The 56,130-nt window shown below is 41.0% G+C and overlaps 2 protein-coding genes across 3 annotated transcripts; both read left to right on the top strand.

Annotated features, from left to right (window-relative positions):
- The first annotated feature begins 1,710 nt into the window (after positions 1 to 1,710).
- DBR1 (debranching RNA lariats 1) lies at positions 1,711 to 17,950 on the top strand. The gene is made up of 8 exons (XM_003822481.5): positions 1,711 to 4,381; positions 5,352 to 5,476; positions 7,266 to 7,346; positions 8,778 to 8,863; positions 11,663 to 11,887; positions 15,106 to 15,186; positions 15,465 to 15,610; positions 16,377 to 17,950. Exons 1-8 carry the CDS (start codon positions 4,185 to 4,187, stop codon positions 17,071 to 17,073), a joined length of 1,638 nt encoding a protein of 545 aa, XP_003822529.2. The 5' UTR covers positions 1,711 to 4,184; the 3' UTR covers positions 17,074 to 17,950.
- A 28,508-nt stretch (positions 17,951 to 46,458) lies between these two features.
- A4GNT (alpha-1,4-N-acetylglucosaminyltransferase) lies at positions 46,459 to 55,127 on the top strand. 2 transcript variants are annotated; one of them, XM_003822482.4, is made up of 3 exons: positions 46,459 to 46,637; positions 47,568 to 48,001; positions 53,963 to 55,127. In XM_003822482.4, the coding sequence occupies exons 2-3, from the start codon at positions 47,594 to 47,596 to the stop codon at positions 54,575 to 54,577; spliced, it is 1,023 nt and encodes a 340-aa protein (XP_003822530.1). In that variant the 5' UTR covers positions 46,459 to 46,637; positions 47,568 to 47,593; the 3' UTR covers positions 54,578 to 55,127. The 2 variants fall into 2 exon arrangements, with proteins under 2 accessions (XP_003822530.1, XP_063458772.1); XM_063602702.1 differs by lacking the exon at positions 46,459 to 46,637 and having other exon boundaries at positions 47,244 to 48,001; positions 53,963 to 54,629.
- Positions 55,128 to 56,130: the final 1,003 nt, after the last annotated feature.

Genomic DNA, 56,130 nt, shown 5'->3' with positions numbered 1-56,130 from the left:
TTCATTTTTAATTAATTTCAGTGGTTTTTCCTATAATATTCATTTTAATTAGTTTTTTTAAATAGGAAGAGATGGATTTATTGTTCTGTGTACTACCTTGATTAGATTATCTTTTCTTGATTAAGTTTTCCAGAGGTGTTTTCTTTGCTTGTTTTTGTCTTGGTCACTTTTTCTTTCTTTCTTTTTTTTTTTTTTTTGAGACAGAGTCTAGCTCTGTTGCCCAGGCTGGAGTATAGTGTCTGCAACCTCTGCCTCCCAAGTTCAAGCGATTCTTCTGCCTCAGCCTCCCAAGTAGCTGGGATTACAGGCACTCACCACCACGCGCAGCTAATTTTTTGTATTTTTAGTAGAGACAGGGTTTCACCATGTTGGCCAGGCTGGTCTGGAACTCCTGACCTCAAGTGATCCGCCTGCCTCGGCCTCCCAAAGTGCTGAGCTTACAGGTGTGAGCCACTCCGCCTAGCCCACTCATTCTTTATTTACCAGTTTGGTCATCTTCCTTTCTGAAAGTTTTAGAAATATTCACCTACTTTCATTTAGCTTGCATTCTAGTTAGGAAAACTATTTGTCAGGAAAATAAAAAGTCCTTGGCCACTTAAAGAAAAAAAAAACTGATAATTTTAGAAACTCTTAGAGGGAGGTCTTTGTTTGTTTGTTTTGTTTTGTTTTTGTTTGTTTGTTTTGAGACGGAGTCTCGCTCTGTCTTTCCCAGGCTGGAGTGCAGTGGCGTGATCTCGGCTCACTGCAACCTCTCCCTCCTGGGTTCAAGCAATTCTCCTGCCTCAGCCTCCCCAATAGCTGGGAGGAGTAGTAGTAGTAGGCGTGTGCCACCACGCCCGGCTAATTTTTGTATTTTTAGTAGAGACGGGGTTTCACCCTATTGGCCAGGCTGGTCTCAAACTCCTGACCTCATGATCCGCCCACTTTGGCCTCCCAAAGTGCTGGGATTACAGGTGTGAGCCACCGCACCCGGCGGAGGGAGATAGTTTTTAAATCCTCGGTGGGTTTTAAAGTTTTATTTAAAAATAATTATTTTGGGGTGTTAAAAATTTTTTAAATTCTAATTCACTTTCAGGCAATTGTCTTTGCCTTGAGAAGTTCGTCCTAAGGAATTCGCCATTTGCGCCTGCTTGCTCGTTTATCTTAGTTTAATTTTATCAAACTAAATTCCTACTATTGGGGATTCTATTTACTATCCTAATTTTGAATTTTATCATCTGTGAGACTGCTAGGAATCAAGGACCTGTAAAGATAGGTGAAGACAGACCAAGCCCAAGAATCCTCTTTTCTTCTCTTTTTTTTTTTTTTTTTTTTTTTTGAGACAGGTTCTTGCTCTGTCCCCCAGGCTGGAGTGCAGTGGTGCAATCTCCGCTCACTGCAGCCCCTGTCTTCCAGGTTCAAGCAATTCTCCTGCCTCAGCCTCCCCAGTAGCTGGTACCACAGGCATGTGCCACAACGCCCTGCTAATTTTTGTATTTTTGGAGAGATACATGTTGGCCAGGCTGGTCTCGAACTCCTGGCCTCAAGTGATCTGCAAGGTACGGAGAGCATCAGGAAAAATAGCTAATGTATGCTGGGTTTAATACCTAGGTGATAGGTTGATAGGCGCAGTAAATCATCATGGCACACGTTTACCTGTGTAACAAATCTGCATAACCTGCACATGTATCCTGGAATATATATATATATACACACACACACAAACGAGATATTTATTTATTTATTTATTTATTCTTTTTGAGACAGGGTCTCACTCTGTAGCCCAGGCTGGAGTGCAGCGGCACAATCTTGGCTCACTGCAACCTCCGCCTCCCGAGTTCAAACGATTCTCCCGCCTCAGCCTCCCAAGTAGCTGGGATTACAGGTATGCGCCACCACGCCCAGCTAAGTTCTTTATTTTTAGTAGAGACAGGGTTTCACCATGTTGGCCAGGCTGCTCTCGAACTCCTGGCTTCAAGAGATCCATCCACCTTGGCCTCCCAAAGTGCTGGGACAACAGGTGGGAGTCACCGCGGCCAAAAAACGAGATTTTTAAACTAAGAATCCAATGAAACAGAAACAGACAATAGAATCAGCTCTGCAGATAAGTAAGATATTGGGCTTAGAAGACAGGCAACCTAAAATAACAATGATTAATATATGAGAGAAAGAGAGGAAAAGATGAAGGAAATAAATTAAAAGATAAAGAATCTCTTTAAACTATTGGCTTCACTGGAAAAGAATCCAATATAAATCCTAAAATTGAAAAGGACTATAATGTTAAAACATTAATAAATGAGTTTGTACATTGGACATAGAACAAAGTAGGATTAGTAAACTAGAAGAGAGGTTATTAGAAACTATCCAAAATAAAACACTGATAAAAATGAGAACTATGGAATAGAAATAAAAGATAGGTAAAATACCATGGACAAATTCCAAAGGAGTAGGAAAAGACAGAAAAAAAAGCAACATTTAAGTAGATACTGACCAAGAATTTTCCAAAACTGAAAAAAGATACCAAGCTATAGATTCAGAAAGCATAAATGAGTAAGGTTCAAAAAAAAAAACCACTTAGATATATTTTATTAAAATAGCTTTAAGGAGTAGGGAGAGAAAGTAGAGAAAGAGAAAACAGTAAATAGCAAAGAAAAAGACACATTACTGGCTGGGCGCGGTGGCTAACGCCTGTAATCCTAGCACTTCGGGAAGCCGAGGTGGGCGGATCACTTGAGGTCAGGAGTTCGAAACCAGCTTGGCCATCATGGTGAAACCCTGTCTCTACTAAAAATGCAAAAAATTAGCTGGGCATGGTGGTGTGCACCTGTAATCCCAGCTACTTGGGAGGCTGAGGCAGGAGAATCGCTTGAACTGGGGAGGCGGAGGTTTCAGTGAGCCGAGATCGTGCCACCGCCTCCAGCCTGGGCAACAGAGTGAGAGACTGTCTCAAAAAAACAAAAAACAAACAAACAAACAAAAAACCCACATTACTTTCAATGAAAAAAAACCTTAAGTTTATAGGTGACTTCTCAGTAGAAGATAATGCAAGCCAGAAGATAATAGAATGCTATTTTTGAAATGCTTTGTAAAAAAAAAAAAAAAAACAAAACACACACACACTGCTTAACTGGTATTCAGTACTCAGTAAACACACCCTTTATGAATTAAGGTGAAACAAAGACATCTCTTTCTTTGTTTTTCTTTTTTTTTTTTTAGACGGAGTCTCACCCTGTCACCCAGGCTGGAGTGCAATGGCACGATCTCAGATCACTGCAACCTCTGCCTCCTGGGTTCAAGCGATTCTCCTGCCCCAGCCTCCTAAGTAGCTGGGATTACAGGTGTGCACCACCACGCCCAGCTAATTTTTTGTATCTTTAGTAGAGACAGGGTTTCACCATGTTGGCCATGCTGGTCTCAAACTCCTGACCTCGTGATCCGCCCGCCTCTGCCTCCCAAAGTGCTGGGATTACAGGTGTGAGCCAGCACACTGGCTTCTTTTCTTTTCTTCTCTCTCTCTTTCTCTTTTGTCTGTCTTTTTTTTTTTTTTTTTTCAGACGTTGTCTCGCTCTGTCGCCCAAGCTGGAGTGCAGGGGCGCGATCTCAGGTCACTGCAACCTCCGTCTCCTGGGTTTGAGGGATTCTCCTGCCTCAGCCTCTGAAGTAGCTGTGATTACAGACGTGCGCTACTGCGCCCAGCTAATTTTTGTATTTTTAGTAGAGACAGGGTTTCACCATTTTCCCCAGAGTGGAAAGAAATTTTTAAACAAACAAATATCTAGAAAAAAATTAATCTGTCGTCGGCCTACAGTAAACAAACAGGAAAACTTAAACTGAGCTCTTCAGACAGAAGAAAAATGATTCCAAAGAGAAAAATGGAAATCCAGGAAGAAAAGAGTAAGGATGGAAAGAGTACATTTGTGGATGTATATACAAAAAGATATTGACTGCATAAAACAATAATTAAAAAAAAGAAAAAAGGAAAAAAAGAAAATAAGTTCCCTGGGATCCCAGAATTAGGTTTGACCTTCCCGGTCCCTCTCTCGCGAGATCTGGAAACCGGAAGTGAATTATTTTGCAGGCGTCTACACCCAGGCGGTGGCTCTACTTATTAAAGTTGGCGGGAGCTGAGCGATCAGTCGGTCCTGGGCTGGCTGTGGTGTAGGGCGTTGCAGGCAGCGCTCATCTTACCTCCTCAGGCCGGCAGAATGCGGGTGGCTGTGGCTGGCTGCTGCCACGGCGAGCTGGATAAGATCTATGAGACGCTGGCGCTGGCAGAGCGGCGCGGCCCGGGGCCTGTCGACCTCTTGCTGTGCTGCGGCGACTTCCAGGCGGTGCGCAACGAGGCGGATCTACGCTGCATGGCCGTGCCGCCCAAGTATCGTCACATGCAAACCTTCTACAGGTGAGGACGCGGCCGGGCCCGGACTTGGCGGTGGGGGGGTGGGACTGGGTTCCCTCTGCCACTGGCTGCCTGTTTCCCTTAGATCCTGTCTTTGTTCGCTCTGTGTCTCTAATTGGTGCCTAACTGAATACAGGGGTGAGGTAGTGGGAGGCGGGAAATGTATTCAGTTAGGTACTGTATTCAGTTAGGTACCAAATTATGTCAGTTTCACTAGCACCCTATCTCATTAGGTGCTTAGGAAATGTCACTTTGCTTCTTTCCATACACATCTTATCCATTTCACAGGGTATCGAAGCCTGGGAGGGGATAACCTGGAGGAAGAAGCTGACAGGTTTAGATAGCTACCTTGTACTTGATAGGACTCTGGAATTAGTTCATTCAATGATCCTGAAGTTTTTACTGGGCGCCTGCTATGTGCTTGTTGTGGTTCTAGAAGATGAGGTTATGGCAATGAACTCGAAACAGTTCTTGACTTAATCGAACGGGCACTGACTTGAGGCTCAAGGTGGAAGCTCTTCATTCCTAAGGGCAAGGATGGATACTGGGCAATTCCTTTTTTTTTTTTTTTTTTTCTTGAGACAGAGTTTCGCTTTGTTGCCCAGGCTGGAATGCAGTACCGCGATATTGACCCACTGCAACCTCCGTCTCCTGGGTTCAAGCGATTCTCCCACCTCAGCCTCCCGAGTAGCTGGGATTACACCCAGCTAATTTTTGCATTTTTAGTAGAGACGGGGTTTCACCACATTGGCCAGGTTGGTCTCGAACTCCTGACCTCAGGGGATCCGCCTGTGTCGGCCATCCAAAGTGCTGGGATTACAGGAGGGAGCCACCGCGTCCAGCCCCAGGCAATTCCTTTTGAAAGAGCTTTTTAACTTTTTATGATGAACTCAGTTTCTTTTTTTTTTTTTGGAACTCATTTGCTTTTCTGCTATGCCTAATTGTGGTAACTGACTTTGCTCTTATGTTCTAGGTATTACTCTGGAGAGAAAAAGGCCCCAGTTCTCACACTGTTCATTGGGGGAAACCATGAAGCCTCAAATCATTTGCAAGAGTTACCCTATGGTGGCTGGGTGGCACCAAACATTTATTATTTAGGTATGTGATTGTGTTTGTGGATAATTTTTTTTCCTGGGATGGAAGAGCTTATCAGGATTTGCGTTAGTTGGACTGTGTCTTGACATGTATGGTGTTTGGAGAATGTCATTAATTTAAATACTTAATCGTGAAAATTTAATTAAGATAGTTAATTATTAAATGGTTGATCATGAAAATATGCCCTTCATCTAGTGTTTTAAGCACTAGCTAATATCATTGCAAAGACCTCACACACTATTTGTAGTCTCTTCATTTTTTCTTACAATTTTTATTGAATTAAAAAAAGACCTTAAACTTTTATTAATAGAAATTCTTATGCATACACAAAAGTAGAGAATAGTATGATGAATCTCAGTACCTGTTAACCAGCTTCAACGACTATTATATTGCAATCTCCTGGATTTTTTTTTTTTTTGTGGGAAGAGATGACTAGAGTATTTAAAGCAAGTCCAACCGTTAGATTATTTCACTTATACATATTTCAGTACATGTTTTTAAGTGATAAGGATCTTTAAAAATACTACTACAGTACTGTTATTATACTTAACTGAAGTAATCATTATCTATTGCCATGTTCGTGGTCAGATTTCCCTGCTTAACGTAAAGATGTCTGCTTTACAATTGGTTTAAATAGGACCCAGACAAGGCCAGCCCATTTCATTTGGTTGTCATGACTCTGAAGTCTATTAGACTATAATAGTCTCCCTGTCTTGCTTTTTCATGCCATTTACTTGCTGAAGAAAACAGGAAATTTGTCTTGCAGCATTTCCTGCATTCAGGATTTAGCTGATTGGATTCCTTTTATCCTTTGCATTTCCTATAATCTGCTTTTAGATTTTCAGACTTGATTAGATTGTCTCAATATTAGCCCCTATAAACTATATAGCCTTTTCATCCCTTTATTTTTCGAGACAAGGTCTGGTTCTGTTGCCCAGGCTGGAGTGCAGTGGCCTGATCTCAGCTCATTGCAACCTTCGCCTTCCAGGCTCAAGCCATCCTCCCACCACAGCCTCCCAAGTAGCTGTGACTGCAAGCGTGTACCACCACGCCTGGCTAATTTTTTTGTTTTTTTGTATTTTTTTGTGGAGACTGAGTTTGGCCATGTTGTCCAGGCTGGTCTCGAACTCATGAGCTCAAAGTGATCCACCCACCTGGGCCTCCAAAGTGGTGGGATTACAGGGATGAGCCACCGCACCCAGCTTCATCCCTTTATTTAAATGTATATTCTTTCTAGAACAGTTTATAAATTTTACCAATGATGAGATCATATTTCAGAAATTTAGTTTCCCTACTTTGCTACTTACTGATCATCTTTTGATGTATTCATCCTATATTACAATATTGTGAAAAAGTGAAATTGTCAGAAGATGATCAATCAGAAATGAAACTAGAAGCTGTAGGTTCTTTATACCTTATACCTGTTGATTTTCAGGTTTATACATGTAAATCCATCATAGGACATTTTCCACCTCCCACTACCTCACCCGTGTATTCAGTTAGGTACCAAATTATGTCTGTTTCACTTTCAGCACCCTATCTCATTTGTCCCTTCCAGAATCTACTTAGTGTTTTGGCTCATCTAATTCCAGACCTTGCCTTTATATACTGTTATAATATATCCCTAATACACTGTTGGCATATTATTATGTAAAAAGCATAACCTCATCATGGTGCTTAATTTTCAAATAATTTTAGAACTGTGTGGAATTCCATCTAAATGGAATGGTTTATTCAGTCAGTGTAGAGATTCCTTTTGCCTACAGTAATTTTATTTAACTGTATTGTTTAGGTTTGGCTGGTGTGGTAAAATACCGAGGTGTAAGGATCGGTGGAATCTCTGGTATCTTTAAATCTCATGACTATCGAAAAGGTATTGTTTTGAGAATTATTTTTAAACTTTAGAACTTGCATGCCCCAGAGTAAGTTAAGCATGATATGTACTTTGACTCTTTCATATATCTTTGTATCCTCGATATAGTTTTATCAAGTCTTAGTATTTTGCTTTTTTTTTTTTTTTTTGAGACAGAGTTTCGTTCTTGGTGTCCATGATGGAGTGCAGTGGTGCGATCTCGGCTCACTACAACCTCCACCTCTCAGGTTCAAGCCATTCTCCTGCCTCAGCCTCCTGAGTAGCTGGGATTACAGGCGCCCGCCACCACGCCCGGCTAATTTTTTTGTATTTTTAGTAGAGACGGGGTTTCACCATGTTGGTCAGGCTAGTCTCGAATACCTGACCTCAAGTGATCCCACCCACCTCTGCCTCCCAAAGTGCTGGGATTACAGGCGTAAGCTACCACCCCCGGCCTGTATTTTGCAATTTTTTATTTTTATTTTTAAGAAATAAAACAGTATAGATATAATTAAAGTTCATTGTTTATCTGTCCTCAATCCCGTTCCCTTCTTTTCTTCCCTCCCTCTCTTTGCCAGGCAGTCACTGTGTTGAATTTGGTGATTATAATTTACTTGATTATTTTACATCATTACCACATATGTAAGAACTTTAAACAATGTACTTGTTTTAAGCTTCATATAAATGTATCGTATTGCTTGTATCTTTCTCAAACTTGCTTCTTTGTTTAACATGTTTTGAAGTCTGTGTTGATACATGTAATCTAATCTGTTCATTTGTGAATAGTATTCCATTATATAAGTATATCACAACTGCATATTAATTTCATTGTGTCTGAATGAATTATACTTTGATTTCAAAGTTAAAGGAATAGCTTGGATTCACATCGATTTCACAAATTTCATGAATTACGTTGACAGCTAAAACTTACATCCTGAATATAACTGTTAGAAGTCTGTTCCCTGCCACTTGGCTCTTTCTTATTCTAAACTGTTGGAATGGAGGTACAAAATAGGCTGTCTTCTCTGTGGCAGGTGTGGGTACAAATTGGAACCACTCTTGGGAAGCTGTTTATCAGGTTTTTCTATTTTATCTCAGGGATATCATTTATGCATATAATACACATATTTCTTTTTCGGCTTAAAACAACAATAATTTGTTATTTTATTAATATTGGGAGCATAAGGAACTAGTCTCTAGTCAACAGTTAGAAAGTAACTGAAGTGTGCCGGCAACCATGTGTGGGACCTTAGAAAGCAGATACACCCTTAGTTGAGCCTGCACAGGAAGGAGACTGCAGTCCACCATCTTTTTAAAAAATTTCCCTAGATAACTTTTTAAAATCGTATATATTGAAGGTGTACATGATATTTTGGAGACCTGTGTATATGTCTTTGTATTTGCAGTATTTAAGGACATTAAATATAGCTTATTTTTCTTCTTCAATCTAAGGTCATTTTGAGTGCCCCCCTTATAATTCATCTACAATCAGGAGTATATATCATGTGAGAAATATTGAAGTCTATAAATTAAAACAGGTACGTAAAAAGCGCATTACAGCAGACTTGAAAAAATTTTAAAGTAATTCTGTGCCAAAATGTATTTTGGTCATATTGGTATACTACTTTCAAGAAGAGCAATTCTGTATTTTTAAAATGTGGATCTTGAGTTTTTAGGAGGTTCACAGATGAACATTTTTTTTTCTTTTTTTGAGACAGAGTCTCACTATGTCACCCAGGCTGAAGTGCAGTGGCGCGATCTCGGCTCACTGCAACCTCCGCCTCCTGGGTTCAAGCAAGTCTTGTGCCTCAACCTTCTGAGTAGCTGGAACTATGGGCACCCATCACCACACCTGCCTAATTTTTTGTGTTTGTAGTAGGGATGGGGTTTCACCATGTTTGCCAGGCTGGTCTCAAATTCCTGACCTCAGGTGATCCGCCTGCCTTGGCCTCCCAAAGTGCTGGAATTATAGGTGTGAGCCACCGTGCCTGGCAAAATTTTTTTTACTTCAATAATTACGAGTTTATTTTAGTAAGAATGAAAGATTTAATTCATGATTTCAAATATTACTTAGGTTAAGGCTAAAGAATACCTATTAAAGTGATATTTAAAATAAGATATTAAAGTGATATTTTAAAGAAAATATTGAAATAAACATTTTATTTTATGTAATAGTAATTAAGTAATGGTATTAAATAGAAAATAAGTAATAGTAAAGATGATAGAGGAAATGGGAAAATTGTGAAGGTGGTATGGAAACACTGCTTAATTGCAGAGTAGGTGAAACTAGGTTGTTTGAGAACCCATTACATGGCTGACACTGGGCTAAACAGACTTCACACTTGGTATTTCATATAATCTCCACTCAAACCCTATGAAATAGATGTAACTCTTAACTTCATCCCTTTAAGGATGAGAAGCCAAGGCTCAGACAGGTAAGTAACCTGCCCAGGACTTCCCAAAGTTTAGTGGTAGAGCCTGCCTGACTGCACTCATGCCCATCACACTGTCTCTAGAGCCTCTGCAGGAGTCTAACAATGCTTGCAAGTGTTTCTTTTATGCCCTGTGCATACAGTTCCCTTAAATAGATTTTCTCTTTCACCTATCTAAATCCTACCAGTCCTTTAAGACCCAACTTAGATGCCATTTCCCAACCATGAGTTTTCTTCTTTTTTTTTTGAGACAAGGTCTCACTCTGTCACCCAGGCTGGAGTGCAGTAGTATGATCATGGCTTGGCTCACTGCAGCCTCAATCTGCCAGGCTTGGGTGATCCTCCCACTTCAGCCTCCCGAGTAGCTTGGACTATAGGCATGCATCACCTCGCCCAGCTAATTTTTTTCATATTTTTTAGAGACAGAGTTTCGCCATGTTGCCCAGGCTGGTCTCAAACTCTTGAACTCAAGCGATCCTTCCTCCTTGGCCTCCGAAAGTGCTGGGATTACAGGCATGAGCCACCATGCCCAGCCAGCCATGACTTCTCTAGTTTAGAGTCATTACCCTAGTTTGAATTTTTGTTGCATCTGTTGGCCATACCAGTTATTCAGTGGTTAGTCATATCTATCTAATATCTAATATTTTGTATTGTCTTGAGCAGTTATTTAAGTTTTTTTTTTTTTTTTTTGAGACAAAGTTTCACTCCTGTTGCCCAAGCTGGAGTGCAACAGTGCGATCTTGGCTCACTGCAACCTCCGCCTCCTGGGTTCAAGCGATTCTCCTGCCTCAGCCTCCTGAGTAGCTGGGATTACAGGCGCCCACCACCACGCCCGGCTAATTTTTTGTATTTTAAATAAAGGTGGGGTTTCACCATGTTGGCCAGGCTGGTCTCGAACTCCTGACCTTCAGGCGATCCACCCACCTCGGCCTCCTAAAGTGCTGGGATTACAGGCGTGAGCCACTGCGCCCAGCTGGTATTTAAGTTGTTTTAATTTCATTTTTCAAGTATTCGTTTCAGATTACTTGAAGGTTCTGGGGATAAGTAAAGTCTGGAGTATATTTTGTTTCCTTAAGTTGTTTAATGAAATACTAATTTATGTAGTAAACACAGTTTTTTAGTGTATACTATGTGAGCCTATTAGAATTTTTTTTTTCCTGGTAAATCTTTGGGTTTACTGAATCAGTCATGTTAGAGGTCTCATGAAATCTAGTGTCTCTGAATCTTCAAAACAGTAATTTCTTTTTTCTTTTTTTTCTTTTTGAGATGGAGTTTCACTCTTGTGGCCCAGGCTGGAGTGCAATTGCATGATCTTGGCTTATTGCAACCTCCATCTCCTGGGTTCAAGCGATTCTCCTGCCTCAGTCTCCCTAGTAGCTGGGATTACAGACAGATGCCATGACGTCCAGCTAAATTTTTGTATTTTTAGTAGAGATGGGGTTTCACCATGTTGGTCAGGCTCGTTTCGAACTCCTGACCTCAGGTGATCCACCTGCCTCAGCCTCCCAAAGTGCTGGGATTATAGGCGTGAGCCACCACGCCAGGCCCAAAATAATAATTTCTTTACCAAAGAGGAAAAGAACTATGGTTATCATGTATTTTAGAAGCTAAGTGCTAAAGATCTTAGATGACTGGCAGTCTAATCAGAGTCTGTCTCCATTGCCTTGCCTTGCCACTGAAAATAAGAATGATTTATGAGCAGAGAAAATGCAGCTTCTCTTTGCCTAGATGAATGAGTTGCCTAGTATTTTTATCACTCTCTTAAAGTGTCCTTAGAATGAATTATACAGAATTCTAGAGATCTCAGTGGGTGAATGGTTGTATGGTGGTAGAGAGAAGGGAGGGGATTGTTTTGGTTAATCTGTTTTAAGAGTTTTCTTTCTTTCTCTTTTTCTCTTTTGAAAGCTGAAGCAGCCTATAGATATATTCTTGTCTCATGATTGGCCAAGAAGTATATATCATTATGGAAATAAGAAGCAACTTCTTAAGACTAAATCTTTTTTCCGACAAGAAGTGGAAAATAACACATTAGGAAGTCCAGCTGCCTCAGAGCTTTTAGAGCATCTCAAACCTACTTACTGGTTTTCTGCCCACCTTCACGTGAAGTTTGCCGCCTTGATGCAGCATCAGGTAGAAAACAAAATGTTTATTCTTTCATTTAACACACACTATTGAACATCTATGGACCAGACACAGTTGTAAAGTTAGAGAAAGAAGTAAAAGATAACTTACCTCTTGTGAGTAGCTCAATATATGATTCTGGGAAAGACAAGCAATTACAAAACAGTGTAATAAGTTTGAGAGAAAACGTAGGCAGTGGGAGCACCTAAGCCAGACTGTGGTGGGATGGGAACACGGGAGATGAAGATAGAGAAGGTTTTCAAAAGGTGATAGCTGAACTGAGTCTTGAAGTGCCAGGAAGAAACACACTGTAAGGGTATTTTATTTAGAGGGACTGGCATGTGCAGAGGCTCGAGGTCTGAGAGCATGGGGTGTTTGGGGACTTGTAGGTAGTTCCTGTGGGACTAAGGCGTAGGGACTGATGAAGCTGGAACAAGATCATAACTGCCTTCTAGGGGCCATGCTCTGGAGTTATGATTTTAACCAAAGATGATGGGGAAATTTGGGGAGTGATGAAATCAGATTTTCATTTCAGAACGATTAGTTTGACAGCATTGTTGTGTATGGATTGGAGTAAAGTAAAATGGGAGGCAGAGCAGGCTATTTAAGCAAAAGAAAAGGTTTTAACCTAAGGCAAAGAGAGAATACAGAGAATGAAGCAGATTCTAGAGAGATTTTAGAAGGAGAATCATTGCGATTTGGTGACTGGGGGAGGAAAGAAGTCCAGGATGACCCCCAGTTTTCTTTGCTTAACTGCATGGATGATGTACTTGATGGAAGGTAGAAAATAAATATATACTTATAATGAAACTTCTATGGAAGTATGCATTTCTTCCTTTCACCTCTGATTCTGGCTGAACTCTGACTTTCCCATAAAGTAGTCCATAGGAAAACTGTTTAGAAAATGCTGGGTTAACAGAGTTACAGATTTCTTCTTGGAGACATGTAGAGAATTTCTGAGAGTCTTTATTGCACTAATGGGCATTGCCTTTCTCAAGAGTAGAATGTGATGCTTCCCAAACTTACTTAACCAAACACTTCTGTGTTAGAGGTATACTTTAAAAATGTTCCTCAAACACGGTTTGGAAGGTTTTGTCTGAAAATATACCTATAGGCCCTTTCTGTTGTGGATTTATTCTTCTCACTTCCCAGTTTCACTGGGAGAAGGAGAGGTTACTCTTTTCATTGTATCTCTGCATTAATAATATGTTTGACCTCTTTGTAATTGGCTCCTCAACTTCCTCTGATTGCCACTTTCTATTTTATCCCCTTTACCAACACCAGAGATCACTTCCTTGGACTTCTTTGCTGCCAGTATCTGCCTATAATCTCCATGCCTTCCATTTTTCTTTTTTTTTTGAGACAGAGTCTTGCTCTGTTGCCCAGGCTGGAGTGCAGTGGCGCGATCTCCACTCACTGCAAGCTCCACCTTCCGGGTTCACACCATTCTCCTGCCTCAGTGTCCAGAGTAGCTGGGAGTACAGGCGCCCGCCACCACGCCTGGCTAGTTTTTTCTATTTTTAGTAGAGACGGGGTTTCACTATGTTAGCCAGGATGGTCTCGATCTCCTGATCTCGTGATCCACCCGTCTCGGCCTCCCAAAGTGCTGGGATTACAGGCATGAGCCACCGCGCCTGGCCATGCCTTCCATTTTTCTTAATACAGATTGAGCATCTCTAATCTGAAATCTGAAATGCTCTAGAATCTGAAATTTTTGACATGACACACAATTTTCAGATTTTTGGATTAAGGATATTAAACCAGTATGTATTCTGTAAATATTCCAAAATCTGAAAAAATCTGAAATTTAAAACACTTCTGGTCCCAAGCATTTTAGATAAGGCATACTCAGCTTGTACCTCACCAGAACTGAACTGATGCTTGGTCCTCAGCAGGAGATACCATAGTTTGCTTCCTTGTGTTTTTTCCTCCATGATGAAGCTGGAACAAGATCACAACTGCCTTTTAGAGGCCATGCTCTGGAGTTCAGGTTTTAACTAGAGATGCTGGGGAAAGGTTTTTTAACCTTTTCCAAAATGACCTACATGTTTGTGATTCTCTCCACGTTTCTTTCTGTCAATTCACTTTTGAAAAAAAAAAACCTTTATTGGAGTATAATTTACATACCATAAAATTAATATGTTTTGGTGTGGTGGCTCATGCCTGTAATCCCAGCACTTTGGGAGGCCAAGGCGGGTGGATCACTTGAGGCCAGGAGTTCGAGGCCAGTCTGGCCAACATGGCGAAACTCCATCTCTACTAAAAATACAAAAATTAGCTGGGCATGTTAGCACATGCTTGTAATCCCAGCTAATCGGGAGGCTGAGACAAGAGAATCACTTGAGCCCGGGAGGCAGAGGTTGCAGTGAGTCAAGATCGTGCCACTGCACTCCAACCTGGACGACAGAGTAAGACTCTGTCTCAAAACAAAGAAAAGAAAAGAAAAAAACCACATTTTAAGTGAACAATTCAGTGATTTTTAGTAAATTTCCAGAGTTGTGCTAATATCACATCATCTAGTTTTAGAACTTGTCCATCACCCCCAAAGATCCTTTGTACCTGCTTGAAGGCAATCCTTGTTCCTGCCCTCAGCCCCAGGGGAGCACTAACTTGCTTTGTGTTTCTATAGATTTGCCTTTCCTGAACATTCATTTAAATGGAATCGTAAAATATATAGTCTTTGGCAACTGATTTCTTTCATTTGCTTGATTTTGAGATTCACTCATGTTGTAGCATGTATAAATATTGCATTCCTTTTTACTGCTGAGTAATAGTTCATTCTATGGATATATCACATCTATTTTTGGTGTTGTAGCTAAGAAATCTTTGCCTAACCCAGAGTTACAAAGATTTTCTCCTGTGGGTTCTTCTAAAAATTGTAGTTTTAGTTCTGCCAGTTTACTTTTAAGCTCTTTTGTTTATCTTTAATCCTTGGGTTATATGCTTTGATTTATGTGTGTTCAATGCTTTGAGTTAACATCATCATCATCATTAGTTTTTGCCTTGAATTTTGTATGGAAATTGAAGCTCTGAGAAGTTAAATGCCTTCTCTTTCATCGCACAAGTGGGTATAGAATTAACTTAATTTTGGAAAAGTAACAGCCATTCCTTTGACACACAACTTAGGGGTATGTGTGATAAAGATTATTTTCATCCTATTCCATGTATGAAGAATTACCTGTGGTTGTTTTAACATTCTTTCTTAAATCATGATTCATATTGTCCAGGCAAAGGATAAAGGACAGACAGCCAGAGCAACCAAATTTTTAGCCTTGGACAAATGCTTACCACATAGAGATTTTCTTCAGGTAAGAAGAGTGAAGTGGCTTTATAATATAGTTGTACTCTTCCAGAGACTTAAAAAAATATAATTTTCCTTTCGGAATTTTTTTGTTCTGTTTGTAATTTATGTATTCTGAGAATTCTTTGGGGGTATCTTACTTATTAATTTAAAATTAAATGGATTGATTTAAAATTAAATAATTGAAATTAAATTTAAATTCCTTTTTATTTTATTAAATTATATTAAAGTGATTAGACTGTTAAAAATATATATGTATTTCTTAACATTGATTTCATCCTGTAGATATTAGAGATAGAACATGACCCCAGTGCTCCTGATTACTTGGAATATGATATTGAATGGCTCACTATTCTCAGGGCTACGGATGATCTTATTAATGTGACTGGGCGCCTGTGGAATATGCCAGAAAATAATGGCCTGCATGCAAGGTAAGTCAGACTTTATTTAGGACCTGCTTTTTCCATTGCATGCATAATTTTTATATCTCCCAGCTTTGTTTTGTTTTGTTTTGAAACGGGGTCTAGCTCTGTTATCCAAACTGGACTGCAGTGGTGTGATCTTGGATCTTGGCTCACTGCATCCTCTGCCTCCTGGGCTAAAGGGATCCTCCCACCTCTGCCCCCAGAGTAGCTGGGACCACAGGCATGCACCACCATGCCCAGCTAATTTTTTGGTATTTTTGGTAGAGATGGGGCTTTCCCATGTTGCCTAGGTTGGTCTTGAACTCCTGAGCTCAAGCTGTCCACCTCCCTCGGCCTCCCAAAGTTCTGGGATTACAGGCGTGAGCTGCTGTATCTGGCCTCCACCTTTGTTTTTAATCAAGGGAATTATTGTTGAATGAGTGTCAGAACAATTCAAAGTTTGCAGGTTTTCCATCTAAAAGAGACAGGAAAATGGACTATTGAGCATTACCTCAAATAAATTTATAAGTGAATAAGTGTACATAAAACCATAATATGGTGAACATATAGTCCACACATTAAAATTGTTTTGGAGTATGAGTTAAAGATGGCTTTTTCTAAGAATTATTTTTATTTCTAAATGGTCCTTTGCTAAATTAACTCTAACTTTAAAAATGGAATTTTGATAGATGGCTTATTTTTTATCCTTGCACCTGAAGTCTGTAATTAGATTTCATCATTTATTGTTTAGAGCTGATAAAATGTAAAAAGCTATTGTTTTGTACTTTTATAGGTGGGATTATAGTGCAACAGAAGAAGGTATGAAAGAAGTATTGGAAAAATTGAATCATGATCTCAAGGTTCCATGTAACTTTAGTGTAACAGCTGCTTGTTATGATCCTAGCAAGCCACAGACACAAATGCAGCTGATTCATAGGATCAATCCTCAGACTACTGAATTTTGTGCCCAACTTGGCATCATAGACATCAATGTTAGGCTTCAGAACTCCAAGGAAGAACATCATGTGTGTGGTGAATATGAAGAACAGGATGATGTGGAGAGTAATGACTCTGGAGAAGACCGGAGTGAATATAATACAGACACATCTGCTCTGTCTTCTATTAATCCAGATGAAATAATGTTAGATGAAGAAGAAGAAGATGAAGATAGTATTGTAAGTGCACATAGTGGCATGAATACACCATCGGTAGAACCTTCTGATCAAGCTTCTGAGTTTTCTGCAAGTTTCTCTGATGTCAGGATCTTGCCAGGCTCTATGATTGTATCTTCTGATGATACAGTGGATTCCACAATTGATAGAGAGGGGAAACCTGGTGGGACTGTGGAGTCAGGGAATGGAGAGGACTTAACCAAGGTGCCGTTGAAGAGGCTGAGTGATGAACATGAACCTGAACAAAGAAAGAAAATTAAGAGGAGGAATCAAGCCATTTACGCTGCAGTGGATGATGATGATGATGATGCAGCTTAAGATGATTTACTTGTTTTGTTTTTGTGTTTGTTTTGTTTTGTTGAGATGGAGTTTCACTCTTGTCACCTAGACTGGAGTGCAATGGCGTGATCTCGGCTCACTGCAACCTCTGCCTCCCAGGTTCAAGCAATTCTCCTGCCTCAGCCTCCCAAGTAGGTGGGACTACAGGTGCCCGCCACCACACCCGGCTAATTTTTGCATTTTTAGTAATGACAGGGTTTCACCATGTTGGCCAGGCTGGTCTCGAACTCCTGACCTCAGGCGATCCACCTGTCTTGGCCTTCTAAAGTGCTGGGATTACAGGCGTGAGCCACTGTGCCTGGCCGACAATTTACTTGTCTTAGTATTATATGTAGATATGTGATTTTTTGAGACTGTATTTTTAGAGCTGAATTTTTGACTAAAGACTTAACTTTATAACAATGAAGATACATTAGAGAATTTTAGTTAGATATTGACTTTATCTTTAAGCTTTTGTATGTTTCAGATGCAAACATATTAAAGTTTCATATATTTACCTTACTGGGTATCTTTTTTTTTTGAAGACATACATTATTCACTTCCATTTTTACAATAAACACTTACTTAACGTCTACTTTGTGCCAAGCACTCTGCTATAATATGGGACCATAAAGATGAGTAAGACAAGGATTTTTGCCTCCAAGGACTTGTTATCACTGTAAACATTTTGATGTATACAATATGGCTATATTATATTTTGTTTTATAAAATCAAGCATTGTATATATTATGATATATGCTTTCTTTTCATTTATTATAAATATTTTTCCTGATCAGCTTTTAATATCTGTCAAATAAAAATTGAAATTGAAGATGGTATATAAGATTTCAGGAAATAAACTACTTTGAATACTAAACATTGGTAAACGTACAATCTTAATTTGCTGAGATTAGTATAACCCTGCTGACTTTTGCATATTGAGGTTTTTTTGTTTTGTTTTGTTTTGTTTTTTGAGATGCAATCTCACTCTGTCGTTCAGGAGTGCAGTGGGGAGATATCGGCTCACTACAAGCTCCGCCTCCTGGGTTCACGCCATTCTCCTGCCTCAGCCTCCTGAGTAGCTGGGACTGCAGGCTCCCGCAACCATGCCTGGCTAATTGTTTGTATTTTGTTTAGTAGAGACGGGGTTTCACCGTGTTAGCCAGGATAGTCTCTATCTCCTGACCTCGTGATCTGCCCGCCTCGGCCTCCCAAAGTGCTGGGATTACAGGCGTGAGCCACTGTGCCCGGCCAGCATATTGTGTTTTAACTTTAGCTTTAATTTTCATGTAACTATAGTAACTATGTAGGTCATTTTTGGCATAGTTCACCCCATAGTTTTAATTACTAGCAAGGATCAAGCTGCACAAATAACTGCCCCTCATGCTGCGTGATGGATTGCTAAATTAAAGTATTTTTGAAGATCCATATAGAAAAACTACACCTCTGTGCTATCTCTGGTTAAAATACCTGGGCCACCTGAAGAGATTGTCACTCCGTACTTCATATCAGAAGTCGTGGAATCCAAGATTGTTCCAGGATCTCATCATCCCATGGCAGTCTAAATCCAGGAGTTAATCTAGGAGAATAATAATGTAGCACTTGGCTTCTACCTTGTCAACATTTGACTTCATAAAGGTCTAGGATTTGGGGGATTTTATTTTTATTTCCTTCCATTTTTTGGTTTACTTTCTTTTTTGAGTTGAATAATTCACTCATTTTACTTTTTTTTTTTTTTTTTGAGACAAAGTCTCACTCTGTCACCCAGGTGGGAGTGCAGTGGCACAATCTTGGCTCATTACTGCAACCTCCACCTCCCAGGTTCAAGGCAATTCTGGTGTTTCAAGGTGAATCTCATGCCTCAGCCTCCCAAGTAGCTGGGACTACAGGCGCCTGCCACCATGTCCAGCTAATTTTTTTTTTTTTTTCAGGCAGAGTTTTGCTCTTGTTGCCCAGGCTGGAGTGCAATGGCATCATCTCAGCTTACCACAACTTTTGCCTCCTGGGTTCAAGCAATTCTCCTGCCTTAGCCTCCCAAGTAGGTGGGATTACAGGCATGTGCCACCACGTCTGGCTAATTTTTTGTATTTTTAGTAGAGATGTGGTTTCTCCATGTTGGTCAGGCTGGTCTCGAACTCCTGACCTGAGGTGATCCACCCACCTCGGCCTCCCAAAGTGCTGGGATTAAAGGCTTGAGCCACCACACCTGGCCTAATTTTTTGTATTTTTAGTTGAAATAGGGTTTTGCCATGTTGGCCAGGCTGGTCTCGAACTCCTGGCTTCAGGTGATCCACCTGCCTTGGCCTCCCAAAGTGCTGGGACCACAGCCATAAACCACTTCGCCTGGCCCACTTATTTAATTTAATTAATTTATTTATTTGAGACAGTCTCATTCTGTCACTCAGGCTGGAGTGCAGTGGCATGATCTTGGCTCACTGCAACCTCCACCTCCTGAGTTCAAGCGATTCTCCTGCCTCAGCCTCCCAAGTAGCTGGGACTACAGGCCCATGCCACCACACCCGGCTAATTTGTGTATTTTTAGTAGAGACAGGGTTTCACTATGTTGGCCAGCATGGTCTCAATCTCTTGACCTCGTGATCCCTCCACCTCGGCCTCTCAAAGTGCTGGGATTACAAGCGTGAGCCACGGTCCCGGCTTGCTTTATTTATTTATTTATTTTATTTATTTTCATCTTTTTTGAGATGGAGTTTCGCTCTGTTGCCCAGGCTGGAGTGCAGTGGCGCGATCTCGGCTCACTGCAAGCTCCGCCTTCCGGGTTCACGCCATTCTCCTGCCTCAGCCTCCCGAGTAGCTGGAACTACAGGCACCCACCACCATGCCCGGCTAATTTTTTTGTATTTTTAGTAGAGACGGGGTTTCACCGTGTTAGCCAGGATGGTCTCAATCTCCTGACCTCGTGATCCGCCTGCCTCGGCCTTCCAATGTGCTGGGATTACAGGCATGAGCCACTGCGCCCGGCCCTTATTTATTTTTGAGACAGAGTCTCGCTCTGTCCCTCAGGCTGGAGTGCAGTGGTGTGATCTCAGTTCACTGCAACCTCTGCCCCCTGGCTTCAAGCGATTCTCCTGCCTCAGCCTCCTGAATAGCTGGAACTACAGGTGTCCACCACCACGTCCAGCTAATTTTTGAATTTTTAGTAGAAATAGGGTTTCATCATGTTGGCCAGGCTGGTCTCAAAACTCCCGACTTCAAACGATCCACCCGCTTTGGCCTCTCAAAGTGCTGGGATTACAGGCCTGAGCCACCACGCCCAACCCGGCCCACTTATTTTTATTCTCATTATTTACATAAAGTATTTAAAGCTATGACCAGGCACAATGGCTCATGCCTGTAATCCCAACACTTTGAGAGGCTGAGACAAGAAGATTGCTTGAACTCAGGAGTTTGAGACCAGCCTGGTCTGAAGTGAGACCTCGTCTCTACAAATTAATAAAAAAAATTAGCTGGGTGTGGTTTCACAGGCCTGTGGTCCCAGATACTTGAGCAGCTGAGAAGGGAGGATTGCTTGAGACTAGGAGGTTGAGGCTGTAGGGAGCTGTGATCATGCAACTGCACTCAGCCTGGGTGACAGAGTGAGACTGTCTCAAAAGAAAGAAAGAAAAAGCTATGAATTGCCCCCGATTGCTGATTTAATTGAATTGTAAAAATTCTGCCATTTATTGTTTTTTTCCCAGAAATTTTTATTAAAGAAAAAAGCAGAAACAAACATTAGAGTTAATAAATGGTGTTTCTCAAAAAAACCTAGATAATCCTCTAGCTTACCTAATCAAGAAATAAAGCACAGATATAGAAAGGAAGAAAGAAAGAAAAAGAAAGAAAAGAAAAGAAAGAGAGAGAGGGCACAAATATAGAAAGGAAGGAAGGAAGAAAAGAAAAAGAAAGAAAAGAAGGAAGGAAGGAAAAGGAAAGAAGAAGGAAAGGAAGGGAAGGGAGGGGAGGGGAGGGAGAGAGAGAGAAAGAAAGGAAAGAAAGAAAGAAAGAAGAAAGAAAGAAAGAAAAAAAAAAAAAAAAAAAGAAAAGCAAGAAAGATTGCCATACTAAAGAACCTCCTGACCCAGATGGTTTCAGGAGGAAACTACCCAAAGCCCAGATAATTTCTGGCCGGGCGCGGTGGCTCACGCCTGTAACCCCAACACCCGAGGTGGGGGTATCACCTGAGGCCAGGAGTTCGAGACCAGCCTGACCAACGTGGAGAAACCACCATCTCTACTAAAAATACAGTATTAGCCAGGCATGGTGGCACATGCCTATAATTCCAGCTACTCGGGAGGCTGAGGCAGGAGAATCGCTTGAACCTGGGAGACGGAGCTTGTGGCGAGCTGAGATCATGCCATTGCACTCCAGCCTGGGCAACAAGAGCAAAACTCCGTCTCAAAAAAAAAAAAAAAAAAAAGAAGGCCAGATAATTTATAATGTTAGATAAATTGTTTTAAAATATATAAAATTAAATAAAATTTACAGTTTCTTTTTATGAAAGTATCACATTGAAGTCTAAATCTGAAAAAAATTACACAAAAAACCCTGTAAATCTCACATATAAATATTGATGCAAAAATCCTAAATAAAATATTAGAAAGCAACCTATAGCACACTTTAAAATGATATGGCATGACTGATAAAAAAAGATGGTTCAATATTAGGAAGTCTGTTTATATAATCCACGCATTAATATACCTAAGGCCAAACATCATGATTATCATCATGGATGATGAAAAGGTCTTTGACAAAATTCAACACCCATTTCTGATTTTGTAAAAAAAATAAGTAGCATCTTACTTAATGGGAAAGCACTAAGTATTCCCATCAAAGCAAAGGAACAAAACAGGATACCCACTACCTCCATTACATTTTAACATTGTATTGGAAAGAAAACAATCACAAAAAAGAACACAATGAGGGGAATCAGAATTGCAAAAGAAGAGGCATCCATATACAGGTGATCTCATAGTTTAGGTGGAAAACAAGAAAATTACAATTAGGCCAGGCACGGTGGCTCACGCCTGTAATCCCAGCACTTTGCGAGGCCGAGGTGAGCGGATCACGAGGTCATGAGATGGAGACCATCCTGGCTAACATGGTGAAACCCCGTCTCTACTAAAAATACAATAAATTAGCTGGGTGTGGTGGGGCGGTGCCTGTAATCCCAGCTACTTGGGAGGCTGACGAAGGAGAATGGTGTGAACCCAGGAGGCAGAGGTTGCTTTGAGCCGAGATTGCGCCACTGCACTCCAGCCTGGGCGACAGAGCAAGACTCTGTCTCAAAAAAAAAAAAAAAAAAAAATTGCAATTAAAAGTAATTCAAACAATCCTATACCTCAGTAAAATGATAAGATAAAATTAACATAGAAATCAATTTACACACAATTACCAGTGACATAACACCAACAAGAATACTTAAGAAGTAGGCAAAACATATAATGAGGAAAACCATAAAATATACCTGAAAAATACAAAAGTAGACTTTATGGTAAAATATCTCTTATTCTTGGATAGATAGACAATTTTAAACATATCAATTCTTCTCAAGTTATACAAATTTAAAATGATCCTAGTCATGATACCAGTAGTTTTTTTTGTTTTGTTTGTTTTTCTAAAGCTAGACAAGTTGATTTTAAAGTTTACTTGGAGAAATAAGGACAGGAAAATTTCCAAAAAAGGGCAATGGAGGGATACTGGGCATATTATATATTAAAACATACTATAAAACCTGTATGGGCCGGGTGCAGTGACTCACGCCTGTAATCCCAGCAGTTTGGGAGGCTGAAGTGGGAGGATCACTTGAGGCCAGGAGTTCGAGACCAGCATGGCCAGTATGGCAAAACCCCATCTCTACAAAAAATACAAAAATTAGCGTGTGGTGGCGCACAACTGTAGTCCCAGCTACTTGGGAGGCTGAGGTGGCAGGATCGCTTGAGCCCAGGAGGTGGAGGTTGCAGTAAGCTGAGATCACACTACTGAACTCCAGCCTGGGCGACAGAGCAAAACTGACTAAAGAAAAAAAAATCCTGTGTAATTAAAACAATGTAGTACTGTGTAGTATTGGTGCATTGGACAGATCAATGGACCAGAAAGACTGGAAATAGGCCCAAACATATATAAAGTTTTAGTATTAAGTGGCATCTCAAATTACTGAGGAAAAAGAATGTTTTTGTTTGTTTTTTCAGAGACAGGATATTGCTCTGTTACCCAGGAGTGCAGGTGATCATAGCTCACTGCAGCCTCAAATCCCTAAGCTCAAGCAGTCCTCCCACCTCAGCCTCCTGAGTAGCTAAGACTACAGGCATGTACCACCACTCTTGTCTAATTTTTAAAACTTTTTCTGTAGAGGTGGGTTTCATTATGTTGCCCACGTTGATCTTGATTCCTGGCCTCAAGCAATCCTCCCATCTTGGCCTCCCAAAGTACTGGGATTACAGGCATGAGCCACTGCACCTGCTAAGATGGTGTTTTTAATAAATAGAGTTGGATATATGGATATTTATTTGGAAAGAAACTTGGGTTTATACTTTATATACCATAATAAACTCCAAAAAGATCAGAGATTTACATGTGAAAAATGAAATCCTATAATACCAGATGAAAACACAGGTAAATTTCCTTATAACATGGAACGGAGGAAAGCCTTTGTAACTGTATCTTAAAATGCAAACACAGGAAAAGACTGATACATTTTGACTATATATAAAAATAGATAACTTTTGCATGGCAAAGAAAACATACCATAAACAAAGTTAAAAGGTAAATGACAAACTGGTGATACATACTTGCAACTCATCACCAACAAAGTGCTTATCTTCCCAAAATATAAACTATATAGACCCAGTAATCCCAGTTCTAGGAATATGACCTAATGATATATGTCCCCAAATTAAAAAAAGCATAAGCACAAGGTTATTCATCATAGCATTATTTGTAGTAGCATAAGATTGGAAATAACCTAAAAGTTCACCAGGAGAGGACTAGTTGAACAAACACCCAAAGGAGTAAGATGAAGCCTTAAAAAAAAAGAAGAATGTGGAACATGAAATTTTATACATGAATATTTATAGCTGCATTATTCATGTTAGCCAAAAAGTAGAAATAACCCAAATGTCTATCAACCAATGATTGGATAAAATGTGGTATATCTATACAATGAAATATTACACAGCAGTAAAAAGGAATGAAGTACTGATACATGCTATGTGGATGAACCTTGAAAACACTATGCTAAGTGAAAAAAGCCAGACACAAAAATCCACATGTAAGACTCCATTTATATGAAATGTTCAAATTAGAGACAGAAAGTAGATTATTGGTTGCCTAAGGCTGAAGGAAGGGAGTAGGAGATAATGAGGAATAACTGCTAATCAATACAGGGTTTCTTTTTGGGGTGATGAATATGATCTCAAATTAGATTATGGTGATGGTTACACAACTCTGAAAATATTGAAAACATTGAATTGTGGCCAGGCACGGTGGCTCACACCTGTTACCCCAGCACTTTGGGAGGCCGAGGTGGGCGGATCACTAGGTCAAGAGATTGAGACCATCCCGGCCAACATGGTGAAACCCCATCTCTACTCAAAAAAAAAAAAATACAAAAATTAACTGGGTGTGGTGGCACGTGCCTGTAGTCCCAGCTACTCAGGAGGCTGAAGCAGAAGAATTGCTTGAACCCAGGAGGTGGAGGTTGCAGTGAGCCGAGATCAAGCCACCGCACTCCAGCCCGGTGACAGAGCAAGACTCCATCTCAAAAAAAAAAAAAAAAAAAGAAAATATTGAATTGTACACTTAAAGAAAGAAGAATGTGAGAGACTCTCATAAACTGTTATGGAGTAAGTTCTAGGTTATAAGTGAAAAAAGCCAGATGCAGAACAGTATATATAATATGGTTTGGCTCTGCATCCCTACCCAAATCTCATCTTAAATTGTAATCCCCATAATCCCCACGCATAGAGGGAGGGACCTGGTGGGAGGTGATTGAATCATGGGGATGGTTTCCCCCAAGCTGTTCTTGTGATAGTGAGTTCTCACGAGATCTGATGTTTTTATAAGTGTTTGACAGTTCCTCCTTCTCTTTCTTTCCCTCTCTCTCTCTCTCTCTCTCTCTCTCGCCTGCCACCATGTAAGATGTGCCTGCTTCTCCTTCTGCCATGATTGTAAGTTTCCTGAGGCCTCCCCAGTCTTGGGGAACTGTGAGTCAATTAAAACTCTTTCCTACATAAATTACCCGGTCTCGGGTATTCTTTATAGCAGTGTGAAAATTGACTAATACAATATATTTTCTGCCTAAGAAAGTTCACCTTCTTATTCTGCCTTTTTTCTTTTAATTTTGAATTTTAAAGCATTTGCATGTTTCAAAAGTCAAAACTATATGGAAAGGTATACTCAGAGATGTCTTGCTTTCGTTCTGAACCCCTTTATCCTCTTATCCCTCCCCAACTCTTTTTTTTTTTTTTTTTTTTTTTAGTTTCTAGTTTATCCAAGTATTGGAATTGGTAATATCTCAGGTGAAACTTTAAAGTGGCAGAAGTTGTGGAAGTCATTTATTTTTGGCCTGCATTCCTCTTTCTGGTACTAGTACCACATCTTATTTTTTTGCGAGTCACCTTTACTGCACTGGTGTCCAGCTCTTGACCGTTCATGGGAAGTCACATGATTCAAGTTGTACCAGTTGGATGCTCCTTCCTTGGAATACAAATCTCGATCAGAGAGATAAAGAGATGAAAATTGTTGGTGCTCATTAGTTCCAGTGGCAGTAGCTTGACAAAACTATTGAGTAATTTCTACTATCTATTCTACATTCTCAGAATTTCTCTTTTCTTAGCCTAGTTTTCCAGCCTTCCTTTCATCTTCTAATTACCAATCCCCTATTCCCTTACCTCCTTCCAGTAAATTTCCCAGTTGTTTAATTTAGTCAGTAAGTTTTGGTGTTTGCAACCAAAATGTCCTGACTTATACATATACTTCTGAGTGTTAATGAGCTTGTATTGGAGTGGGGGGAAAGTGCAAGGGAAGAAATAGAAGGCCTTCACCTGTTATTTTCTTCAATTTTTCATTATCACCCTAGACCACTCATTTATTCATTCGAGAAATATTTACTGAGATAAATAGGTCTCAGGCACTATACCAGGGACATAATGGATGAGAAAAACCAGGTATAACTCCTGCCTTCATGGAGCTTATAGTACAATGAGATAAATTAATGTTAATAAAATAATCACACCAATAATAGTGAAATTCTAATTATAGTAGTGTGACAAATGAGAGGAATATAGGTGGACATTTGGTTTACAGGTATTGTTTAATATTCTTATTGGAGGTCTTGGTCAAAAGTATAAAATAATAAAAGAAAATAAGAAATATAAGCGTTGGCTGGGAGGCGGAGGTTGCAGTGAGCCGAGATCGCGCCACAGCACTCTAGCCTGGCAACAGAGCAAGACTCTGTCTCAAAAAAAAAGAAAGAAAAAAAAAAAACTGTAGCATTTTTCTACATCAGCAATAACCAGTAAGAAAAAATGATAGCAAATGAAATAGCAAGAACAAATATGATAACATTTCTGGAAATTAATGGTTCAAAAAATGAGTAGACATCAATAAAGAAAAATTTTAAGTTATATTAAAAATAATACATTAATATTTAAATAAAGGAAGAAATTGTCCATGGTTCTGGATGTGATAGAATAACATTATAAAGTTGTCAATTAACAACTGCCAGTGATCCCAAACCACCTGAAAGTGTTGATGCCATTCTGGTAATTTAACAAATTGGAAAAGTAAAATTTTAACATGAATTATAGAAGTGAAATTACATAGGACATTCAACATCAATTCTTTTTTTTTTTCTCTTGAGACGGAGTCTCGCCCTGTCGCCCAGGCTGGAGTGCAATGGTGCGATCTCAGCTCACTGCAACCTCCGCCTCTGGGGTTCACGATTCTCCTGCCTCAGCCTTCCAAGTAGCCGGGATTACAGGCACCCACCATCATGCCCAGCTAATTTTTGTGTTTTTAGTAGGGATGGAGTTTCACCATGTTGGCCAGGCTGGTCTGGAGCTCCTGACCTCGAGATCCGTCCACTTCAGCCTCCCAAAGTGCTGGGATTACAGACCTAAGCCACCACGCCCAGCCCTTCAGTTGCTTTTCTTTGTCCATTTTGAGCTTCTCCACCTACTGACTTACTGAGTCCAAAGTGGGAAACTGCTGGTGATTTCCTGAATTTTTCAGTAATACCTGTATCAAAATTATGAACTCTCATCATAAGCTTGTGTTCATCATTGTTGGGATACTCATTTGGTTTTCTTTAAATTTTCTTTTTTTGAATTACTCATATATTCACACAATAAAACATATCCGTTTTATCTCTGTCTTCCAGTCACCCAGTTCCTCTCTCTAGAGTCAATCAACATTATAAGTTGAATTTATCTTTTTCTCCTCTCTTTTGAGGAATATGGTGGCAATCTATATTCTATTTGTTACTTTACTTTTTTCCACTTTAACAATCAATATATCTTGGAGATGATTCCATGTCCATACACAAGTCTTTTTTGTTTTTTTATGGGTGCATTATATAAATGTATCTTATTAAACCAGTTCCTACTGATATACATTAGGTTGTTTCTAACCCTTTGATAATAAAAACAATGAAAATGAATATGTATGTCATTTTACCCATGTGTAACTGGATCTCTAGGATAAATTCCTAGTAATGGAATTGCTAGTCAGGCCTGGCTTACACCTGTAATCCTAGTACTTTGGGAGGGTGAGATGGGCAGATAACTTGAGCCCAGGAGTTCAAGACCAGCATGGCCGACATGGCAAAACCCCATCTCTATTAAAAGTACAAAAATTAGCTGGGCGTGGTGGCGTGCACTTGTAATCCCAGCTACTGGGGAGGCTGAGGCACGAGAATTACTTGAATTCAGGAGGTGGAGGTTGCAGTGAGCTGAGATCATGCCACTGCACTCTAGCCTGAGTGACAGAGTGAGATCCTGTCTCAAAAAAAAAAAAAAAAAAGGATATGTTGGTTTATAATTTTGGTATGTATAGCTCAACTCCCCTCTACAGAAGTTGATACAGATTTACGCCTCCAGGAATGTATGTTTCTCCACATCTTCCCCAACACCTTATATTATTAAATTTTATAAGCCTTTGCTTATCTTTTACTGTTAACTGCCTAGTCATAATTTTTTTTTTCTTTTTAGAGATGGGGTCTCGCTTTGCCACCTAGACTGCTGGAGTACAGTGGTGTCATCATAAATCACTGCAGCCTTGAACTCCTGGGCTCAAGTGATGCTCCTGCTTCGGCCTCCCAAGTAGCTGAGACTACATGTGCACACCACCACACCTGGCTAATTTTAAAAAAATTTTTGTAGAGATGGAATCTCGATATGTAACCCATGCTGGTCTCAAATTCCTGGACTCAAGGGATCCTCTCTCCTCAACCTTCCAAAGTGCTGGGATTACAGGTGTGAACCACTGTACCTGGCGAATTTTTACCTGTTTTTTTATTGAATTAAATCTTAATTTCTTATTGATTTGTAGAAGTTTCTATATAATAGGGAATTTATAACTTTGCTTTTCATTGTCTCTAACTTACCCTTAAAGATTCTGTAATCATTAGGCCTTTTTTCTTTCTTTTTTGAGATGGAGTCTGGCTCTGTCGCCCAGGCTGTAGTGCAGTGGCACGATCTCAGCTCACTGCAACCTCCGCCTCCCGGGTTCAAGCAGTTCTCCTGCCTCAGACTCCCAAGTAGCTGGGATTACAGGCATGTGCCACTGTGCCCGGCTAATTTTTGTATTTTTAGTAGGGATAGGGTTTCACCATGTTGGCCAGGCTGGTTTTGAACTCCTGACCTCAAGTGATCCACCTGCCTTGGCCTCCCAAAGTGTTGGGATTACAGATGTGAGCCATCATGCCTGGCAGGCCTTTTTATATAATAAAATAATAAAATATAATAAAACACAGACTCAGATTCTACAACACAAGTATATGGCCTATTGAATTATTATAAGGTGAATACTCCTGTAATTACCACCCAGGTTACCTGGGTGGCTAGAACTTTGCCAATCATCTCAGAAGACCCTCCATATGCCCCATTCTGATCTCAACTCCCTCCCTTCCTTCATTATCCATTATCCTATCTTCTACAGTAATCACTTCTTTGTGTTTCTTCAGTTTTCCATCCATGTACAATCCTAATCACTACAGTTTAGTACTGTATATTCAAAAATTGCTATGTCTTTAAAGCATTTTTTTTTTTTTTTGAGATGGAGTTTCACTCTGTGGTCTAGGCTGGAGTGCAGTGGCGCGATCTTCGCTAGCTGCAACCTCTGCCTCCTGGATTCTCCTGCCTCAGCTTCTTGAATAGCTGATACTACAGGCATACACCACTACAATTGGCTAATTTTTTGTATTTTTAGTAGAAATGGGGTTTCACCATGTTGGCCATGCTGATCTTGAACTCTTGATCTCAAGTGATCTGCCTACCTCGGCCTCCCAAAGTGCTGGTATTATAGGCATGAGCCACTGCGCCCAGCCTTGAAGTATCTTTTAATCTTCAGGAATCCCCTCCATCCTTTGTTTGCTTTACAATTTTTTCAGATTAAGACATCGGAACTTCTGATGTGTGGTTTCTCACAGTCTGGATTTTGCTCTTGATACAGTTTAACACATTTCTCTATTGGCTGTATTACCGCAAATTGGCAGCTGGAGCCAGAGGCTTTATTGGATTTAGGTATAATCCCTTTGAAAAGTCCATAGGTGGTGCTGTATTCATTCATCAGGAGGCAAATAATGCCTGGTTTTCACTCGTTTTTTGATATTAGCAGCTGTTGATGCCCAATGCCTAGATCCATTAATTTACGGGGAGTTGCAAAATTGTAATATTCTAACTCAATAATTTATTTGCCATGTATTAGTTGGAATGCTTTTACATACATCTATAAGTTGAAATATTTTTATAACTACTGTTTTTACTGTCAGTAACCACAAGTACAATTTTATATAGAAAATATAAAATGAATCTTTGGTTCTCTCTCTTACCAATTTTCAAGATAGTGATTTGGGTATCTATTATGATCCAAAACTGGTCAATTGGGTTTTTAAAAAATATCATGAGTCTAGGATTTTAAATATATTTGAAGAGTTTTGATCAATTGCAATGATTATGCCTTATAAAGCTAAAAGTATCCTGTTTTTGTTCAGTAGAAGCCTCCTCAAGTTGGTTCCTGAATCATTTGACATGACCCTAGTAGCTTTCTTGCTATCTGGTGTGAAAATATATTCTAGATTAAACATGTACTTTTCCTGCCTCAGGCCTTGAATGAAGTATTTCCCTCTCAAAGCCTTAATTTTTCTTTTTTCTTTCTTTCTTTCTTTTTTTTTTTGAGACGAGTCTCACTCTGTCGCCCAGGCTGGAGTGCAGTGGCGCGAACTCGGCTCACTGCAAGCTCTGCCTCCTGGGTTCACGCCAGTCTCCTGCCTCAGCCTCCCCAGCAGCTGGGACTACAGGCGCCACCACCACGCCCGGCTAATTTTTTGTATTTTCAGTAGTGAAGGGGTTTCACCGTGTTAGCCAGGATGGTCTCGGTCTCCTGACATCGTGATCTGCCCGCCTCGGTCTCCCAAAGTGCTGGGATTACAGGTGTGAGCCACTGCGCCCTGCCCTAAAAGCCTTAATTTTTCTTAGGCATATTTCAAATCCACAATCTGTTTGGGTTAAAGGATGGCTAATTGCTACTGTATTGACCATTGTTTACAATGGTCTTCAATGATAGCTAGGAAATGTACACACACACACACACACACACACACACACACACACACACACACGGCAAAATATCCCAAGTTCATACTGATACTTATAATTCAAATTCTGGACTATAGGGTGTTTTGCTTAACCTTTTCTATATTGGATATATTTCTATCCACCACATTGGAAATCCTGATTTTCAAGGAGCTAGGTTATGATAGAATTAGAGTACTCTATAATCACTCATTTATTTTGACTACATTATTCACACAAAAGTCTCAGGATAATACAATTACTGAGAGCTTTTTTGTTTTTTTGGGGGGGTGTGGTTTTTTTTTTTTTTGTCTGTTTGTTTGTTTTGCCTATCTGCTCTCCATTTTCTCCCCATTTTGGTTTTTGCTTGTTGATATGGTCAATTTTAAGTCACTGATATTGCTTTCTTTTTTCTATTTTTCTCATCAGTTTTTTGTTCCCCATTTCTTCCTTTTCTGACTTCTTGTAGAATAATTTGCTATTTTTATGATTCAATTTTTACCTCCTTTGTTGTCTTATTAGATATAAGCTCAGTTGTGTCATTTTGGTGGATACTTTAGTGTTATAATACATATCTTTAAGTTATGACTTTTTGCCTTCAAGTGATATCCTACTTTGCATATAGTGTAAGGACCTTATAATCACATACTACCATTGCTTCCCTCACAGCGTTTATGCTATTTAGTCATATATTTTACTTTTATGTGTGTTATAACCTCCACACTACATTGTTTTGATTTTTATTTAAACAATGACTTATATTTGAAAAATTTTAAAGTTATTTTTAAACCTTTGCATATTTACTCATGTATACTCATTTCTGGTGTTCTTCATTCCCTTGTGTAAATTCATATTTCCTCATATAATTTTTCTACTGCCTGAAGGACTTATTTTAATATTTCTTATACTGCAAATCTATTTGTGATAAATTCTTTCACCCTTTGTATAACTTAAAGAAGTCTTTATTTTGCCTTCAAATTTGAAAGATATTTTCTTTTTTTTTTTTTTTGAGATGGAGTCTGGCTCTGTTGCCCAGGCTGGAGTGCAGTGGCTCGATCTTGGCTCACTGCAAGCTCCGCCTCCCAGGTTCACACCATTCTCCTGCCTCAGCCTCCCGAGTAGCTGGGACTACAGGCGCCCACCACCATGCCCGGCTAATTTTTTGTATTTTCAGTAGAGACAGTGTTTCACCGTGTTAGCCAGGATGGTCTCCGTCTCCTGACCTCTTGATCTGCCCGCCTCGGCCTCCCAAAGTGTTGGGATTACAGGCGTGAGCCACTGTGCCCGGCTTGAAAGATATTTTCACAGGGGGTAGAATTCTATGTTGATAGTTCTTCTTGTTGTTTTTCACTTTCAAATGTTGCCTCACTGCCTTCTTTTTTGTATAGTTTCTGATAGGAAATCTGCTGTCATCCATGTCTTTGCTCCTTGTATGTAACATGCATTTCTCCACCTCTAACTGCTTTTTAAAAAAGACAGTATTTTTAGAGCAGTTTTAGATTTACAACAAAATTAAAATGAAGGTATAGAGATTTCCCATATACCTCCTACCTTCACGCATGCACAATCTTTCCTATTATCAACATCCTCCACCAGAGTAGTACATTTGTTATGACTGACAAACCTACATTGCTACATCATTATCACTCAAAGTCCCTAGTTTACACTGGGGTTCAGTCTTGGTGTTGTATATTCCAGGGGTTTGGATAAATGTATAGTGACATGTACCCACCATTATGGTATCATACAGAGTAGTTTCATTGCCCTAAAAATCCTGTATGCCCTGTCTATTCATCTCTTCTTCCTTGTAACCCTGGTAGCCACTGATCTTTTTACTAGCTCCATAGTTTTGCATTTTCCAAAATGTCATATAGTTGGAAACATAAAGCATGTAGCATTTTCAGACCAGCCATTTTACTTTGCAATATGCATTTGTGTCTACATGTCTTTGCATGGCTTGATAACTCATTTATTTTTAGCATTGAACAATATTTCATTGCTTGGAAGTACCACAGTTTATCCATTCACCTCCTGAAGGACATTTGGTCGCTTTCAAGTTTTGGCAGTTGTGAATAAAACTGCTATAAATATCCATGTGCAGGTTTTTGTGTGGACACAAGCTTTTAGCACCCTTGGGTAAATACGCAGGACTGTGACTGCTGAATCGCATGTTAAGAGTATGTTTAGTTTTGTAAGAAACTACCAAACTGTCTTCCAAAGTGGCTACATCATTCTGCATTCCCATAGCAAGGAATAATAGTTCTCGTTGCCCCACATCCTTGCTAAACATTTGTTGTCAGTGTTTTGGATTTTAGTCATTCTAATTGGTGTGTAGTAGATCTCACTACAGTTTTAATTTGCAATTCCCTAATTACATATGATGTGGAGCATCTTTTCATATGCTTATTCACTATCTGCATATTTTCTTTGGTGAGGTATCTATTAAGGGCTTTGGTCCATTTTTATTTTTATTTATTTATTTTATTTTATTTATTTATTTTTTGAGATGGAGTCTTGCTCTGTTGCCCAGGCTGGAGTGCAGTGGCACGATCTCGGCTCACTGCAACCTCCGCCTCCCAGGTTCAAGTGATCCTCCTGCCTCAGCCCGCCTAATAGTTGGGATTACAGGCACGTGCCACCATGCCTGGCTAATTTTTGTATTTTTAGCAGGGACAGAGTTTCGCTATGTTGGCCAGGCTGGTCTCAAGCTCCTGACCTCAAATGATCCACCCGCCTCGGCTTCCCAAAGTGCTGGGATTACAGGCATGAGCCACCATGCCTGGCCTGGTCCATTTTTAAATCAGATTATTTATGTTCTTATTGTTGAGTTTTAAGAGTTTTTGTATATTTTGGATAACGGTCATTTATCAGATATGTCTTTTACAAATATTTTCTATAAGTTTGTTGCTTTAAAAAATTCTTGACAGTGTCTTTCATGAAGGAGAAATAATAATTTTAATGAAGTCAAACTTATCAATTCTTTTTTTTTGTAGATCATGCCTTTAGTGTTGTATCTAAAAAGTCATTGCCAAACCCAAGGTCATCTAGATTTTCTTTGGTGCTATCTTTTAGGAGTTTTATAGTTTTGCGTTTTACATTTAGGTCTCTGATCCATTTTAGGTTAATTTTTATGAAGGTTGTAAGGTCTGTGTCTAGATTCTTTTTTTTTGCATGTGGATGTTCAGTTGTTTCAGCACCATTTGTTGAAAAACTATCTTTTCTCCATTGTATTGCCTTTGCTTCTTTGTCAAAGATCAGTTGACAGTATTTATAAGGATCTATTTCTGGGCTGTCTATTCTGTTTCATTAATATATTTGTCTATTATGTTGCCAATAACACACTGTCTTGATTATTTTAGCTTTATAATAAGTCTTGAAGTCAGGTGGTGTTAGTCTTTTAACTGTTTTTCCCCTTCAATATTATGTTGGCTATTGTGGGCCTTTTGCCTCTCTATGTAAACTCTGAAATCATTTAAACAATATTTAGAAAACAACTTACTGGGATTTTGATTGGTATTGCATTGAATCTATAGACCAAATTGGGAAAAACTGACATCTTGACAATGTTGAGTCTTCCTATCCATGAACATGGAATATCTTTCCAATTATTTAGTTATTTTATTTTTTTCATCAGAGATTTGTAGTTTTCCTTACATAGATCTTATACATAATTGTTAGATTTACACCTAAGTATTTAATTTTTGGGGGTTGCTAATGTAAATGGCATTGTATTTTTAATTCAAATTCTACTTGTTAATTGCTGCTATCTTTGACTGCTTTTAATATCTTCTCTCTACTCTGGGTTTGAGCAAGTTGATTATGATGTGTCGATATAGTTTAATTCATATTTCTTACACTTGGGTTAGTTGAGCTTCTTGGGTCTGTGCTTTTATAATTTCCATCAAATTTGAAAACATTTTGGGTATTATTTTATTTATTTATTTATTTATTTTTTGAGATGGAATTTCGCTCTTGTTGCCCAGGCTAGAGTGCAATGGCGTAATCTCAGCTCATTGCAACCTCCGCCTCCCAGGTTCAACCAATTCTCCTGCCTCAGCCTCCTGAGTAGCTGGGATTACAGGCATGCGCCACCACGCCCAGCTAATTTTGGATTTTTTAGTAGAGACGGGGTTTCTCCATGTTGGTCAGGCTGGTTTCGATCTCCCGACCTCAGGTGGTCTGTCCAGCTCAGCCTCCCAAAGTGCTGGGATTACAGGCAGCAGCCACTGTGCCCAGCTGGGTATTATTTTTAGAAGTTATTTTTTCTGTCTTCACTCTCTTTCCTCTTCTTTGGGGATATCAGTTACACATATACTAGGTGACTTGAAGTCTCATAGCACAGTGATCTTTTGTTCATTTTTGAAATTCTTTTTTTTCTCTCTGTGTTTCACTGTGGATAGTTTCTATTGTCGTACCTTCCAGTTCACCACTATTTTCTTCTGCAATGTCAAATCTGTCTTTAATCCTAACTGGTGTAACTGGTGTTTTTTTTTTTTTTTTTTTTTTTGAGACAGAGTCTTGCTTTGTTGCCCAGGCTGGAATGTAATGGCATGATCTTGGCTTACTGCAACCTCCGCCTCCTGGGTGCAAGCGATTCTCCTGTCTCAGTCTCCCGAGTAGCTGGGATTACAGGCACCCACCACCATACCCAGCTAATTTTTTGTATTTTTAGTAGAGATGGGGTTTCATCATGTTGGCCAGGCTGGTGTCAAACTCCTGACCTCAGGTGATCTACCTGCCTCGGCCTCCCAAAGTGCTGGGATTACAGGCATAAACCACTGCGCCTGGCCATCCATCTATTGTTTTTTTACTTTTTAATTATGGCCATTCTTGCAGGAGTAAGGTGGTATTTCATTGTGGTTTTAATTTGCATTTTTCTGATGATTAGTGATGTTGAACATTTCTTTTTTCTTTTCTTTTTTTTTTTTTTTGAGACAGAGTCTCACTCTGTAGCCCAGGCTGGAGTGCAGTGGCATGATCTTGGCTCACTGCAACCTCCGCCTGCTGGATTCAAGTGATTCTCCTGCCTCAACGTCCCGAGTAGCTGGGAGTACAGGCATGCACCACCACCCCCGGCTAATTTTTGTATTTTTAGTAGAGATAGAGTTTCACCATGTTGGCCAGGCTTGTCTCGAACTCCTGGCCTCAAGTGATCCACCTGCCCCAGCCTCCCAAAGAGCTGGGATTACAGGAATGAGCCACCGCGCCTGGCCAAGCATTTCTTCATATGTTTCTTGGCTGTTTGTATATCTTCTTTTGCGAAATGTGTATTCATGTTCTTTGCCCACTTTTTGATGGGATTATTTTTTTCTTGTTGATTTGTTTGCATTCCTTGTAGATTCTGTATACTACTCCTTTATTGGATACATAGTTTCCAATTTTTTTCTCCCACTCTGTGGGTTGTCTGTTTACTCTGCTGATTTATTTCTTTTGCTCTGCAGAAGCTTTTTAGTTTAATTAGGTCCCATTTATTTATTTCTGTTTTTGTTGCATTTGCTTTTGGGGTCTTAGTCATGAATTCTTTGCCTAAGCCCATGTCTAGAAGGTCTAGAGGAGTTTTTCTGACGTTATCTTCAGAAAAACTCTTCTAGACATTGGCTTGGGCAAAGAATTTTTATGGCTTCAGGTTTTAGATTTAAGTCTTCTACCTTGAGTTGGTTTTTGTATAAGGTGAGAGATGAGGATAGCTTTGTCTTTTCAATGCAGAGTCTATGAGCTCTGCCTGGGTTTCCCCTCCCCGTACTGTGGCCTAGAAATTGTCCTGAGGCAGTAAGCTAGGACAATCACAGGGCTCACCTTTGTTTCCCATCTTTCAGGGATTACTGTCCATTGCCTGATGTTCAGGGTCTTAAAAACCATTATTTTGTATATGTTGTCTATTTTTTGTTTGTTTCACGTGACAGGGTCAACCTGGTCCCTTTGTTTCATCTTTTTGGAAGTGAAATTCCCTGTCTTTTACAATTTTCATTCTATTCCTATCAGTTTCTCTTCAGTGTGGGGCTCCGTATTGGAGAGGAGGCCTGGTTGCTCAATTTTCCAAGTTCACAGAGGTCCAGGCTATTCTAGCCCCTTCATATTTTCTTTGGCCTCCTTGCCTTCATGCACTATTATACTGGACAAAACCTCCCCCAGTTTCGGTGCTGTTCCCACATTGCCTTGCCATGCTTTCTGGTGAGTATCTTTTGGATGCTTTGAGTTTCTTCTGCTTTCAGGTCTGATCATCTCTCTCTGCTTTTTTCAGCACAGAGCTGATACCCTGCAATTCTTGGGGCTATTGGTGGTCTGTCCTCATCCACATATATTTTGGGATTTATGGGGATACCTTGTCACCTAGTTTTGTAGTAAATTTTGCCTGTGGTATTTTGGTTGGTTTTAAAATATAGTTGCTCTACTCATTTTTATATGGGGATTTGGAGAGATTAAAAAATTATATGGCTGCTGTTATTATTTTCCTAAAACTCTGCTGAGATCTCTTGAGATAACATTTATGTTTGTACCACATCCTGCACTTATTTTGGGCTATCATTTTCACTAATAGTTTGTGGTTTTTTTGCTTCTAAACAGTTTCAAATTCTTCAAATCCTTTCCTCTCAAAAGCTGTTGTTGCTGATACCTGTTTCTTTTTCTTTTAGTCCTTCTCCTCTTCCTCTCCTACTTCTTTTTTCTTCATTTCTTCCAAGAAAATGTTCTATCCAGTCACAGTTTTTTTTTAACCTGTTCCTTAATCTTCATTCATTTCTATCAATTTATTCTAAGGACAAGCGTCTCACTATTGCTTCTGCCTTTTGCAGCCATTTTGTTATGCTGAGGCAGCTGCTCCAAGGACATGTGGGGAAATCAGAAAAGGATGCAGTCCTTCAATACCTACCATGGATTAAGACTACCAGACAAAGCCAGTGGAATTTTAAAAGTACAGGCAAAGAAGTACAGGTACAGAACAATTAGACCAGTGGAACAGAAGAAAAAACTCAGAGACAGATTCAAATACGTACATATATATGACATGCATATGGAGACTTGCTGTGTGATAGCACTGGCATCACAACCCAACAGAGAAAACATGAAATGTTTTGTAGACAATGTTGTGGAAACAGTTTCTCTATAGGGAGAAAAGGAAAAGCCAATCTCCGTATCTTATCATGTACAAACGTGGACTCCAGATGAATGAATAAACTTAATTTAATCTATAGAATTATACAGAATGGCCGGGCGCAGTGGCTCATGCCTGTAATGCCAGCACTTTGGGAGGCTGAGCCAGGAAGATCACTTGAAATCAGGAGTTTGAGACCAGCTTGGCCAACATAGTGAAACCCTGTCTCTATTAATAAAACAAAAATTAGCTGGGTATGGTGATGTGTGCCTGTAATCCCAGCTACTTGGGAGGCTGAGGCAGGAGAATTGCTTGAACCCAGGAGGTAGACATTGCAGTGAGCTGAGATTGTGCCACTGCACTCCAGCCTTGGTGACGGAGTAAGACTCCGTTTAAAAAAAAAATTATACAGGAAAAAGAAAAAATGTAGGAGAATATTTTTGTAATTTAGGAGTGAGGAAGGTCTTTTTCAAAAAGATCTCCAAGACACAAGTTATTCAACAAAATAACTCCTGTATTTATTACGTCAAAATAAGAATATCTGTTAAATAGAAAGACAAACCAGGCGACATGTTGGGAGAAAATAGTTGCAATATTTAAAACCAACACTAGACTAATATCTATATTTTATAAGGAAGTTGTAGATTTACAATAAAAAGGAAGAGAATCCAACAGAAAGATGAGCAAATTACATGAAAAGGCAATTTACACAAGAGGAAACCAAAAAGCTAACTTTTTGTGAAGTGATACTTCAACTCATGAATTATCAGAGAAATGCCAATAGAACAACAGTGAGACGTCTCACAGGAACACTGGGGTACTGCTGACAATCTAGCAACTGGTCACCACCCCAAAATTTGCATGATGGGAACATAAATGGAAGGGCTATCATGGCAAAGACAGAGGCCATGTATTGGCCTAACAGCACAGACTCCCACTTACCAGGACCAAACTAACTACTGCTGTCTCTGAATGCCCAACTTGTCAGCAACAGAGATCAACACTAAGTCTCTGATATGGCATTATTTACTGAAGGGACCAAGTGGCTACTTGGTGCAAGATTGGTTGACCACATCACACCCCTTCTATTGTGTATTAATCAAGATTCTCCAGAGAAACAGAACCAATGGGATATATGTAGATATATAAGAGGAGGTTTATTATGGGAATTGGCTTACCCAGTTATGGAGACCAAAAAGTGCCATGATCTGCCATCTGTATGCTGAAGACCAGGAAAGCTTGTGGTGTAATTCAGTCCAAGTCTGAAGGCCTGAGAACTGTGTGTTTATGGGGCTGTTGGGGCAGCATTGGGGAATGGTTAGGGGAGAGCCTGGAGTAAGTCCTGGAGTCTGAAGGCCCAAAACCAGGAGCTCCAATGTCTGAGAGCAGGAGAAGATGGATGTCCCAGTTCACAAACAGAGAGAGAAAGAGAGAGAGAGAAAGGGAAGTCACCCTTCCTTAGCCTTTTTGTTCTGTTTAGGCTCTTAACAGATTGGATGATGCCCACCCACATTGGTGAGGGTGGATCTTCTTTACTCAGTCTACTGATTCAAATGCTAATTTCTTCTGGAATCACCCTCACAGACACACCTGGAAATAATGTTTTACCAGCTATGTGGGCATCCTTTAGCCTAGTCAAGTTGGCACATAAAATTAACCATCACACCTTGAAAGAGCCAATGGTTCATCCCCACAGGAATGAAAATTCCTGATATGAATTTTCCTTTCCTTCCTGTAACACCTCAGCTACAGCACTATCTGAGCGTTATGAAATGCCTGGTACACAGGCATGGAATCTCATATAACATAGAATTTGACCACCATTTTACAGTGAGGAGTGGGCCCATGACCAGGGGATCCACTGGTTGTATCACATATCACACCACCCAGAGGCAACTTTCTGGAATGGCCTTCTAAAAGTGCAACTAAAGTGCTTGCTTGGAGGAAACACTCTGAAAGAGTGGGGTGCCATCCTTCAGGACACAACATATTTATGTCTATCCAGAGATGTGTATTGGGTGCTTTGTTCCCAGTAGGAAGGATACAGGCATTAAGGAGGTATAAATAGGAGTGGCCCCACTAATCCTCACTCCTAATGATCTACTAGGAGATTTTGTGTTTTTTGTTCCTGAAACTCTGAGCTCTTCAGTGTTGGAGGTTCTTGTCCCAAATAGAGAAGATTCTTGCCAGGTGATACTGCAAGGGTCCCCCTGTATTACAAACTACTGCAGGGCATCTTGGACTCCTTGTGCTTTGGCACCAGCAAGTAAAAAATAGTTACACTGGTAGAAGTAATTAACCCTGATTGGCAAGAGGAGGTAAGGCTGCTCTCACACAATAGCAGCAGGGAGGAATAGATATGGTACCTATGAGATCCACTTTGGGCCTCCTGGTACTCCCTTGCCCCACTGTAACTGTGAACAGACATGTGCAGCAACCCTGAACTGAGAAAGTTATGACAATCAAGCATTTAGCACCTCAGGGAGGTGAGTTGCACAACCAGCTGAGCCACCAACCTCTGATGAGGAACCTTCTGAGGATGAAGGGAATTTAGAATGAATATTGAGAAGGGACAAGATGAGTTGCTGCTCGAGATCAGCTAGAGTGACAGGGGCTGTAGTTCACATCAGTAACCTCCTTCTTGTTAGTTCCTCCCAGGAAGAAAGGCTTCTGGAACCTATGTGCAGAAGTAAATCTGTGAAGCTCAAGGGGTGCACTGTGGCAGTTGTGAGAATGTGCCTCACAGACCTCCAGCTAGAAAGCGCACAACAGGCCGGGCGCGGTGGCTCACGCCTGTAATCCCAGCACTTTGGGAGGCCGAGGCGGGAGGATCACGAGGTCAGGAGATCGAGACCATCCTGGCTAATACGGTGAAACCCCGTCTCTACTAAAAATACAAAAAATTAGCCGGGCGAGGTGGCGGGCGCCTGTAGTCCCAGCTACTCGGGAGGCTGAGGCAGGAGAATGGCGTGAACCCGGGAGGCGGAGCTTGCAGTGAGCCGAGATCGCGCCACTGCACTCCAGCCTGGGCGACAGAGCGAGACTCCGTCTCAAAAAAAAAAAAGAAAGAGCACAACAGACCAGGGGTCCTAGCTGCTGCTGCTGCACTATAAAATACATCACTGATTTTATGCTGAGGCCACTCCTTCCACAGGCATCCAGTGACTGGATGTGGCAAGAGTATTAAGGTAGACCCACTTTTGGGTGACGCAGAACTACTCTATGACTGACTGTTTTTTTTTTTTTTTAGACGAAGTCTCACTCTGCCTCCCAGGCTGGAGGGCAATGGCGTGGTCTCGGCCCACTGCAACCTCCACCTCCTGGGTTCAAGCCATTCTCCTGCCTCAGCCTCCTGAGTAGCTGGGATTACAAGTGCCCACCACCACTCCTGGCTAATTTTTGTATTTTTAGTAGGGACAGGGTTTCACCACGTTAGCGAGGCTGGTCTTGAACTTCTGATCTCAGGTGATCCACCTGTCTCGGCCTCCCAAAGTGCTGGGATTACAGGTGTGAGCCACCGCGCCCAGCCTATATGACTGACTTTGGCTTGAGAACTCCCCAGTGATTATGCTGAACCTTCTTTAGACAAGGACAGCCTTAGACAAGCCAGCCTAGAATGCTTCCCTCAACTTTTCTCCGATCTTCATTGTGGCTTCACAACTGTCCCAGCCATACAAGGCTTTCTTCCTCTTTTTCTGAAATATGCATTTCCCCAATAAAACCTTGCACAGTTAATTTCATCATAGTGTCTGCTTCTCAGAGGACCTGAACTTTATAGCTTAGATGTGAGGGGTAAGAAGAAAGAAGAGTTAAGAATTAGCCTCTGGTTCCTGGCTTGGGCAACTGAGTGCATGGTGATTGTCAGTCATTGAGATAAGGAAGACCAGGGAATCTCCATTTAAAGAGAAAAGACATAGCAAGAGGACAGAGTAGGGGTGTGTGGAAGGACAAAAGGAAGGAAAGGCAGAGAGGCCTCAGGTTAGGAGGACAGTTCCACTTGCTACAGGTTTCTGTTGCAGATGAAGTTACTCCTTCCCCACTGAAGCCTGGTCCCAGATCTGTATATCTTAAGAGCAGCTCTAATTTCACTCATGGCTCAAAAACAGATTCTCATAAAAACATGTGTAAGGGGATTGGACAGAAGAAACCTACCCTGGGGTTTCTGTCTTAGCATGGGCTGCTATAACAAAATACCACAGTTTGGGTGGCTTAAACAACAGACATTTATTGTAGCCACCTTCTCTCTATGTTGCTCACGTAGCCTTTCCATGGTGTATATGAAGAGAGAGAGAGAGAGAGAGAGAGAGAGAGAGATCTATCTTCCCCTTCTTCTCAGGGACCTATTCTAAACCTACTTACCTCCAAAGGCCCTGCCTCCAAACACCATCACATTGTGGGTTAGGGCTTCAACATATAGAGGGGCACAAACATTCAATCCATAACAGTTTCTTTCAGCCATATTGGAAAGTGCTTATTCTCAGACACTCAGGCTTTATAAAGTCCTGTGCCATGTGGACACTTAGCATAGATGACCCTAAGCTGATTTCTGTTCCTTACAGGAAAAAGGAACTAAACTCCGGCTTACAGAACTTAGCAAGGTCTCTTCAAATAGCCCCTCACTCTCAGAAAGGTGCCACTCTTTTCTATAGGCTTCTTGCAGACCCTGTTCTTCAGTCTTTGAAAGTGGTGTCTGGGGCACAACTGGTTTATAGGGAACATTTATTAACTTTTTTCCCCTTATCTCCCTGACCTTATCCCCCACCTACTCTTTTATCTGCAAGTAAATTTAACAAAGAGGGGAAACTACATGTGTGAACACAATAATTTCCAGAACAAACCCGGAAATCAATTATTGATAGCTATGTAAAGTGTTGCAAACAGGGGCATGTTTGACTGCTGTGGCTGAGTGGAGAACAAAGAGCATTATCACCAGATACACAAGGCTAGATTCATTTCCTTGGAAATGCAGAACAGTTTAAAATATTGCTAAGGGACAAAGAGATTTTACTCCGGTGCTAACTCATTGATTTTTAGTGAAAAATACTTTTTAACAATTACTTTTTTCAGGATTTAATGTTGATAATGTCAGTCCTTAATGCATGTCAATTATTTTATTATTCCTCTATGGGTTTCCTAGTGTTATGCTATGGATTGTTCTTAGTCTGCAGTGAAATGCCTCTGTCCAGCCATCTCCTCTCCATTCATATAAACCCAGCATTCCAGTCTTTGTTCCAACTTCAGAACAGTGGTGAAGGGAATTGGCATTGTTGATAAGATATCACTTTGTGTATTGGTTTTTCCCTGTTAATAACTGAATGCTTTAACAAGTTTATCAGCCCCGCTTGCTTAACAAATATGTTAAAACCGGAACTGTGGTTCGAAAGGCTCCAAAGTAAAGAGGACAAATATTGCTGGGTTGAAAATTTCCGTCTTGCAATAAATCTGAGTTCAAAGAAGCTATAGAATTAAGCATTGTGCTTTTCATGTGAAATTCAATTCGACAAACATTTATTGTTAAAAAAATTATTTTAACTTCCCCTTCTTAATACAGTGGGTCCTGTAGAAGGAGGAAGTTTAGTGCCAAACACTGAACTATTTTCAATTGAGGTTATCAGAGGTCATCCATAGGGCTGAAGAGTTGGGGAAATGTCTCCTCTTCTCCTCCAGTTCTATGGTTTTTCTCCCTGGTCTGCCCCCTTTTTTTTTTTTTTAACACTAGTTCCAAACATCCAAGTATAATAGAAAAACGCTGAATTCAGAGGTTTTGTCTTATCCTGTTAATTTATTTGGGGCCACATCAATTCACATTTCCTAAGTTCTCATCAGTCAGCAACAATTGCCCAGGCTCCATAGTCTGTTGGATTGACCAAGTCTGGCTTACATTATAATGGAGGAAGCAAGAACTCTTCACACGACTCAGAAATTCCTAGGAAAGTAGACAACACCTGAATGCATATGTGACTGCCATCGGTGTATTCAGACACATCCATTGCTCAAAGACAAGTAGTTCTTTGTACATCTCTACTCAGATATCTACATTGGGGTTCCTAGGGGTTGCTTGGCTAGTTGGAGAAGGCCTGAGATTGTGTAGTGAAGAAATCCAGAAGAATTTTGAGCAGAGTTAGTGTCAAGGAGGGTCAGGGAGCAGGGACATTTCTTAGGGAAGGTGATATGTAGGAAAAGGTATGGACAAGTGACATCCTGGGTTAAGGTACTGATGTAAAATATGGTGCCAGGGTTCAGGGTCTCCTGAAGCCCATCTTTGGAGCTTCTAGGGATCTGTAAAGTCCAGGTTAAGAGCTGCTGCTGTGACACCTGCCTGAACAGACAGAAGTTAGTGTGGTATAGGCCAGGAAAGGCAGAAAGGGGTGCAGAAGGAAGGGAAAGTAGTTCTGTTTCTCAAACCAAAGGGAATGCTGAAGGATGGATGTGGGGGGCCCTGAGAAGTTCCAGGTAGAGTGGCTTAGATGACAGGAGGCCTTCTCAGAAAGACACAGGAAGGACTTTGGGCTATGAACCTACAGAGGCTCCAAGTACCAGTGACCCGGCTTCTGAACACATCTCATCAACTCTTATACAGGGTTGAAGATTTCCCTCTTAAAAGTTCACTGGGGACCAGGCGCTGTGGCTCATGCCTGTAATCCCAGCACTTTGGGAGGCCAAAGTGGGCGGATCACTTGAGGTCAGGAGTTCGAGACCAGCCTGGCCAATATGGTGAAACCCTGTCTCTACTAAAAATACAAAGATTATCCAGGAATGGTGGCACATGCCTGTAGTCCCAGCTACTTGGGAGGCCAAGGAAGGAGAATCACTTGAACCAGGGAGGCAGAGGTTGCAGTGAGCCAAGATCACACCACAGCACTCCAGCCTGCGCAACAGAGGGAGACTCTGTCTCAAAAAAAAAAAAAAAAACAAGGTTAGAATAGGGAATAGATTTCACTCATCTGAACAAAACAAAACAACTTAATGTTTGTTATCAGGGAGTACAAATACCATCCATATTGATATAATTCTATTTTTCTCTTCTATTTTCCTTGGTAGAAAGTGACAATAACTTCTTTGGTTTAAAGAGAACTTTCATTCTCACAGTGAGCCTGAGGTCGGTCATTTTCTGCACTTTTCAAGGGAGTTGAGGCTCTAGGCAGTTTAGGGGCTTGTCTAGTGCCCTCAGCCTGTGGTGGCTGGAGGCATAACTCCAAGCTCAGTGCTACTTCCATCATACTTTCTACTTGGTTCTTGGTCAGATAGGTCCTACTTTTGTGCTTGGGATTTCACTGCATTGCTGATGCTCACATTCATCCTCACCTGACAAAGGCCATTAACTACATCACTGATCTCTGCCTTGACCACTTGTTCAATAGTTTTAGCCACTGGGCTAGCAGTTGGGAGGCACTAAGATATGTGACCCACCTGAGGCCCAGGAATGTGTTATCACTCCCACAGATGGGGTCCTCTAGTTACCCCTGGGCAAGGAGCAGGAGCACTAATCTCCACTCCCCTTCATAGGAAAGAACAACCAATCTGTCCAATTACAGAGAACTTTGGAAAGATGCCAAGGCACTCTGAGCCCAGAATTAATGAGGTCCAGAGAAGAAATTCAGCTCCAAAAGGAAGAGGTTTGTGGAGACCTACAAGCTGTTTCTGGGGTCCTTGGACACTTAGAAAACCAGAAGCCATCAATGAGTGGGGCAGCTTTAACTCCCTTCATGTAGGACCTGCTATGTTAGAATCCAAAGTCTGCTCAGGAGCAGGCCTACCTGCTCACACTAGAGCATCCAGGGGGAACTGTGGATACCTGCTCATGGCCAAGACAGGTGACTCTCAGCAGAGGATGGCTCCAAAGAAGATTGCTAAGAGCTCATTTCAGGGGCAGTGGAGAATAGGCCACAGGTGAGTGCTAACACCTTGATGTGGGGACTGCCACATCAGTGGAGGACAACAAAGCTGGCTTCCTGAGACTGGGACGAGGCTTATACCCCATAAGGGGGACCTTGGGGAAAAAGGAGCCTTCCTGCAGCCACTGTGACTGAACTGGGGAATCACTTCTCATTCTAGATCACTGGGCCTTTGGACTGCAGGGCTTTGTTCATTGCTTATTTGTGGTGATGGGCTTTCTTTCCTTTTAATCAAACTTTGTGCTTGCAAAGGGGAGTTTGTACCACCTTACAGGGTCTCTGTCCATAATTTTGATTCAAGCTAAACTGATCAAGTGCAGGATATGTTGGCTCCAAGGTTATGCCAGGATACAGTTTTCTCCAGGTGAAATAATCCCTTTATAACCCCCATAATAGATCCACAAACAGGCAGGATTAGTGTGTGGGTCACCTTAAAAATCTGGTAAACCCCTCTTGTTCCCAAGTGTCTGTGTTTGGGAGAACTTAGTAAAGGGAGGAGCTTCCTGGGAACTTTTTGTGTTTAGTCTCAATCTGCCAATGATTTACTTACCCCTGTGTTGTTGAATTGGAAGATTGGGTGGTGATTTATCAGAAAGTGTAGCAGGAAGAACTTGTCATTTCTAAGACCTCAAATACTGGTTAACTGCGTTTGCAGCTAGAAGTTAGGCTCTGATTCACTGTTTTGTATTTTCTAAAAGGGTTATATGTAATTTGAAAGATAGACCTGCCAAGACGTGAGATCTGTGTTCTCCTTGGTTAGAGCTAACATTTATGGTGAGGAAAGCACTGCAGGTAACGGTTCAGAGCCTGGACTTCGGTGGCAGGTGGATGCAAGTTACAGTCACAGCTCTGCTACTTGCTAATCGTGTGATCTTGGCAATTTATTTAACTCTTTAGCCTTCAGTTTGCTTCCTTTGTTAATTTTTTTTCTTAGTTCTATTAGTTTTTCAATTATGTTTTCTGAACCTAGAGATACTTTTGCCTCTTTTAATATTCGTAGTAGAAATTCATTTCTCTTGTTTTATTGCATTGGTTACAATTATCAGATTGTAACCAATGATGTCAGTGACAATGACAATGGACATTCATATCATATTCCTGATCTTAATGGGATGTTTCAAATGTTTCATATTAAGTATGATAATTGCTATATGTTCTGGTAGACATTGTTTAAAATCAGCTTAAGAAAGTTTCCTTGTACTTTAAAAAAAATTGTGAATGGATCTTAAAGTTAGTCACATTCTTGGCATCTCTTGAGCCAAAATGATCATATGGCTTTTCTTCTTTAGTCTGTTAAGATAATGCATTTTATCAATAGTTTTCCCTATTAACTAATTATTTCTAATGTCAAATCATTTTAAAATCTAAGATAAATCCTGATTGGTTATGATGCATTTTTCTTTCTCACATATTTCTTGTCTTTTTCTTTTTCTTTTTAAAAAAATTTTTGTGATGATTTTCACTATGCTGCCCAAGCTAGTCTTGAACTCTTGGACTCAGGGGATCCTCCTGCCTCAGCCTCCCTAGCAGTTGGGACTACAGGCATGTGCCACCATGCCTGGCTGCATTTTTTTTTAAATATTGCTGGACTTGATTTCATCATATTTTATTTAGGATATTTAAAATTTAAGTTTTTAAATGATATTCATGTATCATTTTCTTGTGTGCTATCTTTATCAGGTTTTGCAGCTGTGATTTTTAATTAATTTTGTTGATTTAAAGGAGCAGGCTGGCACAGAGAAGAGGACATGCGGAAGGAGCTCCAGCTTTCCCTGTCAGTCACCTTGCTGCTTGTCTGTGGCTTCCTCTACCAGTTCACCCTGAAGTCCAGCTGCCTCTTCTGCTTGCCTTCTTTCAAGTCCCACCAGGGGCTGGAAGCCCTCCTGAGCCACAGACGTGGCATTGTGTTTCTAGAGACCTCAGACAGAATGGAGCCACCCCACTTGGTCTCCTGTTCTGTAGAGTCTGCTGCCAAGATTTATCCTGAGTGGCCTGTGGTATTCTTTATGAAGGGTCTTACTGATTCCACACCGATGCCCTCAAACTCCACATACCCAGCTTTTTCCTTCCTCTCAGCAATAGACAACGTTTTTCTCTTCCCTTTGGATATGAAAAGGCTGCTTGAAGACACACCATTGTTTTCATGGTACAATCAAGTAAGTGTTTAGGGAAATTTAAAATGTCAACGAATTGTATATATGGATAAACTGAGGGTAAGGACTCAGGTCGGAGATGGGACTAGAACCCACATTTGGGTTGACTCTCATTTGGCCCTCTTTTTACCATGTTGAGAACTGATTCAAATAAAGAGGGAAGACTTACATTAGGTGCATCTTTATTCTGCTGTCTTTTGCTTCTAGCCTTATTTCTTTTAGGATCTTGGTTACTTTGGAGACTATTCTTAACTGAATGAGTTTTTATATCTTTTCTAGGTGTATAGGACACTTATTTTTCACTACAGTTTTAAATCCACTTACGTTAAACTTTTTTTTTTTTTTGCACCTAAAGTGGAAACCAGGCAATATTTAACATGAAAATGATGTAAGTAGAAAATTCATGGAGGATGGGTGAAATGCTGCAATATGAGATTGGGTTGTATTAAGATATGATTGAGAAACTCCTGGAGCTTAGAGGAATTTTGTAATCCCCAAGTTTGTAGTGAACCATAATAAGGGAATAATGTGCCAATCTAATATTTCTCTTATAGAGGAGCTGAAATCAGGTTGCTTAAAGAAATTATAGTACAACAACTCAATGATTCCATTATGCAGGCTTTAACTATAATTTTTTAAAACTGACATCCTATGAAGACTATAACACAATATGGAATTAAAACCACCTTATGTCATAATGTAATTATAATAGTTATAATGATTTAAGTTATGCAAAAACCCACACACATCTATTGAAAAAAAAAAAGACCTGAAAGAACTATACAACACACAATAATAGTAGGTGTTTTCGTATAATTGGATTAGGAGTGAATTTAGTGATGAGAATGTGTTGATTTTACAAATAACATTATTTTAGAAAACAAAAAGTAATTTAAAAATTGACATAAAAATAATACTATTCACATTGGGTGTGCTGGCATGCACCTGTAGTCTCAGCTACTCCAGAGGCCAAGGCAGGAGGATCGCTGGAGCCCAGGAGTTCAAAGGCCAGCCTGGGCAACATAGGGAGACTCTGTCTCAAACAAACACACAAGCAAAAATAATACTATTTGCTTGCCACATAAAGTTCTGTCTAAATTCTAATCATAGGCTGTAGCAAATATTACCAAACTTTTTTTTCTGTATAGGGCCAGATAGTAAATATTTTCGGCCTTGTGGGCTAAGGTGGTAAAATTGAGGATATTATGAAGGTACTTGTGGTAGTTTCTTCCGTCTGTTGTAACAAATTACCACCAACCTGGTGGCATAAAACAACAGAAATTCGTTCTCTCACAGTTCTGGAGGCCGGAAGTCCCAGATTATTTTCACTGGGCCAATATCAAACTGCTGGCAGGGCTGCATTTCCTCCTGAGTTCCTAGGGAAGGATGATCCCTTGCCTCTGACAAGCTTCTGTGGCTGCTGGCATTCCTTGGCCAATAGCCCCTCACTCCAGTCTCTGTCTCCATCTTCAAATCTCTTTTCCTCTGTTTGTGTAAAATCTCCCTCTGTCTCTCCCTTTAAATGACACTTGTGATTGCATTTAGGGCCCATCCAGGATACTCTCCCCATCTTAAGGTTCCTAATGACACCTGCAAAGATACTTTTCCCATATAAGGTAACATTAACAGGTTCCAGGAATTAGGACCTGAGGTCTTTGGGTAGCCATTATTTAGCCTACTCCCTGCCCCACCTCATTTGCCTGGGAACTGGGTGGACTGTCCTGGGTGGAGGGCATGCTTGTACCTAGTTGCTGTCAGCTAGAGACATTTTTTGGACTAAGTGACAGACATGATGGGGAGGGATCTGGTGGGCCAGAAAGGTAGGGGCTGGGGCTGGGAATGGCTCCTGGGGTCAGTTTATTCTTGGCCCCCGTGACTTCTACATCCCAAAGTGCGTATCTTTCCTTCTGAAGAAACTTGAAGTCCTCAAATTGGGCCCCATCAGGAGGAGGTGGGGCAGTTCATGGATTGAGTTTCCACTGTGTTGGGAGCTGCCAACAGCAGAGTTCCCAACAAGCAGGTGGCACTGCCCTGCACAGTGGCAGGGCGGGCAGAGGGGTAGGGAGGCAGTTTCTGGGAGTGGAGGGGACACCCCAGCTTGGTCTTTGTGGCTCTCAGTGCTAACTTGCTAGAGGGTGTTCTGGGACTCTACAAGTTTCCTGATGCCTGGGCTAGACTAACACTACCTGATATAGTTTGAATATATGTCCTCACCAAATCTCATGTGGAATTGTAATTCCATTGTTGGAGGTGGGGCCTGGTAGGAGGTAATTGGGTCATGGGGGTGGATCACTCACGACTTGGTGCTGTCCTCAGGATAGTGAGTGGGTTCTCGTGAGATCTGGTTGTTTAAAAGTGTGTGGCACCTACCCCTCCACCCCCACTCTCTCTCTTGCTCCTGCTCTCGCCATGTGATGCGCCTACTCCTGCTTCACCTTCAGCTGTGAGTAAAAGCTCCCTGAGGCCTCCCCAGAAGCCAAGCAAATGCTGTTGCTTTGCTTGCTGTACAGCCTGCAGAACCGTGAGCCAATCAAACCTCTTTTCTTTATAAATTACCCAGTCTCAGGTATTTCCTTATAGGAATGCAAGAACAGCCTAACACACTGCCTAAATTGTATTTTGCTCCTTGAAAAAAATCTGTAATTAAATTATTTTGGGAGAAGCTGCATACCACATCCTTTTCTTACAGATGAATCACGCACATGAGGATATTAAAGCCTCTTTATTGTTCTGAACTGAAGAAATCTAACTGGATTCAACCCATCACGTCCTAAACTTATTTGAGCATGGAACCCTCTTTCAGTGTGACAAATAATCTCTTGGCACTGATGTTCCATGGAACACAGTTTAGATTGCTCTGAGCTGCACCTTAATTTTACTATGTTGGATTTTAGGAGCAAGATGGGCTCTGAGCTAGAGAGCTCCTAAGAGTTTGCTCCATCTGAGCCTGCAGAATACTACAGTAGGCTGTACATCTATAGGGATCATACCACAATACCCTAGGGATACTGAGCTGTAGCATGTGCTTCCCCAGTTAGGCCACCACAGGATAGCTGGGAACCACCTGTTAGGAAAGACCCAAGGTGCCATCACTTCCTTGTGACCACTGGGTTTTCTGCACTGATCTGGGCTATTGTAGCCCTTGATGATGCCCAGGAATGAGAACTATGGGCATAGGGTGGGGATGGGCAACTGTTCTCTGAGCAGCTAGAACCTTAAACCTCTTTCCGCTGGTCATCCTTATTGGAGCGCTTATGTTGTTTTTTTTTTTTTTGAGACGGAGTCTTGCTCTGTCGCGCAGGCTGGAGTGCAGTGGCGTGATCTTGGCTCACTACAACCTCCGCTTCCTGGGTTCAAGTGATTCTCCTGCCTCAGCCTCCCAAGTAGCTGGGACTACAAGCACGCACCACCATGCCCAGCTAATTTTTGTATTTTTAGTAGAGATGGGGTTTCACCATGTTGGCCAGGATGGTCTTGATCTTTTGACCTCGTGATCCGCCCACCTCTGTCTCCCAAAGTGCTGGGATTACAGGTGTAAGCCACCGTGCCCCGCCCCTGGTCATAATTTTTAACTTAAAAAATAGGAATGATCATAGTACCTATTTTTGAGGACTCGTGTAGATTAAAAAGAGCTTAGAACAATTATTGATAAATGTTAGCTATTATTATTAGGTTTTTGGCAATTGTATACAATGTCACAATTATTGTTTTTTTTTTTTTTTTGAGATGGAGTCTTGCTCTCTCGCCAGTGGTGCAATCTTAGCTCACTGCATCCTCCGCCTCCCAGGTTCAAGTGATTCTCCTGCCTCAGCCTCCGGAGTAGCTGGGATTACAGGGGCCCACCACCATGCCTGGCTATTTTTTTTGTATTTTTAGTAGAGATAGGGTTTCACTATGTTGGCCAGGCTGGTCTCCAACTCCTGACCTCGTAATCTGCCCACCTTGGCCTCCCAAAGTGCTGGGATTACAGGCATGAGCCACCCACGCCCGGCTTATTTTTATTTTTATTTTTTTTGAGATAGAGTTTCACTCTTGTGGCCCAGGCTGGAGTGCAATGGCACAATCTTTCCTCACTGCAACCTCCGCCTCCCAGGTTCAAATGATTCTCCTGTCTCAGCCTCCCTAGTAGCTGGGATTACAGGCGCCTGTCACCACGCCTGGCTAATTTTTGTATTTGTAGTGGAGACGGGGCTTCACCACATTGGCCAGGCTGGTCTCGAACTCCTGACTTCAGATAATCCACCCACTTCAGCCTCCCAAAGTGCTGGGATTACAGGTGTGAGCCACCATGCCCAGCACAATGTGACAATTTTTAACAACTTGTGAAGACTTCTGCAAGTTTTAGTTGACCTGCTTTCATTTGACTCGATAGCAGAATTTTAAAGACTGTTTATTTTGTCAAAAGCCAGGGGTGGTTGTTTAACCTTTTAACCAATGTATTTAAAATTAAAAAACAAACAGACAAAACATTTTGCTTTCTATTTCTCTTCAAAATCTTAGCATTCCATATGAGAACATTGACATTTATGCTGATTTATTTTTATTCTTTTTAAAGTCATTTTCTGTTTTACCCACATTTTAGCCTTTGCAGTCATCTGTGACTCTTCTCTCTCCCACCCACACCCAGCCCATTAGCAAATCCTGACCAGCTTCATCTTCATTATGTGCCCTTCCCTCACCCCCACTGTTAGCACCATCATCTCTTGTCTGGATTATGTCAACCGACTCCTAACTTGCCTTTGCTTCTGCCCTTGCCATCTACCAACCCTACCCCAGACTGATTTCCACACAGCAGCCAGAGTGACCCTTTGAAGAGTAATTGAGATCACTTCCCTCCTTTCTTCTAAACCTTTCAAGTAACTTCAGTCTTGGCCCCAGCCTACATGATCTGGCCTCCCTCCCCACCCCTCTCCAATTCTGATCTCATTGCCTACCCCACTCCCTTCTCAGCTCTGCTTCAGCCTGCTGCCTCCTCCTTGTTCCCAGACATGGCACGTGTGCTTTTGCCTCAGGGCCCTTGTATTCACTGGGATACAGACCTGAGCTTCAGTGACTTATGCCCTGCATTTGTGGAACTATATGAACCAGGAAGGGAGGTCTGTGGTTAGAGGAAGCAACACACTGGTGGACAATCTCTACTGCAAGAGAAGAGAGTTCTAGGCGTTCCCTCCTCCTGGAACTCTCTTTTCTCAGCTATGGGCATGGTTCACCCACCCACTTCATTCCAGTTTCTGGGGGAACTAACGTAATACAGCGCTCCACCCTGGCCCCTTCACAGTCCCTTCACCCAGCTTTTTTTCTTCATAGTTGTTGTCAGCATCCAACACAGAATGTTTATTTATTATCTGTCTCCTCCCAGTAGGGATTTCTGTTTGTTTGTTCACTGCTGTATCCTTAGCAGTTTTAATAGAATTCGGCACATAGTAAATAGGCCCTCAATAAATTAATTCCTTTAATAATAAAGGAATTAATACATGAGCAAAGGTATGCATTTTAAGATTTTTTTTAATCAATTTTTCAAATAGCAGACATACTGATTTTTTTCATTGTCAGTTGTTAGCATTTTAAGGGATTTATTTGGTTCTTCCTCTACAGTTACATATTTGTAGTTTATGTACACCCACGTTGAAGAATGACTCATACGGTGCATTGTGAAATCTTTTCTGGATTTCTTCTTTATCTTTCCAATGCTTTAATGTTTTTTTTAAAAAAACCATCTCATGAAATCTTTAAAAGCTGCTAAAACCTTCCCATTGATACTGATTGCTGCAAACTTTTTACTTAAATGAAAAATTTTAGAGTGAGGTAAGTTTGGTAAACTTGCAAAATCGGGCTGTGGCAAATAGGATTTTGGGAAGCTGGCTTCTTTAACCCCTCCCCAGCCTCTCTGGGCCTGGCCTCCTGCTGTGATGCCCCTCCCTCTTCCCCTGGCTACTTGGGGCTGATTTGCACCTGCTCCTGCAGATCAACGCCAGCGCAGAGAGAAACTGGCTCCACATCAGCTCGGATGCATCCCGCCTGGCCATCATCTGGAAATACGGTGGCATCTACATGGACACCGATGTCATCTCCATCAGGCCCATCCCTGAGGAGAACTTTTTGGCTGCGCAGGCTTCTCGGTACTCCAGTAATGGAATATTTGGGTTCCTCCCCCACCACCCCTTTTTGTGGGAATGCATGGAAAACTTTGTTGAACACTATAATTCAGACATTTGGGGCAACCAAGGCCCTGAGTTGATGACAAGGATGTTGAGGGTATGGTGTAAACTTGAAGACTTCCAGGAGGTGAGTGACCTCAGGTGTCTGAACATATCCTTCTTACACCCCCAAAGATTTTACCCCATCTCCTATCGAGAGTGGAGGCGCTACTATGAAGTGTGGGATACAGACCCAAACTTCAATGACTCTTACGCCCTGCATTTGTGGAACCACATGAACCAGGAGGGGCGGGCTGTGATTAGAGGAAGCAACACACTGGTGGAAAATCTCTATCGCAAGCACTGTCCCAGGACTTACAGGGACCTGATTAAAGGCCCAGAGGGGTCAGTGACTGGGGAGCTGGGTCCGGGTAACAAATAGAGCTAACACTCGTTTGCTGCTGCTGCAGTGTGGAAATGGACATTTCCTGGAGTGCCACATTTTCACTTGATCTCCACTGTCTCTTGGGGGGGTGGGCAGAGGGTTGCCTCTCAAATGTCAGTTAGGATTAGCTTTCTCTGTCTATAATAGAACAATCCCAAATGATACTGGCTATAAAACATACACCCATGGTCCATGTGACTGCTTGACCTCCAACCCACCATGTTTGCATTTCAGGCAGTAGGATGAAGAAAAGAGGAAAGGTGCACTTGCTTTATTTTGTGAAGACTTCCTGCAAGTACTGTATAACACTTTCTCTTACATTGCACTGACTGAGATGTAGCTGCAAGAGAGGCTGGGAAGTTTAAGGAGGAAGAAAAAATGGGTACTGGGATAGGCAGCTAACAGTTTTGCTACAAGTTCTATTTAATACAGTAAGATTAATTCCAGGACCTGTTAGAGCATTGACTGAGGTAAAAAGAGACTTGATTTCTAGTCCTGATTTTGACATTCATTAATGCATTCAGTCAATAAATATTAACTGAGCCTGATCTATGTGCCAAACATTGATTTAGATGCTGCAGATACAGCTGGATCAAGCAGATGAGGTCCTCAGCACTTATATCCTAATCCCTGGCCTCATGATCCTGGGACAGTCTCCTCCCCTCCCCAGGGTGTCTGCTGTTCTCTGCCCTACCTCTTTCCAATATACACATTAACCCTGTCATAATTGGCCCATAGAAGCAACTTACCAACTCAGACTATTTAAAACTTCTGCCCTTTTTAGATTCGCATAAAAATTTACCTCCTGCATTTCAAAATGTCATGTTCAAAGCACCATAAATATATACAATTTTTATTTGTCAATTACAAATAAATAAATAATTTATTATTTCTTTTCAGGAGGTATGAGAATTAATATTTCTTCGGCAAACACTTATCAGCCAAGATTTTCCAGAACTTTCCTTTTGATAGTTTGCTTTATGGAAAAAAGTTTATATTTGCCCCCAAATGTAAAATTATGATACCCTTTCAAACTATATCCATCTATCCTTCTTTTATTCTAATATTTCCCCCTTTAGGAATCACTGCTGGCCAGGCACAGTGGTTCACACCTGTAATCCTGGCACTTTGGGAGGCTGAGGCAGGTGGATTGCTTGAGCCCAGGAGTTCAAGACCAGCCTGGGCAAGATGGTGAGACCCTGTCTCTACAGAAAATACAAGAATTAGCTGGGTGTGGTGATGCGTGCCTGTAGTCCAAGCTGGCTGGGAGACTGAGTTAGGAGGATCACCTGAACATGGGAGGTTGAGGGTATAGTGAGCCAAGATTGTGGCACTGCACTCAGTCTGGGTGACAAAGCCAGATCAAAAAAAAAAAAAAATCACTGCTTTGACAATCTTATTAAAAAATATTTACAAGTCATGTCTCATGCCCCAGCTTTATTTATTCACAGCTACTTGCTTTGGACTTGTAGATGTCTGATACCATCGTCAGGCTCTGAGGCCTGCTGCCATACTCCATGGCTGTCTTTTGGGTTGTGTCCTAGGAACCA

Source organism: Pan paniscus, chromosome 2, assembly GCF_029289425.2.
Source record: "Pan paniscus chromosome 2, NHGRI_mPanPan1-v2.0_pri, whole genome shotgun sequence".
Lineage (NCBI taxonomy): Eukaryota > Metazoa > Chordata > Mammalia > Primates > Hominidae > Pan > Pan paniscus.
The sequence above is the reverse complement of the archived record's forward strand: the minus strand, read 5'-3'. Positions and strand labels throughout refer to the sequence as shown.

Bases quoted from the DNA above. Each gene is read 5' to 3' on its own strand.
- A4GNT (XM_003822482.4), top strand. From the start codon at position 47,594: ATGCGGAAGGAGCTCCAGCTTTCCCTGTCAGTCACCTTGCTGCTTGTC. The intron at 48,002-53,962 runs GTAAGTGTTTAG...CTGCTCCTGCAG, and splicing joins TGTTTTCATGGTACAATCAA to ATCAACGCCAGCGCAGAGAG.
- DBR1 (XM_003822481.5), top strand. From the start codon at position 4,185: ATGCGGGTGGCTGTGGCTGGCTGCTGCCACGGCGAGCTGGATAAGATC. The intron at 15,187-15,464 runs GTAAGAAGAGTG...TTCATCCTGTAG, and splicing joins CACATAGAGATTTTCTTCAG to ATATTAGAGATAGAACATGA. The intron at 15,611-16,376 runs GTAAGTCAGACT...GTACTTTTATAG, and splicing joins AATAATGGCCTGCATGCAAG to GTGGGATTATAGTGCAACAG.